This window comes from Oppia nitens, unplaced genomic scaffold (genome assembly GCF_028296485.1).
Source record: "Oppia nitens isolate AA-2021 unplaced genomic scaffold, nextdenovo-longstitch-racon4-pilon3 scaffold27_pilon_pilon_pilon, whole genome shotgun sequence".
Classification (NCBI taxonomy): domain Eukaryota; kingdom Metazoa; phylum Arthropoda; class Arachnida; order Sarcoptiformes; family Oppiidae; genus Oppia; species Oppia nitens.
In genome coordinates, this window is record NW_026533207.1 from 649,785 (window position 1) to 714,820 (window position 65,036).

Below are 65,036 nucleotides of genomic sequence, written 5' to 3' on the forward strand. Positions count from 1 at the left end.
ACATAATATAGTAAAATAAATTAATTGAAATATAATTTGATTCCAGAAATAATAGCCCAAAAACATATAATTGATTGCATTTGGTATACCATATAATAGGGCATTAGTTAACGATAGGGATAATAAATATATTTTTATACTGACTATAATTGAAACAATTGGTATAATTATATTATTGTTTAGCTGACAATACCGACACAAATATCTCATTTGTTTGATTAGTTTCAAAATTATCAAACGATTAGTTAAACCAATGCTCGCGGGTGTCACCAAACCGGACATCATTTTGAAAACCATCAAAAATGTCGGTTTAATACCATTGAAATAATTCAACGAAAATATGAATTGCGATGCAATAGCCAATAGTGAACATAATATAATAATTAAATTGTTAATAATTTTGATACCAATTAGATAACCAAAATCGCCTAACAGTGCATAAAATTGCCAGTTTTTGTTAGTAAAAACTAAACAAATAATATGTTGATATAAATGCATATTAAATATTATAAATGAAAAAATTGATTTATTAAACCATTTTCTATGAATTTGATTATTATTAGTATTATTACTATTATTATTATCAATTAATTCAATACATAATCCAATGCGATATAAATGAAATGCTGCCGATTTGTATGCAATATTTGGTGGCAAACATTTTTTGACATCAAAATTATACATTTTTATCTAATAGTATTCAAATAGTACTGTAGTATAATATATATTAAAACATCTATCATTTAGTATAATATAAAATTAATTTTCAATTTAGAATTTTTATTGAATTTTTTTTGGTTTTAAATTTATATACATTTACTTGTGATATAACAAAGTAATACACACACAAAAATGACAAAACAAACTATATATCAATATATATTGTATATTCAATCAATTTTTTGAAATATTCTGTATAATGTGTTTAATAAAAATTAAATCTATGTATTATATAAACTAAAACACTTTATACAGTATAATAGTTAATAATAAATAATATCAATATATTATAATAGTCAAAACAATAATTGTTATGTTAATATAAATATATTTTTTTTTGTAGCATAATTTACTAATTAATAGTTTACATCTATTTTATAATTAAATAAATGATTATTATAATTATATTAAAATAATAATTATTGCATTCAACAAATATGATGTTTTTGTCAGATAATTATTAGTTAATTAATTAACTAATATACAAAATTCAAACAAATAATTATAATAATTATTTAATTAAATTATGTTAATATAAATATATTTTTTTTGTAGCATAATTTACTAATTAATAATTTACATCTATTTTATAATTAAATAAATGATTATTATAATTATTTGCTAACTCAAATTATCAATATAAAATAATAATTTATGCTTATTTCTATTATTTTTATATTAAATATTATTATAGACTTGTTTTTTTATATATTTTTTAAACACTTAATTTATTAATTAAACGTTTTTTTACTTTTATATAATGATTAATTAAAAAACAAATATTTTAATAGATATGTAGTTGTAGATAAGTTTATTACCAATATAATTATGAATAATTATTTATATTAATAAAGAGTTTATTGCTTTTTTTATTGAATTTATTAATTTTTACAAACAAATGCACCAATAATTTGGATGTAATATTATACACGTACTAAATATTTAACATAAAAATATATAAGTTATTATAAATATTTTAACAATTTATTATATTAATATACTGTAGTTTATTAATATAATCAATTTAGCAAAAAAAATCAATAGTCAATAAATTAATCAATATTAATTGAATCCATTATATGTACAATAACTTTTTGAATAGTTTATTTTTAATAAGCTAGCTTAAATTTGATTTTATATTTAATTAATTAAAAGATTATTTACTTATATGATTTACTTATTTAGATATAAAAAATAATAATAAATTTTATAAATTGTTTATTTGTATAAAAAACTTATTTACTAGTAAATTATTTATGACCAGGCTTAAATTTGTTTTTTAGATTTATTTTATTAATTAAAAGTTCATTTACACTTTTTTATAATAACTAATTAAAAACAAATATTCAAGTACATTTACTTGTAGATAGCTTATTACTATTATTATTATCAATATTTAATTAAACTAATAAATAGTTTATTGTTTTTTATTTAATTTATTACTTTTATTTTAGTTTTACCTAGATATTTATTTATTATACAGTACTAAAAAATTTTTATGCTTAATTAATATTAATTTAATATAGTAGTAATAAATGATTTGCCTAAAAATTAATTATATTTCTAAAGGTATATAATGAGTGTTTATTTTGATTGTTTATTGAAAGATATATAATAGTTTTAATACAGTATTATAAATAAATTATATAAATATATGTTTTATTATAACTATACGTTAGTTTAATTAATTTTACAAAAACAAACAAATATGTTTTACAAAAATCAACTTGTTGTTATTTTGTTATTAATAATTTCTATGATGTTTATCGAATTACAATTTGCTTCAAAATTGAGTAATTATAATTTTTTTTTTTTAAACTAATTTAATTAATACCATATATAATATTTTATTTTTTGAAAATGTATCTAGGATGTTTAAGTAAAGGTGAACCATGTAATAAAAATCCAAGTGAAAGATGTTGTTTAAAAAGTTGTTATTTCGACTTTGATAAAGATGGTCTCTATTGTAGAGAATAAAATAATAATTTATTATTATAATAGTTAAAAACTGAAAAATTTTTATTTAAAAAATAAAATAAATTTTATTAGAATAAATTGTATAAATAATAATTCATTTTTCTATCGAGTTTTTTAATTAATTTTAATTACAACAACAATAATATTTTATTAATTAACTAATTGATAAAATTTATATAATATTATGATTTAATTCAACTAAATATAATAATATAAAAATAAATATATAATTTTATTACTTATTGATTTCGATTTACAATATTAGTATTAACAACATTATTAAAAAAACGTTTAGATCTAAAATTTTTTCTAATAACAAATTTTGGACAAATTTTTATAGATGTTATATTTTTATACGAGTTTGTAATAAAATTATTATAATAGTTATAATTATTTCTGATATATTGATAAATATTTTGTAATTTGTTTGTAAATAAAGCAATTGAAAATCCAAACCAGAAGCCTAATAGACTAATAACAAGTATAATATATTCTACAAAATTGTTTTTAAATGATATCTCGTAAATAGTATCCAATTCACTGGGGTATTGAAAATTTATTATAATTTTATTATTATTATTACTGTCAGTTTTTATCATGGTAAATTGTGACCGAGTAATATTAGTTATACATAGTGGCCATTTTTGACAATGGTTATCGCATGTATTAATACAATTATTATTGACAATTTGTCCCATAGTCATATTATTATCATCAAATTTGCCATGATTAATGTAAAATTTTAAAAAATAAGGAAAATTATAACTAATTGTAAAACAATTTGTAACACATTCATACAAACATTGTTCCCAGGGTTGCCAGGTACAATTTCTATATAGTTGAGTATTTTTATCATACACTATCATTTCTTTTCTTAAATTAAATATATATTGATGATTGAATTGCAAATCTGGTAGCATTAATAAATTTTCTAAATAATATATTTGTTGTGTACGTTCATTGATAAACAATTTAGTATTAGTAAGCAGATTGTTTATGTTTAGTATTTCAATATCTATGATTATTTTATTTTCATCATAAACATTAAAATTATTATAAACTAAATAATTTTTATCTGATTCATTTTCCCATTGGCTAAATATAGACACACAAACACTGGTATAATCAATCGATATTTTATAATTAGTTTTATTGTTGCAATTAAGATAATTATTATAATTATCTCTATATTTACACTTAAATAATTTATGTATTGATATTAACGAATCAAGTTGTTGTTTAAATGTTAGTCTATTTATTTTGTCTAATATATCAACAGTTAATTGATTTTATGTAATATTTTTAAACAATTTACTTTCATTATTAAGTAATCTGTGTTTATCCCAACACAACGAAACTGCAGGTAATAATGTATTTTCATTGGTTTCATATTTAACATTAGTTACTGTATCGTACTTGAAATATACAGTACTAATGCTATATATATGATACAAACATCCAGTAGTGCACAAAGTTATAGTTATAATTGAATATAATATATTAAAATCCATTATTATATTTGGTTACCAAATAAAATAATTTTAAATTAATATTTTTCAAAAAAACTAGAGTTAAATATATGACAATAATTTTTTAGTTAATATTATTTAAATTTTTTATTTCATATAATTTTATGTTTATATCTATACACCATATCTTTATAGTTTAATAATAATGTTTAATACTGTATATAAAGTTTATATATATATATATATATATATATTAATGATATTTTGTGTATTACCTAAATATCAAGGTCTAGACTATATTGATAATTGTAATTATTATTATTATTAATAATTATTTTTAGTAAAAAACATATAACAAAACATATATTCCAATAATAGTTGACATAAATTGTTATACAAATAGTTTATTTTGTATAATTAATAAAATAAATTTTTTTAATGATTTTTAGATAAAAACAAAATAATTAAAATCTAATTAATATAACATTAAATAGTTTGGTAATTATTATTTTTGTTTATCAGATACTAATAAATTAAACAAAATCTATTATTTAATATTAAACATGTTTATTGTATTATACAGTATATTATACTTAATAATAATATACTATACACGCATAAAAAATGTGATAATATTATTGATTTTTTTGTTTGATAATTAAACTTATGATATAAACTAATAAATAAAATATCTAAAGTACTAAAATATTAAGATAATTATTAATACATACTATATTGTTAATTATATACAATATTTTTTGATGTGTTGTAGAAAAATAATTAAATATTGATAATAAAATTTAAAATGATTTTTTTGTTAACCATAATTATTGCATATTGTATTTTATATATACAGTAGGTATACTTTACATATAAAAAATGATTAAAATATTTAATTATATCAATATTATTAATTATAATTATTAATACTTATTTAAACTTAGTTTTACGTTAGTATTTATTTAGTATAGTTTTATAAAAATTTTTATACATAATTAATATTACTTTAAAATTTAATATAATAGTAACAAATTATTTGCGTAAATTTAATTATTTCTAATAATTATTTAAACAATTTTTATGTATTGCATATTCAATTACTTTATTAGTATGTAACGGGAATGGTATTAAGGTTATATATAAAGATTGGTCCCGTTAACACGGTCCGAATAACCGGATACCGTGAATATATAAAATAATGGATATCACTGCAAAGGTAATGCGCGTAATTTATGGAAGGTTAGCTTATGACACCTCACGGGCGTCACGGTATATATGGGTGACCCTCTCGGGGCTCACTGGCCACTGGTCAATGCTTATATGTCGGAAACCTATATCGGATCTCTGGGGGGCTCTCCGCGGAAACGGAACACCTTCACCATTAATACACCTAGGCTGTATACGTATTAATAATAGGCGTTATTTGTGTACTGTGTAGGCCCGTAGGCCCACAACTAAGCTTAATTTTATTATAATATAATGTATGGGTATCGACAAAACATAAGTATTACATGCGTGAGTATATATAACATTTAATAATTAATTTAACTAATTTAACATAATTATAATAAATATTTAACTTTACATAATTAATTAACACAATATTCTTAATTATAATAATTATAAAAATCGATAATTAAATATAACATAAATCAGTTATTAAAGATAATCATAATTGATAATTACATATATAATTTAACATAGGATTTAACATTAGATACAGTATAGCAAATAATACAGTGTATACAATTTATAATATACATAATAAAGATATTTTTATTATATTTCTCTGGAGGCGCCCACCATTCTATCACAAGTATAACAATTTAACAGTTTATTAGTTTATGTAAATTAATTAATTATATTAAATGTTTTTAAACCGAATGTGTCGGTAGTTAACTTGTAATATTAAATAGACAATGTATTGAAAGATATAATAAATTAAGGACATAATGAATTTAATTGTGTTATAAAGTGTACAATAGATTGTAATGTCCTGTATGTATACATTGCTATTATGAGACATTAGATATAAATAAATTTTAATTAATATGGACATAATAATATTGATAAATGTATCGCGGTATCTGTGAAAGTTATGTATGTCCAGTGGTTGTGTGATGGGAACTTTATTTAAGCGGTCATGTGTTGTTTCTATGAGCGGCTGTGATGGCGTAGACGAGCTATATTCCTTTATATGACTTATGGCAGGCATTCGCATATTTGTGTCTGAGATTTGACTACAGCGATCTCCGTTATCTTTAATTTCATATAGCGTTGATTGTGATTGATTAAGTAGCTGATGAGTGAGCGGTACTTTAGTATGTAACTGTTTGGAGAGGTCAAGAGCTTTTAGCGGATTATAATCCATGATCGGATTATTGCTTTGTCTGACGTCCGGCATTACAGAAAACTTTTGCAGAGGCTCAGGAGTGTTACCGTCGATGACTTTATTAGTTTTTATATGTGTGAAGCGACCGGAGAATGTATGTGAAGGGCACGACCTATCGTAACATAATTCTTTCTTTTCGGTGCGATTATTAGAGACAACCGATGGTTTAAGTGAAGGGCACGACCTATCGTAACTTACGGTTTGATCGACAGTTTGTCGGTGTCGAGAATATGTGAGACGGGTTTAGATTTAATTTTATTAATAGCTACTGGTTTGTGTGTAGACTCTGTCTTTGAGTCAGTTATTAGATAGTTTAGTTTGCCGCTGTTGTAATTTAATGATTGTTTACCGCGTGTGTATGAATTTGATGTTTGCATCGTATTTGTATGGTTTGTATTATAAAATGTTTGTGATGCTATGTTCCCGTATATATTAGTAATTTTATTAGTATTTTGTTGCCTTGAATTGTGTGCACTAGTGTTGACAACATTAGATGTAAAATAACTTTTATTATGTGTTTGTGTGCCATTAGATCGGCAGCTATTCTTAATATAACGTCGGCTTATATTTTTGCGACTATCATTGTAAAAGTTATTAATATTACTAATAATATTATTAGACTTAATAGGTAAGATATCGGCAGCTGGCGGTGCTTTTAGATGACTGAACTGTTTTGTCATTTTATCTTTTACGATATCCCAATGTGTGTAGTTATGGTCGGCTATAGCGTTACCGTACCATTGAAAAGCTTTTGATTTTAAATTGTATTTTAAATGATTAATACGTTCAGTAGGTGACATGAACTGTGTATGTAACTCATATAGTTTAAGCCAGGTCTGGATTTTAATGTCTTTAGTGAGACCATCATATTTGGCTATAGTGCGGCTAGTCATAATTGATTGATTATAAAATATTTTTTTAAATATATAGATTAACCCTTGTGATTGAGTTGTCGGCGCTTTAAATATGTGTTTACGCTTTGGTTGTATTGGGCTTTGAATGCGAGATGTATTAGCGGCTTATTGATGCGCGGCTTACTATACGGCTTACTAATTGCGTGAGTTTAATACGGCTTATTTTGCGTTTGGTTACACGGCTTATGTTGCGTCTATTGCACGGCTTATATCTGCGCTATGTGTACTAGTCGTCCACCGCTCTGTCAGGCTACGTAGACTAGATATGTATGTATGAAATGCTGACTGTCCACCTGTTATCGGCTGCGTAAGTCAGGCTTAGATTAATTGCCCTTAAATATATTTATCGTTTAGAAATTGTTTGCGCGACTTGTATTTGTCGAAAATAATATAGGGTTAATTATAGTGTAATGTAATGTAATGTACAATATTGTGTACTTATAGTATAACATGTATTATAAATATTAAATTATTTTTAAATAGTTTTTAAATGTGTACTATTGTTCAGTACATTATAATATGAGAAACATTTAGTTTGAATGATTTGTTTAAATTGTGTGTAATAATATTTTAAATATAAATTTTCTTTTAAATTGTATTTATAATTATAGATAAGGCTATAATGTATTTGTGTTGTGTAAGGCCGATATGTATAGTATATAATAAATAGTTTAATTAAGGCCGCAATATGTGTACAGTATGTGTACGATAGATAAATAATGTATTATAAATTATGTTTAATAATTATAGGATAAGCGATACATTGAAAAGTACGATAATTATGTTTTTAAATAAATGTGAGATATAATTATAATGTCATTTATAAATGTATTTTTTTAAGTGTAATATAATTTTATATACGATATATTTTACAGTAGTTTAGTTTGTATTGTAATGTGTATTTTTAAATAGTATTGTTTGTACCGATAGTAGTCGGCAATTGATTTGTATATAGTTATAGGTAAGTAATTATACAGTATTTATTTTTAATAAATTGTTTTATAAATATTGCTTATATAGCTAGCGGTCGGTAATAATGTATTTTAAATACTGTATATATTTGATTAGATATTCGGTACTAGTATTGGGTATAATTAGAAATTAATTGTATATCTAAATAGGTAGCGGACTAGTATTTAATATAATGTATAGCATTTAATTGAATTGTTTTATTTGTTTTGCAAAGCATTAAATTATACTATAGAGATATAGGTATGGATATATAAATTGAATTAAATTATTTTTCAAAAAGATTTCTTTTTGGTGATTGTATAGTGTGAGTATTATATTGAGTTTTCGGCAATTGTATTGTAATACTGATTATAGGTTTAAATTGAATAGCGGAACTTTAAATAATGCTTTAGATATGCATAAATAGCGATAATAATTGAATAGTAATTATAGACTAAGTCAGTGGCTAATGTATGATATAGTGCGTGGCGATAATAGCGATAGGCGAGATAGATAGGTATGGGCAGTGATATCCTGCCGACTGCGCCACTGTAACGGGAATGGTATTAAGGTTATATATAAAGATTGGTCCCGTTAACACGGTCCGAATAACCGGATACCGTGAATATATAAAATAATGGATATCACTGCAAAGGTAATGCGCGTAATTTATGGAAGGTTAGCTTATGACACCTCACGGGCGTCACGGTATATATGGGTGACCCTCTCGGGGCTCACTGGCCACTGGTCAATGCTTATATGTCGGAAACCTATATCGGATCTCTGGGGGGCTCTCCGCGGAAACGGAACACCTTCACCATTAATACACCTAGGCTGTATACGTATTAATAATAGGCGTTATTTGTGTACTGTGTAGGCCCGTAGGCCCACAACTAAGCTTAATTTTATTATAATATAATGTATGGGTATCGACAAAACATAAGTATTACATGCGTGAGTATATATAACATTTAATAATTAATTTAACTAATTTAACATAATTATAATAAATATTTAACTTTACATAATTAATTAACACAATATTCTTAATTATAATAATTATAAAAATCGATAATTAAATATAACATAAATCAGTTATTAAAGATAATCATAATTGATAATTACATATATAATTTAACATAGGATTTAACATTAGATACAGTATAGCAAATAATACAGTGTATACAATTTATAATATACATAATAAAGATATTTTTATTATATTTCTCTGGAGGCGCCCACCATTCTATCACAAGTATAACAATTTAACAGTTTATTAGTTTATGTAAATTAATTAATTATATGTATAATAGCGTAGTAACCGATAATTTATTTTCTATGAGTTTATCATGTAAAATTTAAAAACTATTAAATTATATTTATCTGTTAATATTAATGTTATAAATTAAATATTATATAATTTTATATATATATAGTGTGTGTGTCCTTAATATAAACATTATATATAATTTGAATGTAATTAAAAAAAACTAAATTAATTATTCAAAAGTGTTAAATGAGAATTAAATTATATAAATTTATTTACTAAAAAAAATATATTATTACAATTTAATAAATTTTTATTAACTATTTTTTTTGTTTTTTTTTGAAATAAGTTCGATAAATAATCCTAAAAATATTTATTTTCATAATTTTAATAAAATATAATTAGATATCAGTTAAAGTTGTTTATTATTATTAATATTAAGTTGCATTGTATTGTATCCAATAGTCCAACAGTAAATAAATAGTAATAAACAATACAATAGAGTTAACAACAGTTTTAGTGTTACAACAACTAACCGAACCGTTAATACATTTTTCGGTATTTTGTAGTTATTTTTGTTGTTGTGTTTTAATGTTAGAAATAGTAGTATAATTTTTTTTTAAAAATTTAACAAAATATTATACAATTAAACTTAAATTTATTTTTTTAAAAATACAAAATAAATTTGTTGTTAAATTAATTTTTTTTTAAATAAATACTTATCAATAATTATTTGACTAAAAAAACCTAAAAACCGAAAAAAAAGTTTTCACACATTTAAACATTTATTTGTTTATAAACTTTATTTTAGTATTTAATTAAATAATTTTTTGCACATGTTTTCAGTCAGTATTGTATTTAAATTGTTTTTTGTTTTTATTATTATTATTATTATAATTAATTTGATTAAAATAATTGTCTGATAAATACTTTCAATAACTATTTGATATATTGATTGATTGCTTATATATTTTTTGAATACAATTATTATTATTATAATTGGTTTAAAAAATCAAATGTAAGTATAAGTTAGTATTGATTTATGATTTAATTTTTTTATAATTAATTATTTAAAAAATTATTTAAATTTTTAATCTAATTATTATTTTTAGTTATTTGATTGAATTGAATGAAAATATTTTTATTAGAAAACATAAGACTATTATTCAAAGACATTGAAAGTTAAGATCACTACTGAAGACAATGACCACAACAACAGTGATAGCAATGAAGGACTCGTTTGATCGCTTCGGCGATGATTTGGCGGAACTATTGCTTCAATATCTGCCAATCGATGACAGACTAAGACTACAATCGGTGTCCAAACAGTGGTTGGCATTGATATTCAATACACAAACAGATCTCATATTTGATTGGAAACTATTATATAAATTGTCTTTTAAGTCAATGAATTATAACAAACAAATTATTATTGATTTGTTTGAATCAATTGTCAAAAAGTGTTCAAACATTACATCAATTACTATAAGTTATATCGAGTTTTGGGAAAATTTGTTTGAATTATTGATGAAATACTGTTTGAAACAATTGAAACACTTATCTATTGAATCTAAGAATAGTATAGAAATCCTATGTACTGATGATCTATTTGACCGATTTTGCCGACAATTTGGCCAACAATTGATGACATTTATGTTTGACGGATATTCTAATGAAAATAATTATAAAAATCTATTGTTTTATAAATCTATTGATTATTTGGCAAACTTGAAGACACTGGATATCACTAAAAATAAATTGACGGATATATTCACTGCCTATAAGTGTTATGTTTTACCGAAATCATTGCAATCACTGACACTAACACTGGACGACAATTCTTGGACATTATTTGCTAAATTTGCCGACAGTTATGGCCAACAATTGACATCAATGGATATAATTACTTATAATTTTGTTGATAATGATATTTATCGGCAATTAATTACCGGATTTCAACAAATGAAACAATTAAGACAATTGATTATTGATTTAAAATATGATTTCCATTATAATTTCATTAGTACTTTGTTACCCACAATTGGCCGCAACTGTCGACAACTGAAAGCATTTAGCTATTCATCAGACAATTCAAGAATAGAAACAATTAATCAATTGTTTTCGTCAATCAATAAACATATGTCACAACAATTGAGACGATTATCAGTGGATTGTTATATCGATGAGTATGACAAAGAAGAAGATCCAGATTTACTACTGACCAGCCGTTCATTCAACCGATTGTACGGTTTGACACATTTGAGACTTCGGTTATATAGATCGGAGATAATCGGTAAACCATTTTTCGATAACATTCATCGCAATCATCCSCGACTACAGTATATAGWCTGTGATTGTGTGTCAATCACTAAGAAGTCGATCAAATCAATGGGACAGTTGGCACACCTGAYGGATGTATATCTCCWGTGCCATCSAAACAAACTTTTGACGACAACTGAATCATTTCTAACCAATCATTTACTWAATGGTACTAAAGTTAAACACTTGTATATTGAATACATTGATTTAACATTAGGTAATCAAGTATTTAAATGTGGAAAATATACTAATACTGATTATAAATCCCATTAGTAATGTTAGCGATAATAATAGTTGTAATACTATTGATTCTGATACTGATTCAGATAACGATTATAATTATAATTATTGATATATTATGGTTATAAAAGTGATTAAATTTATTTGTTTATTATATTACTGTATATTATAACAAYTATAAGTAATTAGTAATTTTTAATTCACTATATATTAATAAATTGTAATAATTTTATTTTAACGGCAATATACATACATATATAGATATATATTTAAATATTACGGGAATTATATCTATTTATCGATCTATAAATTATTATTATTATTATTATTATAATTTCAACATTTATTATTGTATTTGTGTTTTACTTATTTTTTAGTCATTTCAATAACTGTTAACTAAATTGATATTAAGGATTGTGATTATGATGGCTATAATTATATTTAAACTATAATGATATAGTAGTTATGATAATATTAATGTAGTATTTTATTTTTATTTATATATACAATTAATATAATCATTAAAAACCTAATGTACTTGAAATTATAATTATAAGTTTATAAAAATTTATTACAAATTCAAAACATATTTTTTTACAAATAAAATTATTGATTGTAGTTATTACTGTAGTTTAGAAACTTTTTATTTTTTTACTTTAAAAATTTATTACTTATTTCATCTGTTTTTTTTCTTTAATAAATAAATTATAACTTTTCAAATGTTTTTTATTTATTATTACAAATTATATTGTAATTTACAATATTAATGTTAAATTTCAAATTATATAAATAGATAGCATTAATGTATTATTATTTGTGAAAATGTTTGTTAGAGAGGTTTTATTCATAACATTTATTTTTTTATAGCAATTAAACCAGAAATGAAACCGTAATCTAGTATTTGTTGTTATGATTGTTTAGATTTAGAATAAATTAAAATTATGAAAATAATTATAATAACCGAAACTAATTATCCGTTAAACTACTCAAAATGTATTGTATTTTATTAGACTATTTAATAATTGACTCAATACTATTGACAACACTTATGTATTATTCTTTAGTATTGAAAAAATGTGGTTTTAATTATTAAATTAATTAACAATTAATTACTGGTTTAGTGTATATTAATATTGGATTAAATTTTAGTTATTCTGTATTTCATATGATTGTAGTTAACAATCATTTTGTTTTTTATTAATTGTTTCGATATTTAATTGTATTGATTGCCATATATTTTGTATGCCATTACGATAAAACCGTTCGGAGGGTCGATCCAGATGTCGCCACATAAGCGACACTTTTTTGGCGCCAAATGCCTATTAAAAATTTAATGAATGAACAATCGATACTAACGATTATATCGATGTTTACACTAATACATCAATAATGTCATCTAAATGTTTCAATAAACTACATTATAGTGTTATATATTTGCTAAAGTAAATCAGATATGAAAATATTAATCTAAATGAATATTTATCATCTAATTTTGTCAAATTTTATTTAATTAAATATTTATTAATGATAAAAATGATAATTAAATATAAAAAATCATTAAATTGATCACAAAAAACATTATAAATGACTACAAAATCAATAAAAATATTATATACAATTCAGTAGTATAAGTATATGAAGTATATTATATATATAATATTTTAATAAGCTATAGATTATAACAAAATTAATTGCTGAAATAAAAGAAATATATAAAACATACAAAATATGTTTTTAATTAATGATTATTATAATGTGTTTATAATACAGTATTTAATAATACAATATTACATATGAAATATTTGTAAATATATATTTAATTAATACATTCTATTATTACTATTAATTAAATCCAACAAAATTTAAAGCTATTATAAAACGCAATTATAGTAATAGTTTTATATTATGTTTTAAAAAATAATTATTAAATTAATACATATCTTAATATTAAAATAAATCAATTATTATATAATGTTATAATGTAATGATAAATATAAACTGAAAAAACTTAATATTACTAAGTGGTTGTTGACATCAAAATGATTTATATACAAGATTTTAATAATAAAGTTATAAATATTAGTTTGGTTTTTCATATGTATAGTATTATAACAACAATTGTCGTCTATTTTTTTTTAATTTCTATTTTTTCACTAATTTCATTATTAGAAATGTTTGACAAATTATCTATTTCATTATAGTCATTCATATTTGTTATTTCATGATTTTTAAGTAATTTTTGATTCTCTTTGCGATCATCACTCCATTCTTTGTATTTTCTTTTCTTTCTTTTTTCACTTACACACTGATTAATAATAATAAAATTTTCTAAACATAACTTTGTTTGCATACTATGTCTTGAATGCTTTCGTAACCAGTCTTTTACTTGATTATTCATCTTTTCTATTGCTATTAAATGAAATTGTAATTATTATAGATATAGATTTTAGTTTTTCATTTGTACCTACATTGACAATTAAAACGACTAATGTTTTTATGTTTACGTAATAGTAATGGAATGTGTGTTAAAATATGTAGATATGGTGTTATACTTGTAAACTCATTTGCTTCAATAGTTGTCCATGAATTAAGAAATTGTTTAATTTTTGTTGATATTTCAAGTATATCTTCTTCATTATTGTAAACATTTTTAAAATATTTATGCAATTCTTTGAAATCCTAGAAAATATTAAAACTAAAATATATTTAAAGTTAATATAATATTAGTGTATAAATCATAATCATTACCTGCCATAATAATTTAATTTTTTCCCAATGAATGATATTATCCTCATAATTGTTTATTAGATACTGAATTATGTAATCAAAAATTTCAGTTTTTTTGTCTTCATTTTGACATCCAATTTTGAATTTGGTATATGTATCATATTTATCTGTAGCTATAATATTTATATTGATTTTGTTATGCAATAAATAGTTGTTTAAATTAGTTATAAATAAATTTCTATTAATTTTCATTAATGATATTGCGTGGTTTACTGTGTTGTCAAAAAGTTTATCAATTATTCTAAGTCTGAGATGGAGAGTATCAATGATATACATTAGTGATGACTCTAATAAAATTATTGGTTCATTATTAATAGCTAATGATTTGCTATTTCCATCCCAATCTTTATAATGTCTCCACAACTCATCATTTGTATTCATTTCTAAAAACATATCATAATTTCTAAAGTCTTTATTACTTGACTTACAGTATATACAGTTTTTATCGGCTGATGCTGTGGACATACCTAAAACCATCCGTAGGCATTTATAATCACTACATATAATTGTCTCAAAATCAATATTTACACCATCGACTATTATGCATTTGTTTGAACAAACGTTATACAAATCGTTGTGAAGACTATCCATATAATGATTAATTGTCGAATACATTTCCTGAGCATTTAATAAACCAAATATAACTGAATAATCCAAATCTTCTACAGTATCATTTTCATCTTCAAATGCTGTCATAAGATAAACAATATATGAATTATCACCTTTCAATGTCCCATCAATTGCGATTCTTATAGTAATAGGTGTTGATAATTGCATAACAGTTTTTTTAAGTCGTTCTGCAGTTAACTTAATACTTAATACAATGGCATCATTTGCGTCAATATATGAACAACTTGTTAAGTGATTATCAGTTAAATTATTTATCCATATTTTTTTTGAATAATTTTGCCATTTTTCTCTTAGCCGATTGATTGACGGTTGTATCGGATTGTTAGCTGAATTTTCGTGGTAAGCTTTCTGAGACAAACCACTTTTTGCAAACTTGTATAACATTTGTTTCTCTTTACTAATTGTTGTGTCTGTTGAATAAGTACTTGTTAAATACTTTTCCATATCGATATTACCAATATTGCGTCTATGACAATAATTAATAAAATTAATTAAATGATTATTTAATTCACTTTCAACTATCAAATATTTTGGAGCACAATTATAATATTTAAGAACATTAGTTATATTAATGCAAAGTTTGCTGTATATTGTCTTCAAATGCTTGCATTGAGTTGTCTTTCCTAATTCATCAAATGAATTATTATTGCATTCATTTAACGAAATTGTAGTAAATTCATTGAGTTTAGCGGTTAACTCATTGCATAGTTTTGTCAAATCATTAATAGTTTTTTCATCATTTTTTGATTTGGTTTTTAAACTTTTAATCTCATTGTCTTTGTCTTTAAGTTTTTGATTGTAATCACTCACTAACTTTTTAATATGATTTTCATATTTACTTTTAATATTTGCCGTCAACTCGTTTCTATTATTTTGATCTTCAGATAATAGTTTTTTCAAATCGTTGATTTCTTTTAGACGTTTTGAAGCTAATTGATTTAAATTATTATAATTAGCCATATTATTGATGTTTTAATAAACAATTAAATTTTTAAAATTAATATTACAAACTTATATCTATTGTCTAAAGTATTAATCAATATTAGTAATAAATTTAACTGTTTTATTGTTACTAAGCTGAATCCTTATAGATTATATTTAAAAAACAATCATTAGTTTAATTAATTAATCATCAGACAACTAATAAGATTTACTACTTCACTTTCTAATGTATTATTCAATTCTAGTTATAATAAAATGAATTTATTGTTACTATGATTTAATAGTTTTTTTTAATAATTTAATGGCTAAATATGATATTAGTTAATAATGGAAATATAAATAATATTTTGTTTAGTTCTTTTACTATTAACATAAAATAAATAAAAAAAATATAATATTTTACTTACTGTATTTTTTTTAATCAGCTTTGTATTCAAAAAAATTTTTATAGAAATTTTATTACATAAACTATACATTTGATATTCATTGTTATTTATATTAATAAACTTATTTCTATGTTTTCTTATTGAAAATTTTGGTTTAAGTAAAAAAATAGGTAACTCAATATGTCGATATTTAAAGTCATAGGAAGTTTTTGATATTTGACTTAAAGTTTCAATATTTTTTATTTTAAATATATTTTTCATAATATTATTGTCAATTTTGCATATATAGCAATCCATTTTTTCATCAAAATCGAAATTAACTTTAGATTTTATTTTTAAGTTATATAACTCTTCATCAATTTCTAAAGATATAGTGAATGTATCTGAATGTGAATTTTTAATAAAATAAAACAGTTTATCAAAAAGCATTTTAATAAACTGATTCCATTTATTATCAGCGTTCAATGGTTTTTCATGTAATTTTAATTGATTTTTTTTTAGTTTATCAATAGAAATCCATTCATAGATAGTGAAAATATTTTGTATTTTAAACTCACAAAATACTTTAGATTTTTTCTTTTTAATTATACGCATTAATTTTGGTTTAATTGAATCAAATTTAACTTTATACTTATTTCGATTAGTTGATCTACATTTAGACGATGATGCGTTGCATAACAAACAACAATAATTAAAAGATGATTTTTGAGTACCTTTTGCAATACTTTTATAATCTACTTTATATTTTTCACAATTTGTGCTCAATCTTGTTATTGCCATTAATATATGAATTATTAGCTAATTAATAATAAACAATTTATTATATGATATATTAATATTATGAATTTTATTAGATTTTTTTTGTTATTATTTGTAAACAACAATTATCAATAAATATAATAAAAATTAAAAAATTATTACAAATTTATTGAAGATTAATATTTAGTCATTAACATAAATGTATTATCAATAGTAATAGTTTAATTATATAAACTTTAATTTTATTTACTCAGTATTTTGAAAAAATTTTAAATTTTATATTTTATAAAAAAAATAATTATAATAGGCTATTTATTATTTAATAAATGTGATCAAAAATTACATCATTAGTTGAATGCAGACTACATTAAACGCATAAATAACACCTAGGTATCGATTCACGTCAACGATATGATTATCCATCTCTTCTTCACGATACTTAATATATTCAGTATTTTCAACAACAAACGGAAAAGCAGCCGTTTCAATGAGATCGTCGATTAGGTTGATCAACAGCTCATATAGTAATACATTTGGGTTAAAACGTTGATAATAAATAAGTTGAAAACAGCTTTTTAAACTTTTCGGAATTTCGGACCAAACATTAGGTTCACTCACAACCCTAACAAAATCATAGACTTGAACTAAGGCTAGTAGTTGGATATCCATTGTTGAATCTTGTATTTGATGATGAATTTACAATTAAACAATTACAACAAACTAGTAGAAAATTTTAACAGAATAACTACAATAATTTTATAGTTTGGGTAATGGGTTTTTATAGTTTTGTTTTAAACAAAACTTAAATATCTTATTTTGTTTTTAATAATAATAATACCTTATTATGTTATATTTTTTAGATTAAATTACAAAATAAACACTTGATTTTCGATTATATGAAAACATTTAAGAATGTCAGTTTTTGTGCAAATATTTTATTAGATAAATAAATTTTTATGACTTTATATTCAATATTTTTTATTTTTGCTTTATTGTTATTAGACTATGTTATGTTAGACCTTTGAAACATAATAAATTTTTATTTAAATCATATTGAATAAATGTTATACATAGAAGTAAGCTTTATAATATTCATAACTTTCAATAAAGTAACATATTTACATAATTAAGTAATCATATAATTCAAATAATATTATACTTTTATTATAATTTAATATTATATATATTTATGAAAAAATTATTTAGATTTCTATTTCTTAGATTTTCATATAATCTAATAATAGTAATATATATTGAAAAATGAAATATTTTAATATATATATAGAAAACTAGTATTAAAACATAAATTAAAAGGTTAATATGATTTTAAACAATATTTTATAATAATATGCAACATTGTTATAATACTAATTAATTGATCCGAAATAATATGGCAGTTGGTCATCATTTTCAGTAGCAAAAGATATAAAAAGTTTTATAAGTCTTTTTGCTTTCATTAGCAAAAGTTCATCAATTGATTTCTTATCAATTGGATCGGATGGGGAGCTAATAATGCTTAATTTCTTCAATTTTGTTAAATTTGACAAACAATTCAATGACATTAAATCAACATATGCGGAAACTAATAATAGGTCTTCGATTTGAGGTAAAACCTTATTCAATCCAACAAACATATTGTTATCTATGATGACACTACCAAAAAAATTCATTGATAAATGAGTGATATTTGCCAATTGTTTGAATGTTGAACTACTTATATCAAGCTTTTCTGTTAATTTTGATAAAACAAATGTTGTCATTGATAATCTTTTCAATTGTGGCCATCCATAGATAATATTAGTTAATAATTTCTGAAACATTTCAGAGCTTATAGTCAGTCCCTGATATGTTAACGATTTTATTTTAAAGCAATCCATACCGATATTATATATTAATTCAATGTCAAAGTTAGTTATATCTTCTTCAAAGACTACTGTCATTGATTTAAGTGAAATCATTTGTTTCAAAGAATTATGTAACGAATCGACACTGTTTTCATTAGATAAGCCATTGCGAAAGACAAGAGTCAATGATATGAGTGTATTAGAGTAATCATTTGAAAATTTATCCATTAATTTCAAATTCAAAGTCTGGTTAATTTGAATTGATATACTTTTCAATTGTTTAAACATTTTATCGCTAACCATAGCATTAATTAACCACTTGTTAAGATCGATACCACAATTCACTTCATTATATTGTGGTTCAACTCTCAATTGACAATTATCAGCTAAACGCATATCATTTGACAATAATTCTTGGCCACAGATCAATAAAGACATTGATTTTTTCTTAAAAATAGTAAAAAAATCATTGATTATTTCATTGGATTCGCTATCAATGAGAATTGCTGGAGTTTTAGTGTATATATAAGTGTTTTGCAATTTTGTCAATCCTTTTGATAATTGCAATTCATTTGTAATTATCTGAAGATACGGAAGACAATCAATAATACTATCCATAGTTAAGCTGATTGTTGTGATGAAAGGAAATGTTTTAAACATTTGTTTTGTCAATAATAATTGCTTATTGCTTTCATCAATAAGTTTAGCATCAATTTCTATCTTCTTTACTGATGTTTTTAATCCAAATGAAAACTCTTTTCCAACGCTTCTTAATTTCAGTGCAGTAATGTTAGGCAAATATTGCAATAACAATGAAGACAAATCAATACCAAATCTATCAAAAGATTTGCGAGACATTTCAGATTAATATTAGTATTAAACACTATATTAACAATAATTAATAGTATTATATAATTGAATGTAAAAAATTTATAAATAATAATCATTAGTTATACAGTACTGTTACTAACTACACATTTATAAACTATTCAGTATTTTTGACTAATTGGTTATAAAGTCTAATAATTATACAACATAATATCTGTATTAAATAAATATAATATATATTTAATTTAAAAAAAAATATTTAAAACATTACACTTTACTCATAATGATGCATATAGTAAAGCAAATAAATTACTAAAGTTTTTAGTTTTACATAAATTAAAAATATAAATACTTAAATATTTTTTTAAAATATTTGTTAGTTTTATAGGAGTGTTGAATTGAGTTTTTGTTTTATTTTAACCGTTAAATTATTGAATAATGTCTAATAACAAGCGATTTAAAACTTCATTAAATTTTTCTTCTAATGAACCTTCAACTTCATCAGACAATAACAATTGTTTTATTGAAAATATTGGTGATATAGAGTCAGACACATCAACTTCAGAGACAGAATTATCTTCAAATTCAATGGACGACTTTATAGACGACACAGAATCTATAACTCCTGAAACTTATAATGAATTGATATCAACGGTTATTATAGATCCAAAAGTTAAATGCTTTGAAAGTTTACCCCATTTTAGTATGCTACCAGTGCCACTATTACCACATGCAATAGATATTAAGCTAACCACATCTCAAGAACTCACTGAAAATGATAAGAAAAATGTTAAAAATAATCTGAAATCATATTTTGATAATATTTGGAAGTAATTTATTTTTTTTCAAACTAATACATACAAATTTATAAATTATATAATAATGAATTATATTTTAATCTGATCTATATTATATAATTTATAATTTGACTTATTTTTTAGTACTCCTAATGGACTGAATAGAAATCCGTCTGAAATGATATATTACATTATTGGATATAGATTTGCTGATAAATATCCAAATTTGGCCGGTTCTTATTTAAGCACAATAGTAATTAAAAAAATATATCATAAAAATAAACTACTTTATATTAAATTAAATTTTTATTTGTATTTAAAGAGCTGGATTGTCTCGCAATACAATGACATTTTTAAACAAAACGATGAGACAACTATTAATAATAATATGAGAATAACTTGTAATACGGCTAAGAAAGTAGACAAAAACAAACTCGAGTTGCAAAAGAATATCTTAACATCAGATACTCATACAAAGGATAAAACAAAACATAATATAAATGAAACTTCAAATACATTGATGCTAAATTGGCTGAAGACATCAACAACTTTAAACATTGATAACAACTCGGATGAAATTAATGTAAACGACACAAGTGATGATGACATACAAATTGTTGAAATTATAGAAAACAAATCAACAAAAAATAACACTATTGTTGATCAAATTAATATTAATGTAGTAAATGATTGCAATGTTTGCGGCGATGTCTATAAAGTAACTAAATCAGATAAAATGAGTCTTATATCGATAATTAAATCTATTAGAAAAAATTTAGATAATTCAGAAGATTTTAAGTCAATTGCCTATAAATTGAAACAAATGACTAAAAATAAACCTATCACTAAATGTTTGTTTTTCAATTTTATAACAATTGAAGAAAATAAAATATTTGGAAACAACAAACTGGTATTTAATTGATTACATTTATTTTTTTATATAGATTATTGATTATAAAATCTTTTTTTATACAGTATTACCGTGAACTTTATTATCAATTGGATAAGTATTATTTTGAATCAAAAGATATGTTTCCGACTGACTTTTTAGATAGAATTATGAAAAATGGTGTCAAAGTTTTCAATTATCTTTGCAATCCACTGTTAGTAAAAGAGAAATACTATTTTCTTATATCCGAAACAATAAATAACTTATTAAGAATTGGCTCAAAGTTAAATGGTATTTTTTTATATTTTAATTTATATTTTTTTAATTAATTTAATTTCTCAATTGCTTATTTAGATTATCAAAAAACATTATGTGTTATACATATAATTGAAATTATATTTAATAAGCGCGTTTATTTTAATTCAACATTAATGACAGCCAAACAACCAAAGTTTTGGATCGAATTATCAAATAAATGGGATAATTAAAGTCAAACAACCAATAATTCATTGTAAAATTATTGGATTTGAAAATGAATTGTGTATAACTCATAGTCCTATTAATGCTTTAATGAAAATAATTCACTGTTATTATATTTTTGACTTATCATACGATGATGAGTGGCAATCATTATTTATTGCATATGAATATATACTTTTTAATTGGCCAAGAGTTTCATTAACTAATTTTTGTAAAGTAAAGCAATTATTAGAATTACTTAATATTGATTATAGAGAATAAATAAAATACAACAATGTAATTGACTGCTTATAAATATAATAAATTACAAATTATATAATATAATAAAAAAAATATTTGTAGTATATAATATTAATAAATAATAAATTAATTAAGTTTAACATATTTTAAAACTTTAAAAGTATATAAAGAAATATAAAATCAATTCAACTATTATGTTTCCAATTTATTATAAGTTTAATGTTATGAGTAATAAAAAATAAGTTTAATTTATTACAATAATGTTATAATACAAATAATGTTATTTATAATAAAAGTTTTTATATAAATTTATGTTTTGAAATAGTGGGAATTATAAATAATAATTATTAAATATTATGTAATATTTTATCGATTTTGTTAGAATGGCAAGAGTTAAACGAAAGAAAAGTAAATCAATATTATATTTATATATATATATTTTTATCATTTAATTTTTTTTAAAGCTGAAAATGTTTGGGATTTTCTACCAAAACCAACTTTCAAGCGTCGCCTATTGACTAGATCTCGGAAAAGATATTTGAATTCTTTTGATAGATTTAACGTTGATTTGATGGCTGAGTTGTTATGTCATTTCGATACAGAGGATGGCCTAAAAATGTGTGGAATTTCGAAACGTTTTACCGAAGCGATAACTAACACAATATCTGATATGGTTATTGATAGACATTTAGTCAAAAGCGTTTCAAAACCAGAAAAGTATGTTGATTTGATTCTCAAGCGATATCATAATATAAACGCTATTGAGCTAAAGTTTCACTCATTGAATGACTGTGTGCCGTATATAAAAGTCTTATCTAATCGTATGAGTAGTCAAGATGTCATTATTAAGCATCTGTCTATCAAAGTAAAGTCATCAAATGGATTACTATTTAATTCCTATAATGTGTTTAATATGTTTTTTAAAACACACGCAAAAGTTTTGGAATCATTTACTATAACAGGCTTAGCATTAAATCAATTCTTATCTGAATTGTCATCAAAATGTATTACTAATCTAATGACTTTGGATACAAATTACACACAAAGTATTTTGTTAAGCAAATCGAAATCAACAATGGATACATCAATAACACCTTTTTTGCCAAAATGTCTACTATCTGTTGTATTGAAAATTGTTTATAACATGAATTTTGACACAATTATATTATTTGCTGATGAATATCAAAACTCATTGAAGACAGTTACATTAGTATTTGATACTTATGTTAAAACTAATTTTATGCTAACAATGCTAAGCAATGGTCTCAATAGAATGACCAAATTATTGCAACTCAAATTAGTTTATGATATCAACCCATCAGTAGAGCAAATGCAATTACTTCATATGGTTGGTATTACATGTTTAAGTATTAAGTCATTATATATTGAAACAACTTTTTTAAGTTTGGAGGCGTTTCTTAAAATGTTTGGAGAATTAAGTAGCCATTGGTCTCGTTTGAAAAAATTATATATTAATGCCGTTGTAGTCTCTGATTATTTGTTGGAAATAAATAACAATATTTTCAAACCATTTACTCATTTGACTCATCTGGCGCTATGTAATCATGAAAGTATTATATATGGGGAGACTTTTTTTAAAGACATTTCTATAATTATGCCTAATCTTCAAAAACTTATATTACCATTTGCTAAAATAAATGAGACTGGCCTTGAAGAGTTGGCAAAGTTACGTTATTTAAAATTAGTAACAATATTAGCATCCGGTTCAAGAGAAATCAGTCATTATATAATTGAAGAAAAATTTCTGAAAAGTGCTAAATCTATTGCTAATGTATTGATTACTTTTAATAATAATAATAATATCAATCAATCAAATAATTATCGATTTGGCCAAGATCATTTCAGTTTTGATTAAATATATAATTTACTATAATTACAGTATATATCGATAAAGGCTTTAACATAATTGCAAATACATATATTATAAGCAAAACATATAAAAAATATACTCATAAAAGTTAAATATACTGTATATTAGATTAATTTCAATAAAAAATTTAATTAAATTTATTTATTATTTTTAATATATAATAAAAATATATAAATATATATATATATTTAATTATTAGTTTTTTTCAAAAATAATTTTTAATTTAATTTAAATGTTAACTTTATTATGATTAGACTTCATATATGGTAAAGTATTATATATGTTATGAAGTATATTTATTATTAGTAAACCAAAGTATACATATATGTAATTCTTAGAAAATATAATATTTATTTAATGTTTATTACTTATGCATTGAATTACATATAAGATCACTTATATGTTTTTAAATTATAAGCTATTTAGAAGTTGTAGTAACATTTCAGTAAAATTTATTATTATTGTTTATTCGTAAAATTTTTAAACCACTTAAAAGAACTAATAAGCATAATTTTTTGTTTTCATTTGATTTTTTTTTTAAAAGTATAAAAGCACAAGTAAACTAAGTTATTACTGTTATAATAAATTTTTTAAAAAAATATTTTTAGTTTCTTGACTATTGATAATTTTATATTATTTTATATGATAATATATATCCTTCAAGATATGTATAGAAGAAACAATAATAACAATGAAAATAATAAGGAAAATCATTCAAAAAATAATTCAAAGTGTCCTGGAGGATGTAACAGAAACAATCCATGTCCCTTTGTGTCATTTCCATGTGGATGGTATGGCTATGAATGCAGATCTCAACGTCATTATTCTCTATGTCCAATATGTCGTGTTAACAGAAGCAATCATCACTAACCCGATTAAGATAAAGGTTAAAATCAAATATATTTTATAAATTAAAATATATTTTATAAATTAAAAAATATTTTAATATTACTTGAAAATTTTATATAAACAAGAAATAATTTGTTTAAACATATTATAAATTTTTAAAATTATATATTAATAATTAAATCATTGTATATCTATTTTTTATTTTTTTTAACATTTTGTACTTCAATATTAATTAATTACATTAAATTCATTTAATTAAAAAATATAATATTTTTTGACTGTGTAAATTATAATTTGATTATATTTGATTATATTATTATATTATAATAAATGATTCTATAACCATAATTCTATAGAATACTATTAAATTATATTTATAATTTATAATTTAAACATTTATAATTTAGTTAACTAGTATTATTTAATTTATACAATACTATAATATAAATAGCAATCAATATAAATATAAAGAGTTGTATATTTATAAATTAAATTAATTTTGAAAATTTAAGTTTTTGTGATTCAAAGTTGATACTATAGTTATTTTATACAATTATAGGTTCAGTTTTAAAAATGTTTAAACCAAAATATATATTTATTATTACATATAGCTTTACAGTGTTAACCAAAAAATTACATATAATATACAAAAATTAGATTTCACACACTGACTGTTATTATGACGATAATATATTCCTTTAACTCAAATAACATAACATTTCATCTCATGATTAAATGCTTAAGCAATATTAATAAAACACACATATTTTAACATTTAATCATATGATTAAATGTATTTACTAAAAAAATTATAAAAAATTGTTCCTATTATCAAAGGATTTAATAATATTATTACTACATATAGATATTGTTTTTAACTTTTATAGTTTTTTTTGTAAATTACAATGGCATTAAATTTTTATATTTGAATATAATTATTTTAAAATAAAAATAATCAAATAAAAATTAATTAAAATTACATATTTGCAGTATGTTTTTCAAATCATATTGTGAAACATATTTCTAAATATTAGAAGCAAAGCATTTATTAATAACTAAAAATAGCTAAAATATTATTTATTAATTTATAGATCTAATAAAATTATAATAAAATAAAGATTAATAACATAAATTAAATTTTAAAAAATCTTTAATAAAAAATACAAATATTATATATGTAATGAAAATTTAAAAAAATATTAAAAATCATTAAATTAATTTTATACATTAATATGTATTTTAATAATAAAAATTTTATAAAAAATCATTGTTTAAAAGCTGATTAAATAATTGATTTATTAAGTCATATCTAATCAGATCTAATCATATGATCAAATGTAATATCATTTTATCTGTTGTAATAGAATCAATAGATAATACGTATAATTATATGATTAAATATATATTAAGCATCTAATCATATGATCAAATGTAATATCATTGTATATTTTGTAATAAAAGCTATACATAATAAGTATAATCATATGATTATATATATATTAAGCATCTAATCATATGATCAAATGTAATATCATTGTATATGTTGTAATAAAAGCTATACATAATAAGTATAATCATATGATTATATATATATTAAGCATCTAATCATATGATCAAATGTAATATCATTGTATATGTTGTAATAGAATCAATAGATAATACGTATAATCATATGATTAAATATTCAAATATTTATTCATTAAACATATCATATACTATTTAGACATCTATTGATATAAACAAATGTATTGCGCATTAGATCAGTTAAATAGTAAATAATATTAAATTATTTATTATTTAATTTAATCTATTTTTTAATTAAATAGTTTTCGATGTCTTTAAATTATATTTAAGTAATTAAGTGATCTTAAAGTTTAAGATACCAAATATGACTTCAAATGAAAATAGTGATAATGAGACAGATATTGATATTTCTTCCGACACATTGACACCGATTGCAACACCTGAAGATTTTATTATCACTGATTGTTCACCAGAAGTGTATGGCGACAGAGATGAAGACAATTCAATTATCAGTAAAGACACTTCAGACCAATCTGAAGACGCATTGTCTGATATTGAAGAGTCTATAATTGAAAATTCAATTATTAACATCAAAAACAATTCAAAAGTAAATAATCATTAAATATTTAATTAATAAAAAATGACAAAATAATTGATTATTTTTAATCAACAGATGAATTTGTCTTATGTTTTGAACTCATATAAGAAGAAATGTTTTGAACGATATACTCGTTTAGTAAAGGATTTCAACAACAATTTGAAACACAATTCATATGATTTGATGAACCATTTGAAGCGTTTGAAAATGAATTTAATTCAAAACAATTTGATGACATTTTTCGACAAATTAATTGAAGACAACAGTTGTTTTATATTTATGAATGTAGATAAAGATGTCGAATCAGATTCAATTGATGTTATATTAGGAGATAAAGTGAAAATACAATTTACCGAAAGTACGGCTAATTGTCAGCCGGGATTATATGTCGTCAGATATTTTCGGGAGTTTATAGACCGTCACACAAGCAAATTAGATCACATCAAGAGTTTGTTTAAGACTTCTTTGGATAATTATTTCAATATTTTATTTCCACTCAACGCAATGCCGTTATTTGAGCTTAAAGCTAATGCCAATCTGAATAACAAGCCATCATTAGAGATGAAAATACAAAACATTTTAGATTTTATTATCTATGAAAATATATCAAACACAACAAATTCAAACACAAGTCTCGATTATCTGTTGTGTTGGTTAACAGATTTCGATTATCTCAAGACAAATGAGTTGACAATTGAGAAAATGTTTGAGAAAGTAATTAACAATTTAAAGTGCCATATTATTAAAGATAATATCAATCAAATTGATTTTTATGTCAAAAGTAATTATTTTACAAAAATCAATGGAACAGTTGTATGCAAAAACAACTTAATTAATAGCTGCAAAACTCATGTTAATGGTTTGTTTTATGTATTTTTTGACATTAATAATAACTTTCACCAACAACTCATTAATGATAACATTGAATTATGCCATAAATTGCTGGATAATAGCAAAATTGAATTCATTAACACAACATCAAACAACAACCTCGATGTCAAAGTGATTGAAATAAGGAGACAACGCTTTGAAGATACAATAATGTCTGATCCTCTTAAATGGAAACAAATCAAATATGATGGATCCATAAGGAATATCAATAATAAGCGATTGATAAACAGTTGTTTAAAAAAAACATTTATAAATACAACATTTCACACATTGTTTCCAATTTATTATGTTGTGAAGAAATATTGCAATAATATTGAAAAGATTAATACAAGTTTAAGAAACGATAACATAAGACAACTAATTAATAAAGTTGTGAAAAATCAGTTGAGGATTAAAGTTGATGAACCGATTTGCTTTATTGAACATATTATAGAAAATCTATTTGGATTTATCAAATTTATTTGGTCATCAAATTCAATAAGCAGTCCAAATGACAATTATGTTTATAAAAATGTCTGCACTTTGATAACAACAATAGCCGTACAGTTGTTATTTTGGCAAAACTACTGCAAATGTGAAATGAATAGCTATAGGGCTATTGAAACAAAAACATTTGAAGTATTGTTTGAGACGATCACAAATGATATAAAATTTAAAATAAATTGCAATGAAAATACTATTGATTGTGAAATCCATTTCAACAAAATTATTAAGCTTTATATGGAGAGCCGAGATATACTCATGAATTTACTTTCAAAAAATGTTTATACAATTGATTTCTTCACAACTATTCAAGAATTAAATGATTCAAAAAGTCTTAATACTAAAATTAAAATCGAAAATTTAATCAATGAATACTTTGACATTAAATTTACAAATACTTATTTGGCTAAAAACTCATTGATATTTGAAGATTTGATACAATCAACTAAAACAAAACAACAATCAATAAAAAGAAAATATGATATCAAAAGCAATAACAAAATAATATTCATTAATGAGGAATAAATATATGTTTTATTATGTAAGACATTTAATTAATATTAATAAAAAAATTGTTTTTTAATTTAAAATTTCAATCATAACATAAATGCATTATAGATTATCTAAAATATTGAAAATTTAAAATTAAATCACTAATCAAATAAAAATCATATATGTTTACAATACAATTCAGTTCTTAAACTAAAAACAAATTAATTTATCAATATTTGTACTATAATTAAAAGTCGTGTCATATATCTCATCAGCATTACTGGGTATGATATGATAGGAGAAGTGATTAGCATAATTTCTGATCAATTCATCAAAATTATCTGTAAAAACAAAAAAAAATAATAATATTATATGTCAACAATATATTAATTATTATTAATATCTTAAATTACCTGATTGTTTAAAGTTAGATAATTTTTTTAACGATATAATAGGTTTTAATGGTAATAAAAATTTTTTCATCTGAGAAACCATATTTGTTTCAAAAGTTTTGTCAAACATATTGTCGATAATTATTAGCAATTGTTTAATTATAAATTTATAAATGTCTTCATGAATACCATAGGCCTCATTAAATATAGCAATAATATCAGTAATTAAAGTGTTGTTTTGTTTTGTTTGATCAACAAGTAGTTTCATATTAATCCAAAAACTTTTTGTTTCAATATTTGTGTCATTATAAGATAGTCTTAAAGTTTTAGGACTATTCGACCAAATATACCGCAAAATAAAGCGGAGGACCACATAAAACACTTTATTCATCTGATTTGATGATATCATTTGTTCGGCTTTGCAAAAGTACATTGATTGTAATAATGTGGTTAATACAAAATTGATAATATTTGTAAAGTCAACGGTAGTGTTGTTAACATTGAATTGATTATTCAATAATCTTGAAAATAATGTATAGCCATCATTGAGTAATTCACGCAATATTTTAAAAATATTAGCCGAATTTTTTATTTTACTGAATTTTGTTGTTAGACTTGAAATAAAACAATACATTGTCGTTGACCGATATGAATACCATAGATTTTTCTTAATATAGTAATTATTTTTAAAACATTCTAGAAAATTCTCATCAATATTGAATGTTAACAATTCATTGACAAACTCGTTAATACTTTTGTTCACAAACTTTTCAATATAATAAAACTCACTGTCCAATTGTTCTTCAAGTTTTAAATAATCTTTAAAATAATTCATATAATTAGCACCAAATTTGTAATGATGATTATTAATAATCATGTGAAAGTTGTTTGATATGTCAAATAAACAACGTGTAAGTTTTGGGAAGTTTATGGCATCCAGAGGACCGTAAAAGCGAATATTTCCTGAAATTGATAACAATCTTTTAGATTTCGAATCAATTAATAATATAAGACGGGATCCAAAGATATTCCAATTTATAATATTGTTTTGCAATGCAATCACATTTTTATCGTAATTTTTATCTTTGGATCTGTTTTTCTTTTCAATTGATAGGTCATTAACCAATTTATGTTTGTATGTTATATCAATAAATACTTCCAAACGTTTCAAAACATTAACGACCAAAGCTATCATATTCGTTGAATTATCATTAGTTAATACTATTATCTTTTGTAAACAACTGTCGATAAATTGTTTAATCAATGAATTATTGTAATTGATTTCATATGTTCGACACAATGGTTCAATATTTGTAAACACGTAAAGATATCCAAAATAATTAGTTGATAATGAATTTGGAAACAATAATCCAATTAATTCATTAATATTGAATATTGTCTTACTTTCCATTAGCGAATATATATTGTTAATTACAAAATTAATACTATTAGTATTCTTATTATTATCGTCATTTGAATCTGTATTTAATTTCATTACTAATTGTTTTATCGGATTCAAATTAGTAAACAATTGCCAATTTTTTTCTTCATTAGTCTTATCAAACAAAAATTTTACACAAAAAACTGATGAATCAATGATAACCAAACCAGAGAGTGGTCGAGAATCGATGGATAGTAAAGTGCCAGTTGTTAATTCAGTTGACAAATAATCACTTTCACTATTGATTGCATTCAAACGATTGTCATAATCTATTAATTGTAGTTCAATATTATTGCACAAATCATACAATTGCGATGTTTTATCACAAAACTTTTCTGTATTAATACAATACATTATATCATTGAAAAACTTTGTGGACAATGTTTTGACTCTACTTTTTTCAACAATAGTTCCAGTTAATAGTGGACAAAACAAATCGTCACTTAAATTGACAATTATGTCAGCAAAATCCACGGCTTTTTGTTTGGTTGACTCATTTGTTTTGTTTTCAACAATATTTGATAAATATTTAAAAATACTTTGTTTCATTTCTTCTTTTGAAGCATTTGATGTCGAATGTAAGGATACTATTGGTGACATTAATTGCTGTGCAGTCGTGGCCACTGATGGATAATAATTATTATTCGTATTTTCATTTGAGTTGTCGTTTATGTTGTCTGTCGAATTGGTCGCAACAACAGATAAATTGCTATTAGTGTTATCATTCAAACTGTCATTTTGTGGCTCAAAAATGACATTATCTTTATTGATGGTCACATTATCTGGACTGTCTTCTCTTGTAGACAATCTACTCTCTTGTGTATCGCATTCATCGTCACAATCGGTCCGCAATTTTTTACCAATCATTGATAGATAAAAGAGATTTGATCCTATGATATATTATATAAAATTATAGATAATTTATAAATATTTTAATTGAATTTATATTACTTACCTCTTTTGTTTGATTGTTCACTCATTTTTGTCAATTTTACTCACTTAATGGTAATTAAATTAATTCAATACATCAATAATTCAATTCAAAAAACAATAACAATAGTATATACAGTTGAGTAGTATAATCGCTTATCGATTAATGCAAACATCGATTATGTATAGCAACTATCGATTGTAGTTTGTAGTAAAAATTTATTACTATTTTCATTGATATATTTTTAGTTTCACTTAAATTCACCAGGTACCATCATCTCCTGGAGCCTATTTCACTGACTCTCTCAAAACTATCGCGAACGGTTTTATCGTAATGCAATTATAGCCAAAATGTAAGTCAATTTAATTTAGTATAAACTTTTAATATCATATATGATATCTGATTAATACATTTATACTATAATTATTATACAGTAGTTTAGGTTTATATTGATTGTAAAGATCACTGAAGACAACAACATTGATGGCAATGGCGAAGAAGGACTCGTTTGATCGCTTCGGTGATGATTTGTGTCAACTATTGCTTCAATATCTGCCAATCGATGACAAACTAAGACTACAATCGGTGTCCAAACAGTGGTTGGAATTGATATTCAATACACAAACAGATCTTATATTTAATAAGAAACTATTGGAAACATTGTCTTTGAATTCAACAATTCGTGACAATAATTGGATAATTAGATTGTTTGAAATGATTGTCCAGAAGTGTCCGAACATTACCGCAGTTACCATAAGATTAAGGTAAGGGCTTTAATCTATTTATTTTTATTGATGAAAATAATTTTTATTATAAAATATTTATTGTATATATTATTAGTTCATACTATAGTTCAATACTTTCCGGTGCTGTTTATATGATGAGCCGTTTAATCAATTTATTAATGAAAAACTGTCACCGATTGCGACACTTCTCTATTAGATTTTATAACTACGATTTCTTGTCGGACGGCGATTACTGGTCGGACATCTATAATATGTTTAAACTGTTTATCTGTCAATTTGGCCGACAATTGTTGACATTCAAGTTTGACGGCTATAATCAGGAATTTAATAAACTATTATTTTATGAAGTGGTCGACAGTATGCCTGACTTGAAAATACTATATAACGGTTCTGTCCAATTAAACGACATATTCATTGGTAATAATAATATGTATTATTCGTTACCGAAATCTTTGCAATCATTGAACATAACACTGAATGAGTCGTCGATGCCTTTGTTCACTAAATTTGCCGAAATATTTGGCCAACAATTGACATCATTGACGATATGGTTTGAACAATTGATAGTTAATGATGATGACGAAGATGAATGGCCCAATTGGAACAAATGGTATATCAAACCATTAGCGGCCAGTTTTGAACAAATGTCGCGATTAAAACAACTCAAATTTGAATTGAAGTACGATTTGGACACCAAATTTATCGGCGATATATTTTCTACAATTGGCCGCAACTGTCGCCAACTTAAAGCATTTGATTATCACTCAGAAAATTCAAATATAGAAACAATTGGCTGTATGTTTGCCACAATCAACAAACATATGTCACAACAATTGAGACGATTATCAGTGATTTGTATGACTTATTGTGACAAACAATATATAGATATTTTAAAGACAAACAGTTTATTAAACCGATTGAACGGATTAACACATTTGACAATTCAATTATATAATGATAATCTAATCGATGATAAGTTTTTCCGTGACATTCATCTCAATCATCCGCGACTACAGTATATAGACTGTGATTGTCTGTCCATTACTGAAGAGTCGATCCAATCGATGGGACAGTTGGCACACCTGACGGATGTCCATCTCTGGTGTGATATAAAAAAACTGACAATAAATGAATCATTTATTTCCAATCATTTACTTAATGGTAATAAAGTTAAACACTTGTCTATTCAGTGCATAAATTCAAGAATAGGTTATCAAGAATTTAAATTTGGAAAATATATTAATCCTATTAGTGATTGGGATTATAATGCAAATTACGAATAGACTTATAAATTATAAGTTATAATTAGAGTTAGAAATAATGTATATTTAAATTTATATTACAATTAAATAATTTACAAATTTGTATATATATATATATATATACAAAAATTTATATTACAAATTGTAATTTACAATATACAGTATAGCGATTGTTTTATTACTAAAATATCTACCGGTAATTTGAAAACTGATTTTTTGGATTAAAAAATAAAATTTAATTTTTAATAACCGTTTCAATAGACAGTTGTGTGGTTTGTAATATAAAATTATGAAAATAAATATTATAAACAGGTTTTTGGATTAAAAATAAAAGTTAATTATTGTAATATCCATTTCAATGGATGTTTTGAATGTTTGATTAAAAAAATATATATTAGAGTATTATAAATTATAGAGTATTTAAATATTAATGTTTACTTTTTTTAAAATAAATAATTACATGGCATTAATATAATGTATTATAAATATGTTTGTAAATGTTTAATAGAGACGTGTAAATTCATAACATTTTTATTTTATAGTAATTGAAAAAAGTAATTAGCGTTTTTTAAACCAATTGAATTAAATCATTAAAAAATGACAATAGATTTATATCTAAATTTGAAAATTTAATTATTATACTAATTAAACAACAAAAACAATTATGGTCTCAATTATCACAAACAAAATGTTCATTAAATATATAAATAAAAATGAGTATAAATTATTATAGTTACATAATTATTTTATTGTAATGTTAATGTTTGTTTATTTAACTAATTAATATAAAGTTATTTTAATTAAAGTTAATTTTCAAATCAGTTTCAATAGACAGGTGTGTTTGTGTGTGCTTTGAATGTGTGATATAAATGACAAACACATTATATGTGCGATGAAAGTGATCGACATTTCTAACAATTATTATTGTGTGAAGACATTCAAACAAACAACACATTTGAATATGAATTTAAATCAATTAATTCAATTGAAATCTATTGCAAATAGTTTACAACAATTAAGTGATAATTTTCGTGTAATATGTGATAAAATTGTATGCAAAGTAAATATTACAACAAATGATTGCAATTCATTAAAAATTATCGATAATTACTGTTTTAATGACTACAACACACGTGTGGATAACAACAAGCGATTCACGTGTTTTTGGCCTAAATGTCGATATAAAGCAAAGAGAAATTATGATTTAAATATACATCAATTGATTCATTCATCTGACAAACAATTCAAATGTGATTTTAATGATTGCAATCAAATATTTTTAAGTAAAGATATTCTTCAAACACACAAAAATGTTAAACATTTAAAAATAAACTTTATTTGTGATGTCAATGATTGCGATAAAAATTTCACTACAAATCGACTATTAATTAAACATAAATCAAGAGTTCATTATAATAAGCGTTCAATTATTTGCTATTATAATAATTGTCWCAAAAAAGTTGCAAATAAAGCTAATTTGAAATTACATTTATCTGCTGTACATCTAAAGGTCATACGGTTTAAATGTGATGTCGAGTATTGCGAGAAAACATTTTTAACAAAATTTCAATTAATTTCACATAATTTACAACATTTACGAAAAAATAAATTTATGTGTTCAGTAAACGAGTGTTTGAAAGGTTTTACAACAAATCATTGTTTACGACAACACATATCAAGCGATCATTCAATTGAACCACAATTTAAATGTAATTACAATATATGTAACAAAAATTTTTCATCAAAACAAAGTCTCGATTATCACAAACAAAATGTTCATTAAATATATTAATAAAAATAAAATGAATAAAAATTATTATATTTACATAATTATTTTATTGTAATATTAATATTAATTTTTTATATAAAATTAATTAAAACAGTTTTTTAGATTATCTGTAAATTAATTGTGATTTCAGTTTTAATAGTCAAGTATGACCTTTGAATGTCTAATAAAAGAAAATGATAATAAAATTTATTACATTTAATGATTAGATTGTTATTAAAATTAATAATTTATTTAAACAAAAAATTTAATAATAAGTAATATTTATTATTTTTGTTTTATTAATATTATAATTAATATTTAGTTATTTTTTAAATTGTTTTTATATATATTATTTAATAGATTTATTATTACAATATTAATGTTACTTTTATTTTAGACAAATAGATGGCAATAATATTTTTTTATATAAATTAAGTGATAATTTTATTATCAAATAAATATTAATATCATGTTTACTATTAATATGTTTATATGTAATGTTAGATAAGTGTCATTCATATCATTTTGTTAGACAATTTCGAAAACCGAACCGCAATTAAATACAAATAAAATTATAATATTAAACAATAATTTTATTTTAATTATATAATCAAACAAAATAAAATTATTTATAATTAATTTACTAAAAATCTACTTTAAAATAATTAAAAATGAAAATCTAAATTACAATTAATAAAGTACTAAAACCCGGAACCGAGTCGTTATTGCATTCAATAGTCTATTGTATTGTAAATTAATGCGTCAATAGTTATACTGTTGTTATGTATTGTTGTTATTGTTTACAACAATTAGACATTTGTTTTGTTTTTAATTAATTATTAAATTAAATGTTAATAATATTATTATTTTACTATTAATAATAATAATAGTATTATTTATTAGATGTTATAATTTTAATAATCATTTTGTTTACTTAATTATTACTATATTTTAATTAATTAATAAATAATAATAAAATTAAAATTAATAAATAGTTAATAAGTAATTGTTTTGTTTGTTTGTATTGATTGTCATATATTTTATACATAATTATAGCCAAACTGTAAGTCTATTTAGTTATTAATTATAATTAATATATTGTTTATAAAATTGTTTACAAAAATTAAACATTTGTTTAGTTTTTTTTAATTAATTATTAAATTAAACATTAATTATTAAATTAAACATTAATTATAGTATTATTTTAACAATCATTTTGTTTACATGATTACAATATTATTTTTTAATTAATTAATTATTTTATTGCCATATATTTTGTATACAATTATAATTAATTAATTATAATACAAATGATTTGAATGATTAATACAAACAAACAAAACAATAGTTATTGAAAACATATGAATGAATGAAAAGTGAAGATCATTGAAGATAATGACCACAACTTCATAATTATTATAATTATATATTAATTAATTAATAGTTAATAACTAATTGTTTTGTTTTTTGTTTAGTTAACAATTGATTGCCATATATTTTGTACACAATTATAGCCATAAAATGTAAGTTAATTTCAATTTAGTTATTATAATTAAATAATAATATATTGTTTATGATATTTGATTAATACATTTATATTATAATTAAACTGTATTTTAGATTTTGAATTGATTGACACAAAAACAAGACTTACTGAAGACTTGATTGAATTAATGAAAAGTTTAAAAATAACTGAAGAAAATGACCACAACTTCAACAACAGTTATGACAGCAAAAGTTTCGTTTGATCGCTTCGGCGATGATTTGTGTCAACTATTGCTTCAATATCTGCCAATCGATGACAAACTAAGACTGGAATCGGTGTCCAAACAGTGGCAGTCATTGATATTTAATACACAAACGGATCTCGAATTTGATTGGAAACTAGTGAAGAATTTATCTTTGGATTCATTGACTGATAAACAAATAAGTGGTTTGTTTGAATATATTATCAAAAATTGTCCAAACATTACAACACTAACAATACGTGATATCTATTTTTGGGAAATTTTGTTTGACTTATTGATTAAATACTGTTTACAATTGAGACACATATATCTGATTCCTAATACAACTAATATTCAGTGGCAGATAATTGAAGATAAATTTGATCGTTTTTGTCGCCAATTTGGCCAACAATTGATGACATTTAAGTTTCATAACTACTGTAAAAGCAACGAACAATTCTTTTATAAATGTATCGATTGTTTGCCAAATTTGAAGACATTGGACATAAAATATTGTGGTATTTCTGATATTCAATTCACTGATATATTTACTGCCAATAAGTCATATGTTTTGCCAAAATCATTGCAATCAATGTCACTAACACTGAATAACTTTACGGCCACATTGTTTGCTAAGTTTGCCGACACTTATGGCCAACAATTGACATCTTTGGACATATTTATTAATTCTACAAATTATTATATAGATATTTATGAATCATTGATTACCGGTTTTTCACAAATGAAACAATTAAGACAATTGACGATTAAATTTAGAAGATTTTATATCGATAAGCTGTTATTGGCTACTATTGGCCGCAACTGTCGCCAACTGAAAGCGTTTTACTTATCATACGACTACTTTAAAATGGATATAATTGGTCTCATAATTAAGACAATCAATAAACATATGTCACCGCAATTGAAACGATTATCACTGAAGTCTTATCATAGTTATGATAACAGTGATTTAAAACTGACCAGTGGTTCGTTAAATCGATTAAACGGATTAACACATTTGACACTTTGGTTTAATGATTTCTCGATAATTGGTGACCAGTTTTTCTGCGATATTCATCTCAATCACCCGCGACTTCAATATATAAAGTGTAGCAAAGTGTCCATTACTGATGAGTCGATCGCCGCTTTGGGACAGTTGGCACACCTGACTGATGTCTACCTCTGGTTAAACAATCTGATGAAAAATGAATCCTATAATAAACAGCATTTACTGATTGGTACTAAAGTTAAAAACTTGTCTATTAAATACATGAATTCATTTGATAAACACGTGTTTAGTTGTGGCAAATATTTTGATGGTCATAATTAAGATAACTTTTCAATTATTATTAAATAATTTTAACAGTTTTGTTACAATTTATAACAATTACTATTATGTAATTAATTAACTCTATATAGCCTATATATGTTAGCTATATTATTATTACTACTAAACTTAAACTTATTATAACTATTAAATCAAATTTAAACAATATATCGATACATTTTGTTTATAAAATAAATAATTAATATAAAACAGGTTTTAGGATTAAATTTTTATTATTAGAGTTATTTGATATCCGTTTCAATAGACAGGTGTATGGTTTGAATGTGTGATATAAATGACAAACAAATTATATATGCGATGAAAGTGATTGACATTTCAAACAATTATTGTATGAAAACAATCAAACAAAAAAACATTTGAATATGAATTTAAATCAATTAATTCAATTGACATCAATTGAGTCATTCATCTGAAAAGCAATTCAAATGTGATTTCAATGATTGTAATAAAATATTTGTTAGAATAAGAGGTTTGAAATATCATAAAAATGTTAAACATCTAAATCTAACTTTTATTTGTGATGTCAATGATTGCCATAAAATGTATTCATTATAAAAGTCGATTATTTGTTTGTAATTATAATAATTAAGGCAAAAATTTTCTAAAGAAAAAAAAATTTGAAAACACATTTATCGGCACAAAATAAATTTTATTTGTGATGTCAATGATTGCGATAAAAAATTTCACTACAAATTGACTATTAATTAAACATAAATCAAGAGTTCATTATAAAAAGCGTTCAATTATTTGCTATTATAATTACAATTTGTCACAACTGTCACAAAAAAATTTGCAAATAAGGCTAATTTGAACTTACATTTATCGGCTGTACATCTAAAAGACAAACCGTTTAAATGTAATGTCGAGTTTTGCAATAAAATATTTTTATAGTATTTTCAAAATAGACATAATTTACAACATTTACGTAAAACTAGATTTATATGTTGAGTGACAGTGTGAGTGCGCAACCGAAAATAGTACCTCTACACTATCAACTGAAACATTGTTTTGATATATAGTTAAATAATAATTTTTCAGTACAGTAAGTGCCAACAAAGTTTAACCACAATAATTAACAAATATATTTATATTTAGTTGCAATAAAATTTTATTAAATATTATAATTTAAAAAAATTAAAGTTCGTTTAATTAGTAAAACAATCATACTTAAATAATAAATAACATAATACTTAAAAATATATTTTATATTAAATTAAAAAATTAGTTTACAGATAAAATGAAGGAAAAATGTATTTATTTATATTTATAATAGACATAGATGCAGAAATTGATTATTATTGTGTTTACTTAAATGTTTTTTATATATATTTCTATTATTTTCATTGTGATATTTAATTATTTTTTATTTTAATATTGTGTTATTTAAATTATTAGTAATAATATCAAAAATTTGTTATTAAAATTTAATTAATTATAACTATTAATTTCTTACTATTTTATTTTTTATGTGGTATTTTAATAAATATATTTGTAAACTTTGGTTTAACTTCGTCGGCACTTACTGTACATGAAATTAATTTTTTAAAACAGTGCTTCAGTTGATAGTGTAGAGGTACTATTTTCAGTTGCGCACTCACACTGTTCAGTGAACGAGTGTTTGAAAAGTTTTACAACAAATCATTGTTTACGACAACACATATCAAGTGATCATTCAATTGAACCACAATTTAAATGTAATTACAATAATTGTAATAAAAATTTTTCATCAAAATATGGTTTCAATTATCACAAACATTGTTTACATTCAATATATTAATACTGTAATAAAAGTTTGACATCAAAACAAAGTCTCATTTATTACAAACAAAGATTTCATTTAAAATATTAATTTTTATATATTTATAAATTTTATTATAAATTATTCAATTTAATTCTAATATTGTAATAAATATATAATTTAAAGTTAATTAATAGTTAATTAATTGGGTATAAAATATTAACACTACTGTTTTGACAAAAATGTTTAATGATTTAACAATTAAAATATAATTTTACTGTATTTTATAAGATTATATATTTATTATTATACAGTATTTAACTAAAATAAATAATTAGATGGCATTAATAATATATTGTATTAATTTATAAATTTGTGTTTGATAAAAACGTGTAATTCATAGCATTTTTATTTTATAATAATTGAACCAAACCGTAGTTGAAAAAAATATATAAAAAGTAATTTATTGGTGTTTTTTAAACCAATTGAATTAAATCAGTAATAAATGACATTAGATTTTATCTAAATTTTTCAATTTAATTACTAATTAAACAACAAAAACAATTTTTTAAACTGGAAAATAAGTGATAAACCCGGAACCAATAGGTTATCCGTTAACTACTCTAATGTATTAATTGACTAATAATTGTGTCAATACTATTGATTCAATAGTTCAGCACTTAATGTATTGTTTAGTATTGAAAACATGAGGTTTTAGTTAATTATTAAATTAAACAATTAATTACTGGTTTAGTGTATATTAATATTGGATTACCATTTAGTTATATTTAATATTATTGTAGTTAAAAATCATTTTGTTTTTATTAATTGTTATGATATTTAATTATCAAATAAATTAATTGTTTGTTTGTTAAAAAAAATATTGTTTTTTTGTTTTTTGGTTTGTATTGATTGCCATATATTTTGTACACAATTATAGCAAAAAAAATGTAAGTTAAATTTTATTTAGTAATTAATTAATATATTAAACAAATAAACATAAAATATTATAACTTTTAATATCATATATGATATTTGAATAAAACATTTATTATACTATGATTGTGAAGATCAGTGAAGATAATGACAGCGAAGAAGGATTCGTTTCACAGCAAAAAATCGAAAATTTAAGGATTCATAAAACTGAATATAAAAATAATTTTATGTATGAAAAGTGATTTTCATTTAACTGAATATTTAAAAATGTTGTTTTACATAAAACTACACAAAAAATAAACACTTTAATGCATAATGAGTTCAATTTTATGTATAACTATGTAAATTCATAAATCTGCAGTTTTTAAAAATTTTTGTGCAGAGCTGTTCAAAATAACGAGACAATAAATGCCAGCATTTATTGTCACGTTATTTTGTGAACAGTATTTTTTTTATTTATGTCGTCATTTGCAGCCATTTTTATTAAATGTAGTTATTTCATAGCACATGCCATATACTCAATACAATGGCTTATCATTTTGATGATATAATTGATATATCTTCTGATGAATCTTCAGAAGAATCTTCAGAAAATGATTGCTTTTTTGTTGATTACGAAGAAAACAATATCGACATAGAAAGTGGACCCGAAATTGGCTCAAACAATGAAAAGTCAATTGATACCAATAATGAGTCTAATGATAGTTTGAAAGACATACCACAAAATCAGTGATTTGGACCAAATGATAATAGTTTCACATATTATTAATAATGATTTAAATTTTGAATCTGTGGATATTTGGCCAAAAGTTAATGATATGCCGATAGATTCAAATGATAAGCCAATGGATATGTCGATAGAAATAAATGATGTCAATGGATATGCCGATAGAATCAAATAATGAGGTATGGATTGAAAACGAAAAAGATAAGAAAATATGTGGTCAACTGAAAGCTTTTCCCAAAGACTGGAATAGTATTTTTTAAAATACGGATTTTTACACAAAATTAAGTATAAATTTTTTATAAATGCTAGCATTTATTATTAATTTTATTATTAATTTTTTTTTGTTTTAAATTTAGTCAAAGTTTGAAGACAACTCCAATTTCAATATCATATTATGGGGTAATTATGTATTAATAAATGAAAGCATTTTAATTATAACATTAATTTATTTTAAGATAAACGCAATGTTTAAACATCGTACTGGAATGTCATTAAAAACATTGCATATAATATATGAAAATCGGCTAAAATTATATCTCGAAATAAACAAAACATCTCTATTAAGTAACAGTAAGTTAATGCATAAATATTATATAATAAATTATATAAATGTCTGCATTTATTTTATTTTTTTTATAATTTATTACAGATTTAAGCAAAATGATGACATTTATCAAGAACTTTGAGGAACAGTTGGCTAATAACGGAACCGAAGAGTTTATTAAAAGAAGAACTGAAGTCCAAAACAGGTTTAGTGATGACAAACGGTGATTGCGGTAAAAATGTTAAAATAATTTTTAAGTCAGTTGTTATTAATGATAGTAATATATTTGAAGCATTGTTTTATTTAATTGTTATTAATTATACATTTAATATTAGTTACCCTAAAGATATAATGAATTCACTAATTTTTTATGAATATTGTTTATTTGACATGTCTTACAGTAATCTTATAGCACATAACTCTGTTAAACGTTTATTGAAATCCATATGCAATATAATAACAATAGAAATATAATTACAAAATATGATGTCATTAGTTATATAATTATAAATTGATTACATAATTACAAATTATTATTACACTAAGATTTAATTAATACATAACAATATATAAGTGTTGTTTAGTTTAACGAAAATTTATAATAAAAAAATTGTATAATAAATGCATGCATTTATTATACAATTTTTTTAATTATAAATTTTCGTTAATATATTATATATTAATTGATTTGTTTTTTAAATATAAATAATTTTTTTTGGATTTAAACAATGTTTTTAATTATAAAATATTTAGTTTATTAAATTATTATTATTATTATATATATATGAAATATACTGTATTATAGTGAATATAATTTTTAATTTTGTGTATTTATATGATATAAATTATTGTATTATTATGAATATTATTATTAATTTTTTGTATTTTTATATTTTTTTAAATGTATTAAAATGAATAAAAAAGTGCATTAAAATAAATTTTATTATTAATTTTTTACATTTAAATACTTTTTTTATTTATAAATATGAATAAATAAATTCATTAGTATACATAAGTTTATTATAGACTATGCATTTATATGTATTTTTGGTTTTAATTTTGTGCAGATATCTGCAATTTTTTATTCATATATATGCAAAGTGTATTACGCATGTGTGTATATCTATGCATTTGTTAATTAACAAAGTGTATGACATAAAAGTGTAGATAAATGCATGCATTTTATTATTAAAAAATTGCAGATAAAAACTGCAGATATCTGAATACAATTTTTATAAAAAAGTGTATAAGGACTTCTCAAATGGCATAAAACTGAATAAACACATCATTTTTTTCTTGCTGTGCGTTTGATCGCTTCGGCGATGATTTGGCGGAACTATTGCTTCAATATCTGCCAATCGATGACAGACTAAGACTACAATCGGTGTCCAAACAGTGGTTGGCATTGATATTCAATACACAAACGCATCTCTTATTTAATAAGAAACTATTGAAAACAATGTCTTTGAATTCAAGTCGTAACAATTATCCGATAATTAGATTGTTTAAAGTGATTGTCTCAAAGTTTCCAAACATTACCGCAGTTACCATATGTGAGGGGTAAGGGTTTGATTTATTTTTTGTTTTTTATTGATGAAAATAATTTTTATTATAAAATATTGTTCATATATTATATTTCAAGACTACCCGGTGCTGTCCATATGATAAGTCATTGCATTAATTTATTAATGAAAAACTGTCACCGATTGCGACACTTTTCTATTATGTTTAACTATAACCGTCTCGTATCGGACGGCGGTCTCTGGTCGGTCATCTATCGTACGTTTGAACGCTTTTTCTGTCAATTTGGCCGACAATTGTTGACATTCAAGTTTGACGGCTATAATCAGGAATTTAATAAACAATTATTTTATAAAGTGGTCGACAGTATACCTAACTTGAAAACACTATATACCAGTTCTGTCCAATTAAATGATATATTCATTGATAATAATAATATGTATTATTTGTTACCGAAATCGTTGCAATCATTGAATATAACACTCAATGTTTCGGCAATGCATTTGTTCGCTAATTTTGGCGAAATTTTTGGCCAACAATTGACATCATTGACGATAACGTATAAACAATTGATCGTTTATGACGACCACAACGACTTCCATTACTATGAGGATCTATGGTCCGATTGGATCAAATGGGATCTCAAATCATTATTAGCTGGTTTTGAACAAATGCCGCGATTAAAACAACTCAATTTTTATTTGCAGTATGATTTGGACAACAATTTTATCGGCGATTTATTTTCGACAATTGGCCGCAACTGTCCGAAACTTAAAGCATTATACTATAGGTCAGAAAGTTCAACTTTAGTAACAATTGGCCGTATGTTTGCCGCAATCAACAAACATATATCCATACAATTGAGACGATTATCATTGGATTGTTTTACTACTTATGATGGCAAAGAATACATTGATTTTTTAAAGACAAACAATTTATTAAACCGATTGCAAGGATTAACACATTTGACAATTCAATTACATAACAATAATCTAATCTATAATAAGTTTTTCCATAAAATTCTTCTCAATCATCCGCGACTACAGTATATAAACTTTGATTGTCTGTCTATTACTGAAAAGTCGATCCAATCGATGGGACAGTTGGCACACCTGACGGATGTCTATCTCAAAGGCAATCGACTCAAACTGATAACAAGTGAATCATTTCTAACCAATCAATAACTAATTGGTACTAAAGTTAAACATTTGTTTATTCAATACACGGATTTAACATCAGTTTATCATGAATTTAAATTTGGAAAATATATTAATAATGATTATTATAATATTAGTGATTGGGATTGTTATTATGATTCAGATTATAAACATTATAAGTAGTTAGAAATGGATGTATATTTAAAATTATATTACAGTTAAATAATTTACAAAATTATATGTACTTAATATAAAGAAAATTGTGATACTTTTTTTTATTACAAAAATATATAATATATGAAAACTGGTTTTTGGATTAAAAAATAAAAGTTAATTTTGATATCCGTTTCAATAGACAGGTGTATGTGCTTTGAATGTGTGATATAAATGACAAACAGATTATTATATGAGCGATGAAAGTGATGGCCATTTCAAACAATTATTGTGTGAAGACATTCAAACAACACATTTGAATATGAATTTAAATCAATTAATTCAATTGAAATCAACGGCAAATAGTTTGCAACAAATAAGTGATAAATTTCATATAATATGTGAACATTTAAAATGTGAATAAAATATTACTACAAATTATTGCAATTCATTAAAAATAATCGATAACTACTGTTTTGATGACAACAACAACACATGTGTCGATAATAACATAAAATTTAAGTGTTTTTGGCCTAAATGTCGGTTTAATAGTAAATATGAATTTGAGTTAAATACTCATGAATTTAGTCACTCATCTGACAAGCAATTCAAATGTGATGTCAATGATTGTAATAAAAGTTTAACATCAAAACAAAGTCTCAATTATCACAAACAAATATTTCATTGAAAATATTAATTTTGATATCTTTATAAATTTAATTATAATCATACAATTTTGTAATAAGTATAAAATTTAATGTAAATTTACAAAATTCTCGAAAAATCTTGGGGGGGGGGTATTGGGTGGGGTAAGATTTTTATTGCATTTTTAAACGGCAATTTTTTCAAAAATCAAAAATCAAGGGGGGGGGGTCAAGAGAAAATTCCCTAATATTCCTTAAATTCCCGAATATTCCCATGTAAATTCGATAAAGATCCCATAAGTTCCCGTATAAATTCCCAGGAAAATAGGTAAAATTTCAAAAAATACAAAAAAAACTTAAAAATTAACAAAAACTTAAATTTTAACAAAAAATAAAATAATAATGTATTTAATACTTAAAAATAGTTGATAAAATTATTAATGATACATTATGAGTTTTTTTGTATTTTAGTAATTTTTAACTTTTAAAATAATTAATTTTTTAAATAATACTTAATGTTTAGTTTATAGTTTATAGATATATAATTTGTTATTTTTATATAAATACTGACTAGTGACTTTAGATATATGTGACTAAAATTTATGTTTTATTGAATGAAATATTTGCTTAAAAACATGAAAATGTGATTATATTTTGTTAAAATAGTCAAAATATGTGATTATATTTAATAACAATATAAAAATTGTGTACAATTAATGATAAATTAATATTTTTTTTCTTATCGAAACTTTTAAACTCTTAGTATAAATTAAAATCAATACAAATAAATATTTAAATCTTATTGTCTTTTATTAGATATTAGAAATTAGTAGAATTTTAGAAAACATAAATATTATGATACAGTATTTGTCTAAAATTATGAAATAGTAATAATGTATAATACATTAAATAAAAATAAAATGCTTATTTATTTTAAAATATTGAAAACAATAATACATATACTAAAAAAACATAATAAAAATGCATTTTTACTATTATTATCCATTATATTATAGTTATATGCAAAATATGTGCTTATATTTGATAATATGTGACTACCTTTTAAAATATGTTGTTATATGTGTTTATGTGACTAAAACTTTTGCTATAATAATCAGTTTTCAATCAATTGTTTATATATCTAATTATTTTGTTAATATCTTTAATCACTAAAAATATAAGTTATATGTGAAATAAATGCTCTAATACTGACTGAATACTTATTAAAAAATTGAAATTTTAAAAAATATTAATAAAAACCTTGTAATATAAGTATTTATTGATTTATTAACTTCTTAAACTATCTTAAACTTATATTTAAATTGTAATATTATTACTCTTTTCAACAAATAGGTAATTTATAATTTTTTAGTTTAATATTTTAATTAAAATTATGTTATTTTTAGATGAGTTTTAACGTTATTTTAACTTTTTTACTTATTTTTTACTTAATTTCGCCGAAATTTTAGGGGGGGGTCATTTCTCCTCGTTTTTAAGCGACAATTTTTTCCATTTGGTCAAAAAGTCTGGGGGGTAAAATCACAAATTCTCGATCTTAGGGGGGGTATTTTTGGCCTTACCCCCACCCCACCCACTTACTTAACCCTGATATATATATACAGACTGTATAATACAGTATATATTATAAGATTATAGATTTATTATTATACAGTAAAACAGTTTTATTCATAGATGCAGAGCATCTGACACGCATTGGCTCATATTAGTACTAAATATGTAAGGGTCAGTTTGTGAATTTTTATTTTAAAAAAATATATTGTTGAGATGTAAGTTTAAAATTATATTTTAAATGGCATTTATAACATTAGACTATAAAATAGTTTTGTTACCATAACAATATAAATTTTTAAATTAAACTATGATTGGATTATGTCAATTGCTCCTCATGACTGGTTTTAAATAAATATTTTTGTAAAATGTAAAAATGTTTGATAGAGACGTGTAATTGATAGCATTTTTATTTTATAACAATTGAACCGAACCGTAGTTGAAAAAAATATATAAAAGAAGTAATTTATTGGTATTTTTATACCAATTGAATTAAATCAGTAATAAATGACAATTGATTTATATCTAAATTTGAAAATTTAATTATTATACTAATTAATCAACAAAAACAATTTATTTTTAAAACTGGTAAATAAGTGCTAAACCCGGAACCCAATAGCTTATCAGTTAACTACTCTAATGTTTTGTTTTAATTGTCAACAATAGTTCAGCACTTAATATATTGTTTAGTATTGAAAACATGAGGTTTTAGTTAATTATTAAATTAAACAATTAATTACTGGTTTAGTGTATATTAATATTTTGATAAACTATTTATTTATTTAATATTTTGTAGTTACCAATTATTTTGTTTTTATTAATTGTTATGATATTTAATTATCAAATAAATTAATTGTTTGTTTGTTAAAAAAAAATATTGTTTTTTTGTTTTTTGGTTTGTATTGATTGCCATATATTTTGTACACAATTATAGCCAAAATGTAAGTCAATTTTATTTAGTAATTAAGTTATATATTAAACAAATAAACTTAAGATACTATATTATAACTTTTAATATCATATATGATATCTGATTAACACATTTATACTATAATTATATTTAGGCTATAGTTTAGGTTTTATTTAATTGAAACTAAAAACTTTAAAAAACAAGACTTACTGAAGACTTGACTGAATTAATGAAAAGTTAAGATCACTGAAGACAATGACCACAACAACAGCTAAGAAGGACTCGTTTGATCGCTTCGGCGATGATTTAGCGGAACTATTGCTTCAATATCTGCTAATCGATGACAAACTGAGACTACAATCGGTGTCCAAACAGTGGCTGACATTGATATTCAATACACAAACAGATCTCGTATTTGATAGAAAACTAGTTAAGAAATTATCTTTGGATTTATTGACTGATAAACAAATGAATGGTTTGTTTGAATTGATTGTCAAAAATTGTCCAAACATTACAACACTAACTATAAGTCATATAAGTTACTATTTATATCAAAATTTGTTTGACTTATTAATTAAATATTGTTTACAATTGAGACACATATATCTGAATCATAATATTACTATTTATTGGCAGACCGTTGGCGACAAATTTGATCGTTTTAGTCGCCAATTTGGCCAACAGTTGATGACATTTAACTTCGATACCAACTTTGATGACAACAAACAATTGTTTTATAAATGTATCGATTGTTTGCCAAACTTGAAGACATTGGACATCAGATATTCTGCTACTAATAGTATTCATTTGTATGATATATTTACTGCCAATAAGTCATATGTTTTGCCAAAATCATTGCAATCAATGTCACTAAAACTGGACAGAATTACGGGCACATTGTTTACTAAATTTGCCGACACTTATGGTCAACAATTGACATCATTGGATATATATATTAATTTTAAGAATTATGATATTGATATTAATCAATCATTTATTACCGGTTTTTCACAAATGAAACAATTAAGGCAATTGACGGTTAAATTTTTTAATAGAGTTTTTATCGATAAGCTGTTATTGTCTACTATTGGCCGCAACTGTTGCCAACTGAAAGCGTTTTGCTTAACATCATATTTCTTAACAAAAGATATAATTGGTCTCATAATTAGCTCAATCAATGAACATATGTCACCACAATTGAGACGATTATCAGTGAATTGTTATGAGAGTTACGTTTTAGAAGAAGACACAGATTTAGTACTTACCAGCGGTTCGTTAAATCGATTGAACGGATTAACACATTTGACACTTTGGTTTAATAAATGCTCGATAATCGGTGACCAGTTTTTCTGTGATATTCATCGCAATCACCCGCGACTTCAATATATACAGTGTAGAAAAGTGGACATCACTGATGAGTCGATCGCCGCTTTGGGACAGTTGGCACATCTGATGGATGTCGACCTCCAGTCAAGCAAACTGATGACAAGTGAATCCTATATTAAACAGCATTTACTGATTGATACTAAAGTTAAACACTTGTCTATTAAATGCATGGATTCAAAGGGTATACAAGTGTTTAGTTGTGGCAAATATTTTGATGGCCATAATTAAGATAACTTTATTGATTAGATAGCAATTATATTGTCTTATTTACTGTTTTGTTAAACAATTACTATTATATAATTAATTAAGTCTATATACAGTATATGGTAATCTATATTATTATTACTACTACTAAACTCAAACTTATTATAACTATTAAATCAAATTTAAACAATATATCGATACATTTTTTTAATAAAATAAATAATTAATATAAAACACACGTGTCGATAATAACATAATATTTAAGTGTTTTTGGCCTAAATGTCTATATAAAACAAAATCTAATTTAACTGAACATCAATTGAGTCATTCATCTGACAAACAATTCAAATGTGATTTCAATGATTGTAATAAAACATTTGGTACTATAAATGGTTAGAAATATCATAAAAATATTAAACATCTAAATCTAACTTTTATTTGTGATGTCAATGATTGCCATAAAAGGTATAATAAAATTCAAAACCTAAAACTCCATAAATCTACTGTTCATTATAAAAGTCAATCATTTGTTTGTAATTATAATAATTGTGGCAAAATTTTCACAAATAAAATAAATTTGAAAAGACATTTATTGTCAGTACATCTAAAAGACAAACCGTTTAAATGTGATGTCGATTATTGCAATCAAATATTTTCACGAAAATCTCACTTAAATAGACATAATTTACAACATTTACGTAAAACTAGATTTATATGTTCAGTGAACAAGTGTTTGAAAAGTTTTACAACAAATCATTGTTTACGGCAACACATAACAAGTGATCATTCAAATTCCTAAATTCAAATGTGATTACACTAATTGCAATAAATGTTTTTCAACAAAATATGGTCTCAATTATCACAAACATTGTTTACATTCAATATATTAATACAATTTATTTGATATTAAGAAATATATTTTTATTTAAATTATTAGATAATTATTAAAAATTATAATATACTGTAGTTTAAAAACTTTTTAAATTTATTACTTATTTATAATATTTCATCTATTTACTTTATTAATAAATAAATTATAATTTTTCAAAAGTTTTTTATTTATTATTACAATATTAATGTTATATTTCAAATTAAATAAATAAATTATTTGTGAAAATGTTTGTTAGGTTTTATTCATAAAATTAATTTTTTATAGCAATTAAACCAAACCTAAGTTTTAAAATGAAACCTTAATCTAGTATTTGTTGTTAGTATTGTTTAGATTTATAGAATAGATTAAAATTATGAAAATAATTATAATAACCGAAACCAATAGGTTATCCGTTAAAACTACTCTATTGTATTGTATTTTAATAGTCTATTTAATAATTAACTCAATACTATTGACAACACTTATGTATTATTGTTTGAAATGTGTTTTGAAAAAAATGTGATTTTTAAAGAACACAATTTACAACATTTACGAAAAAATAAATTTATTTGTTCAGTAAACGAGTGTTTGAAAAGTTTTACAACAAATCATTGTTAACGACAACACATATCAAGTTATCATTCAATTGAACCGAAATTCATGTGTGATTACAATAATTGTAATAAACGTTTTACTAAATCGAGTCATATGATTCGACACAAACGTATTATTCATTAAAAATAAAGATATTTAAATGTGATGTCAACGGTTGTAACAAACAATTTGCATCAAAAACAGATTTTCTACGACATAATAATACACACAATGGCATCAAATTATTTAAATGTGATGTCAATGATTGTAATAAAAGATTGTCATCAAAACATTGTCTTAATTATCACAAGCATTGCTTTCATTAAATATATTAATTTTTTATATTTATAAATTTAATTATAATTCTACAATTTATTTTGTAATAAGTATAAAATTTAATGTAAATTAATAATTAATTAATTGGGGTATAAAATATTAACACTACTGTTTGGACTAAAATGTTTAATGATTTATCAATTAAAATGTAATTTTACTTATAAATTGTCTTTTATATATACAGTATATATTGTATTATAAGATTATAGATTTATTATTATACAGTATTTAAATATTAATCTTTATTTTTTATTAAGATATAATTAGATGGCATTAATAATATATTGTATTAAATAAATATGAGTTTAATAGAGACGTGTAATTCATAGCATTTTTATTTTATAATAATTGAACCGAATCGTAGTTGAAAAAATATATAAAAAGTAATTTATTGGTGTTTTTTAGACCAATTGAATCAAATTAGTAATAAATGACAATATATTTATATCTAAATTTGAAAATTTAATTATTAGATAATTAAACAACAAAAACAATTTTTTTGTAAACTGGTAAATAAGTGATAAACCCGGAACCAATAGGTTATCCGTTAAACTAGTCTAATGTATTAATTGACTAATAATTGTGTCAATACTATTGATTCAATTATTGAATTTCAATAGTATAGCACTTAATGTATTGTTTAGTATTGAAAACATGTTTTAATTAATTATTAATTTAAACAATTAATTACTGTTTTAGTGTATATTAATATTGAATTAACTTTTAGTTATATTTGATAGTATTTTGTAGTTAATAATCATTTTATTTTTATTAATTGTTTCGATATTTAATTATCAAATAAATTAATTGTTTGTATGTTATAAAAATATTGTGTTGTTTTGAAAAAAATGTTTAATGATTTAACAATTAAAATATAATTTTACTGTATATTATAAGATTATAGATTTATTATTATACACTGTATAATATACAGTATTTAAATAAAATAAATAATTAGATGGCATTAATAATATATTGTATTAATTTATAAATTTGTGTTTAAATGTTTGATAGAGACATGTAATTCATAGCATTTTTTTATAACAATTGAACCAAACCGTAGTTGAAAAAAATATATAAAAAAGTAATTTATTGGTGTTTTTTAGACCAATTAAATTAAATCAGTAATAAATGACAATAGATATCATCTAAATTTTTTCAATTTAATTACTAATTAAACAACAAAAAACAATTTTTTAAAACTGGAAAATAAGTGCTAAACCCGAAACTAATACGTTATCCGTTAACTACTCTAATGTATTAATTGATTAATAATTGAGTCAATACTATTGATTTAATAGTTCAGCACTTAATGTATTGTTTAGTATTGAAAACATGAGGTTTTAGTTAATTATTAAATTAAACAATTAATTACTGGTTTAGTGTATATTAATATTTGATTGACTTTTAGTTATATTTGATAGTATTTTGTAGTTAATAATCATTTTGTTTTTATTAATTGTTTCGATATTTAATTATTAAATAAATTAATTGTTTGTTTGTTTGTTTGTTAAAAAAATATTTTTGTTTGTTTGGTTTGTATTGATTGCTATATATTTTGTACACAATTTTGCCAAATATGATATCTGACATATTTATACTATAATTATATTTAGTCTATAGTTTAGGTTTTATTTGATTGAATCAAAAAACTTTGAAAAAAGACTTACTGAAGACTTGATTGAGTTAAGATCACTGAAGACAATGACCACAACAACAACAACAGTGATGAAAGCAAAGGACTCGTTTGATCGCTTCGGCGATGATTTGGCGGAACTATTGCTTCAATATCTGCCAATCGATGACAAACTGAGATTACAATCGGTGTCCAAACAGTGGAAGTCATTGATTTTTACAACAAAAACACATTTGGTATTTGATTGGAAATTAGTGAAGAGTTTATCTATGAATTCATTGACTGATAAACAAATGAATGATTTGTTTGAATTGATTGTCAAAAATTGTCCAAACATTACAACACTAACTATACGTCATAACTATATTTCGGAAAATTTGTTTGACTTATTGATTAAATACTGTTTACAATTGAGACACATATATCTGAATCCTTATACTACTATTCAGTGGCAGATCATTGGCAACAAATTTGATCGTTTTTGTCGCCAATTTGGCCAACAGTTGATGACATTCAACTACGATAAGAACTGTGATGACAACAAACAATTGTTTTATAAATGTATCGATTTTTTGCCAAATTTGAAGACATTGGACATCAGATATTCTGTTATTAATAGTAATCGATTGTATGATATATTTACTGCAAATAAGTCATATGTTTTGCCAAAATCATTGCAATCAATGTCACTAAAACTGGACGGAATTACGGGAAAATTGTTTGCTAAGTTTGCCGACACTTATGGCCAACAATTGACATCATTGGACATATTTATTAATTCTACGACTTATAATAAAGATAATTATGAATCATTGATTACCGGTTTTTCACAAATGAAACAATTAAGACAATTGACGATTAAATTTATAAGAGTTATTAAATTTAAGCTGTTATTGGCTACTATTGGCCGCAACTGTTGCCAACTGAAAACGTTTTGCTTATTATCCACATATATTACAATAGAAATAATTGGTCTCATAATTAGCTCAATCAATGAACATATGTCATCACAATTGAGACGATTATCACTGAAGTGTTTTGATAGTCATAATGACAAAGATTTACAACTGACAAGCGGTTCGTTAAATCGATTGAACCGATTAACACATTTGACACTTTGGTTTAATAGTTATAATAAGTTTAGAGTTTATTAATAAAGAAAAATATAGTAATCATGTAAACAAAATGATTGTTAAAATAATACTATAATTAATGTTTAATTTAATAATTCATTAAAAACAAAACAATAGTCTAATTTTGTAAACAATAACAACAATACATATATCAATTCAATAGACTAGTGAACGGGTAACGACTCGGTTCACCGGTTTTAACACTTTATTATTATTATTGTAATTTAGATTAAGTTAAAAATTATTTTTAGTTAATTATTTATTGGATTAATAATAAAAAAATTTTTGTTTTATTAAATTAAAAAACTTATTTACTTTAAAAAAATGTCCGCAGCGGTTCGGTTCAATTAATATACAATTAATGCTATGAATTACACTCATCTAATATAATATACAAAAATTATTGAATTATACATCTATAAAAATAACATTAATTTTTATAATAATTAATTTATTATAATAAATAAAATATATTAGTTAGTAAAAATAATTGTTGAAAGATTAATCTAGTATAAATTGTTTAACGTTTTTATTGATAAATATATAATTATATTATTAATGAAGCAAAAAATTAATATAATAATAATAATAATACTATTATGAAAAATAACAAAATTAAATTTTACCCAAAAAACAGTTTATTTAGTTTTAATTAATTTTATAGATTTTTATACTGATTTTAATATATAAATAAAAAACAATATGTTTGTAATAATTAATAAGTAGTTTTGATGAAAAACTTTTGTTACATTTGTTACAAAACTTTTCAAACACTCGTTAACTGAACAAACAAATCGTATATTTTAGTAAAATTTAATTTATGTCTAAATAAATCTCATTTTTTGTAAAAATGTTTTCTCGCAATACTTGACATCACATTTAAACCGTCTGACCTTTAGATGTGCAGCCGATAAATGTAATCTCAAATTAGGTTTTATTTGCAGATTTTTTTTTTGGTGACAATTATTATAAATAATTAATTGATTGCTTAATATAATGAATTCTTAATTTTATGTTTAATTAACAAAACGATTTGTAGTCAACTTTTTTGTTTGAATTTAATTTAACAGTTATAATAAGTTTGAATTTAATAATAATAATATAGTTTACTATATATATATGACTTAATTAATTAGATATTAGTAATTGTTTAACAAAACTGTTATAATTATTTAATAATAACTGACAATATAATTGCTTAAACTTTGCAAACAATGGCATCGAATTGTTGTCCAGTGTTAGTGTCAGTGATTGCAATGATTTCGGCAAAACATAACACTTATAGGCAGTGAATATATCCGTCAATTTATTTTTAGTAATATCCAGTGTCCTTAAGTTTGCCAAATAATCAATAGATTTATAAAACAATAGATTTTTGTAATTATTTTCATTAGAATATCCGTTAAACTTAAATGTCATCAATTGTTGGCCAAATTGTCGGCAAAATCGGTCAAATAGATCATCAGTACACAGGATTTCTATAATATTACGAGATATAATAGTTATGTGTTTCAATCGGTAACAGTATTTCATCAATAATTCAAACAAATTTTCCCAAAACTGGATATAACTTATAGTAATTGTTGTAATGTTTGGACACTTTTTGACAATTGATTCAAACAAATCACTAATAGTTTGTTTGTTATAATTCCATGACCTAAAAGACAATTTATATAATACTTTCCAATCAAATATGAGATGTGTTTGTGTATTGAATATCAATGCCAACCACTGTTTGGACACCGATTGTAGTCTCAGTTTGTCATCGATTGGCAGATATTGAAGCAATAGTTGACACAAATCATCGCCGAAGCGATCAAACGAGTCATTCTTCGCCATTGACATCAATGTTGTTGTTGTCGTCGTTTTCAGTGATCTGTACAATCAATTTAAACCCTAAACTATTGTATAATAATTATAGTATAAATGTATTAATCAGATATCATATATGATATTAAAAGATTATACTAAATTATATTGACTTACATTTTGGCTATAATTGTATACAAAATATATGGCAATCAATACAATTAAATATCGAAACAATTAATAAAAAACGAAATGATTGTTAACTACAATCATATGAAATACAAAACTAAAATTTAATCCAATATTAATATACACTAAACAAGTAATTAATTGTTAATTAATTGAATAATTAAAACCACGTTTTTTCAATACTAAATAATACATAAGTGTTGTCAATAGTATTGAGTCAATTATTAAATAGTCTAATAAAATATAATACAATAGAGTAGTCTAACGGATAATTAGTTTCGGTTATTATAATTATTTTCATTATTTTAATTTATTCTAAATCTAAACAATCATAACAACAAATACTAGATTACGGTTTCATTTTTAAACTTAGGTTTGGTTTAATTGCTATAAAAAATAAATGTTATGAATAAACATTTTCACAAATAATCACACATTAATGCTATCTACATGTATTTATTTAATTTTAAATTTAACATAAATATTGTAATAATAAATAAAAAACTTTGGAAAAGTTATAATTTATTTATTAATGAAAAAACAGATGAAATAAGTAATAAATTAAAAAAATTTCTAAACTACAGTATATTATGAATTTTAATAATTATCTAATAATTTAAATAAAATTAAAAATTTATTTTTTAATAAAAATATATTTCTTAAAATCAAATCAATTGTATTAATATATTGAATGTAAACAATGTTTGTGATAATTGAGACCATATTTCGTTAACATCACATTTAAATGTCTTTTTAAATTTTTAAATGCACATTACGTTTGTGTCGAATAATATTTCTCAATGTAGTACAACTTTTATTACAATTAATGTAATCACATTTGAATTTAGGTTCAATTGAATGATCACTTGATATGTGTTGTCGTAAACAATGATTTGTTGTAAAACTTTTCAAACACTCGTTCACTGAACATATAAATCTATATTTACGTAAATGTTGTAAATTATGTCTATTTAAGTGAGATTTTAGTGAAAATATTTTATTGCAATACTCGACATCACATTTAAACGGCTTATGTTTTAGATGTACAGCCAATAAATGTTTTTTCAAATTTAATTTATTTGTGAATTTTTTCTACAATTATTATAATTACAAACAAATACTTGTCTTTTATAATGAACAGTAAATTTATGGAGTTTTAAGTATTGATTTGTATTAAACCTTTTATGGCAATCATTGAAATCACAAATAAAAGTTAGATTTAAATGTTTAATATTTTTATGATATTTCAGTTTTTTAGATTATTTATAAATTAATTGTGATTTCAGTTATAATAGTCAAGTATGACCTTTGAATGTCTAATAAAAGAAAATTATAATAAAATTTATTACATTTAATGATTATTTTAATGATTAGATTGTCATTAAAATTAATAATTTATTTAAACAAAAAAATCATAATAAGTATTATTTATTTTTTATTTAATAAAAGTATTATTATATATTTTTTTGTTTTATTAATCAAATAAAATATAACTATTATAATAATTAATAGTTATTCTTTTTAATTTCCTTTATATATTTTATTTAAAAGATTTATTATAACAATATTAATGTTACTTTTATTTTAGACAAATAGACGGCAATAATGTTTTTTTAATATATTAAGTGATAATTTTTTATAAAATAAATATCATGTTTGCTATGTTTATATGTAATATTAGATAAGTGTCATTCATATCATTTTGTTATGCAATTTCATAACCTAACCGCAATTAAATACTAATAAAATTATAATATTACACAGTAATCTTTTTTTAATTATATAGACAAACAAAAATGAAAAACTAAATTATTTATAATATATTTAATAAAAAAATTTACTGTATATAAGTAAAACAAAAAATCTAAATTACAATTAATAAAGTGCTAAAACCCGGGAACCGAGTCGTTATTGCGTTCAATAGTCTATTGTATTGCAAATTAACAAATTAAGACAATTGACGATTATATTGGAGTATGAATTTGACACACATTTTATCGATAAAATGTTGATCAGTATTGGCCGCAATTGTCGCCAATTGAAAACCTTTCACTTATTATCAAACTTATTACTAATTGAAACAATTGGTCTCATAATTAGCTCAATCAATGAACATATGTCACCACAAATGAGACAATTATCACTAAATTGTTTACATAGTTATGACAAACTAGGTTTACTACTGACTAGTGGTTCGTTAAATCGATTGAACGGATTAACACATTTGACACTTTGTTTTAATAATTTGTCGATAATCGGTGACCAGTTTTTCCGTGATATTCATAGCAATCACCCGCGACTTCAATATATACAGTGTAGCGAAGTGTCCATAACTGATGAGTCGATCGCCGCTTTGGGACAGTTGGCACACCTCATGGATGTCGACATCCGGTCAAACAAACTGATGACAAGTGAATCCTATATTAAACAGCATTTACTGATCGATTCAAAAGTTAAACACTTGAATATTAAATACAGGGATTCAATGGGTGAACAAATATTTAGTTGTGGCAAATATTAAGATAACTTTATTGATTAGATAATAATTATATTGTCAGTTATTATTAAATAATTATAAGTTTTGTTAAAAAATTATTATTATGTAATGTAATTAATTAAGTCATATACTGTATATATATACAGTTATATTATTATTATTATTACTACTTAACTCATACTTATTATAACTGTTCAAATACAAGTTCACTACAAATCTTTTTGTTAATTACCGGTAATTAGAAATTTTAAGTTATAATTATAAGTTAGATTTATAATTTTTGTAAAATTAAAATATAAAGTATTATTTTTTTAGTGCTAACGATTTAAATAATGTTTAACTTATTTGATTGTAACGTTTGTCTATATAATTCAATTTAATGACTAAATTTTGTATTATTTAGTATATTGAAAATTTTCTATAATAATAATTTTAAAAATTATCAATTAATATTATTATATTAAACAAAATTTAAGTGTTTTTGGCCTAAATGTCGGTTTAAATCAAAAACTAAATCTAAGTTAACTTAACATCAATTGAGTCATTCATATGACAAGCAATTCAAATGTAATTTCATTGATTGTAATAAAACATTTTGTACTATAAGAGCTTTGAAATATCATAAAAATATTAAACATTTAAATCTAACTTTTATTTGTGATTTCAATGATTGCCATAAAAGGTTTAATACAAATCAATACTTAAAACTCCATAAATTTTATTTATTATTACAATATTTATGTTAAATTTAAAATTAAATAAATAGATAGCATTAATGTGTGATTATTTGTGAAAATGTTTATTCATAACATTTATTTTTTTATAGCAATTAAACCAAACCTAAGTTTAAAAATGAAATCGTAATTTAGTATTTGTTGTTATGATTGTTTAGATTTAGATTAAAATTATGAAAATAATTATAATAACCGAAACTAATTATCCGTTAAATTACTCTAAATGTATTGTATTTTAATAGACTATTTAATAATTGGGTCAATACTATTGACAACACTTATGCATTGTTTAGTATTGAAAAAATGTGGTTTTAATTATTAAATTAATTAACAATTAATTACTGGTTTAGTGTATATTAATATTGGATTAAATTTTAGTTATACTGTATTTCATATGATTGTAGTTAACAATCATTTTGTTTTTATTAATTGTTTCGATATTTAATTGTATTGATTGCCATATATTTTGTATACAATTATAGCCAAAATGTTTTGTATTTTTAATTAATTATTAATTTTATTATTATTTTACTATTAATAATAATAATAATATTTATTTGATATAATAATTTTAACAATTATTTTGTTTACTTAATTATTACTATATTCTTAATTAATTAATAAATAATTTGTTTGTATTGATTGTCATAAATTTTATACACAATTATAGCCAAAATGTAAGTCTATTTAGTTATTAATTATAATTAGTATATTGTTTATTAAAAAAAATAATTCTTAATAATATGATATCTGATTAATAAATTTATACTATAATTATACTGTAGTTTAGGTTTCAAATTGATAACAAAAATAAGATTTATTGAAGACTAAACTGAAGACAATGACCACAACAACAGCAAAGAACTCGTTTGATCGCTTCGGCGATGATTTGTGTCAACTATTGCTTCAATATCTGCCAATCGATGACAAACTAAGACTACAGTCTGTGTCCAAACAGTGGCTGATATTGATATTCAATACACAAACTGATCTCGTATTTGATTGGAAACTAATCCATAGTTTATCTTTGGGTTCATTGACTGATAAACAAATGAATGGTTTGTTTTAATTGATTGTCAAAAATTGTCCAAACATTACAACACTAACAATACGTGATATCTATTTTTGGGAAAATTTGTTTGACTTATTGATTAAATATTGTTTACAATTGAGACACTTATATCTGATTCCTAATACAACTAATATTCAGTGGCTGATCATTGGCGACAAATTTGATTGTCTTTGTCGCCAATTTGGCAAACAGTTGATGACATTTATTTTTGATAGCAATTGTGAAAACAACGAACAATTGTTTTATAAATGTATCGATTGTTTGCCAAATTTGAAGACAATTGACATAACATATTTTGGTATTTCTAGTATTCAATTGTCTGATATATTTACTGCCAATAAGTCATATGTTTTGCCAAAATCATTGCAATCAATGTCACTAAATCTGGACAGCATTACGGCCTCATTGTTTGTTAAGTTTGCCGACACTTATGGCCAACAATTGACATCATTGGACATATTTATTAATTTTACGATTTATGATAAAGATATTAAWCAATTATTGATTAACGGGTTTTCACAAATGAAACAATTAAGACAATTGACGATTAAATTTAATAACGATTTTATCGATAAGCTGTTATTGGCTACTATTGGCCGCAACTGTCGCCAACTGAAAACGTTTTACTTCCAATCATACTTCTTAACAATAGATATAATTGGTCTCATAATTAGCTCAATCAATGAACATATGTCACCACAATTGAGACGATTATCATTGAATTGTTGTGATAGTTATTATGACACAGATTTTGTTCTGACCAGCGGTTCGTTAAATCGATTGAACGGATTAACACATTTGACACTTTTGTTTTATCCTTCGTCGATAATCGGTGACCAGTTTTTCCGTGATATTTATCGCAATCACCCGCGACTTCAATATATAAACTGTAATAGAGTGGACATCACTGATGAGTCGATCGCCGCTTTGGGACAGTTGGCTCACCTGATGGATCCACAAACATCCGGTCAAACAAACTGATGACAAGTGAATCCTATATTAAACAGCATTTACTTATCGATACAAAAGTTAAACACTTGAATATTAAATACAGGGATTCAATGGGTAAACACGTGTTTAGTTGTGGCAAATATTTTGATGGACATAATTAATATAACTTTATTGATTAGATAGCAATTATATTGTCAGTTATTATTAAATAATTATAAGTTTTGTAAAATAATTATTATTATGTAATTAATTAAGTCATATATATATACAGTTATATTATTATTATTACTACTAAACTCAAACTTATTATAACAATTAAATCAAATTTAAACAATATATCGATACATTTTCTTATAAAATAAATAATTAATATAAAACAGTTTGAGTTTACATTTATCGGCTGCACATCTAAATGTCTGATCGTTTAAATGTGATGTCAAGTATTGCGAGAAAACATTTTTTCAACAAAAAAAAAGATATATTTAGACATAAATTTATCTAAAAAAACGATTTATATGTTCAGTAAACGAGTTTAAAATAAATTGATAGCATTAATGTATTATTTGTGAAAATGTTTGTTTGAGAGGTTTTATTAATAATATTTATTTGTGTTAAAAAATAATTCTGTACATATAATGATTAATAAATGATAATTATTTTAATATTATTATTTGATGATAATTCATATCAAACAATATATAGTAACCAGTGTTGGCAAAGACAAAGTGCATGTATAATACAATGTAAATTACATGACAATTTTGGCTTACAAAATTTATTTAGCGCCACCTAGTAACAAAAATGCTAAAATTCACAAATAAACACATGTTTTGTAATAATAATTATTTTTATATTTTGATAAAATTTGAAATTAGCTATTCAATTTAATTTTAGTATTGAAATATATTAATAAAATAATTAATATTAATTTTTAATAGTTTTAGAAAACAACGATTCTAATAACGATATTGAAATTATATAATAATAATAATTTTAATTAAAAAATGAATATTTTATCATTGTTAATGTAATTTTTTTATAATTGTAAAATACATCCAGTACATTGTATTTTACTGTATTTTACAAAGCCAAAATTGAAAACCTTGTATTTTTCCAACCCTGATAGTAACTATATGTGTTATAAAATAATTAACAATAAAACAGGTTTTAAATCAATTAATTCAATTGAAATCAACGGCAAATAGTTTACAACAAATTAGTGATAAATTTCGTAAAATATGTGAACAAATCAATTTTGATGTAAATATTTCAACAAATGATTGCAGTTTATTGAAAATTATTGATTATAGTGACTGTTATGATGACAACAACACACGTGTGGATAATAACATAATATTTAAGTGCTTTTGGCCTAAATGTCGATATAAAACAAAATCTAAATCTAATTTAACTGAACATCAATTGAGTCATTCATCTGACAAGAAATTCAAATGTGATTTCAATGATTGTAATCAAACATTTGGTACTATAAGTGGTTTGAAATATCATAAAAATGTTAAACATCTAAATCTAACTTTTATTTGTGATCAATATAAAACTTATAGTTTCATATGGTGGGATTAACCAATAGTGGATATGGGAAAAGGGTAAGCACTGAGGGGAAGCATTAATACATATAAAGCTATCAATAGTGATTGCGCAATAACATAACAATTTTAGAGTTTCCAACAAAAATATAAAAATAAGGAAAGTTGTATTTTGTTTTTTATATAATTTTAAATTTTTATTAATTACAAATTTCTTTAATTTTTAATTTTTATTAATTTAATAATAAATTTATATTTAATTAATAAGTTATTTATCAAAATTTGTTTTATTTTTCTAATTTGTATGTATTATTATTTAGTACTCCAAATAAAATATAATTTGGTCACTCTAATTTTTCATACTCTATGATCCCACCATATGAATCTATAAGTTTTATATTGTTTGTGATGTCAATGATTGCCAGAAAAAATATAATACAAAACATAACCTAAAACTCCATAAATCTACTGTTCATTATAAAAGTCAATCATTTGTTTGTAATTATAATAATTGTGTCAAAAGTTTCACAAAGAAAATAAATTTGAAAATACATTTATTGACTATACATATAAAAGACAACCCGTTTAAATGTGATGTCGAGTATTGCAATAAAATATTTTCACGAAAATTTCAGTTAAATAGACATAATTTACAACATTTACGTAAAACTAGATTTGTCTGTTCAGTCAATGAGTGTTTGAAAAGTTTTTCTACAAAATATGGTCGCAATAATCACAAACATAGATTACATTGAATATATTAATAATATTAATGATATATGATTTGATTTTATGAAATATATTTTTATTATATATAAAAATTAATAAATAAACTATTAATTTTGTTTAATTTATTAGATAGTTATAAAAATTATTACTAAATTATAGTTTAGAAACTTTTGTTTGTCTAAAAAATATTTTCTAATAAATAAATTTCTAACTTATATCATCTGTTTTTCATTAATAAATAAACTAAAACTTCAATTTTCAAAAAAAACTTGAAA

At 22.7% G+C, this 65,036-nt stretch overlaps 2 protein-coding genes across 2 annotated transcripts; both read left to right on the plus strand.

Annotated features, from left to right (window-relative positions):
• The first annotated feature begins 37,579 nt into the window (after positions 1-37,579).
• Positions 37,580-39,156, plus strand: LOC128954394 (uncharacterized). Its single transcript, XM_054299969.1, has 2 exons — positions 37,580-37,622; positions 37,720-39,156. The coding sequence occupies exon 2, from the start codon at positions 37,801-37,803 to the stop codon at positions 39,154-39,156; it is 1,356 nt and encodes a 451-aa protein (XP_054155944.1). The 5' UTR covers positions 37,580-37,622; positions 37,720-37,800.
• Positions 39,157-44,352: 5,196 nt separating this feature from the next.
• Positions 44,353-45,016, plus strand: LOC128954395 (uncharacterized). The gene is made up of 3 exons (XM_054299971.1): positions 44,353-44,679; positions 44,762-44,950; positions 44,998-45,016. The coding sequence occupies exons 1-3, from the start codon at positions 44,579-44,581 to the stop codon at positions 45,014-45,016; spliced, it is 309 nt and encodes a 102-aa protein (XP_054155946.1). The 5' UTR covers positions 44,353-44,578.
• The last annotated feature ends 20,020 nt before the right edge of the window (positions 45,017-65,036 follow it).

Coding starts and splice junctions, on each gene's coding strand:
- LOC128954394 (XM_054299969.1), top strand. CDS start 37,801: ATGACCACAACTTCAACAACAGTTATGACAGCAAAAGTTTCGTTTGAT.
- LOC128954395 (XM_054299971.1), top strand. CDS start 44,579: ATGTCTTTGAATTCAAGTCGTAACAATTATCCGATAATTAGATTGTTT. Junction 44,680..44,761: donor GCAGTTACCATATGTGAGGG/GTAAGGGTTTGA, acceptor TTATATTTCAAG/ACTACCCGGTGCTGTCCATA.